Raw genomic sequence first — 51617 nt, 5'->3', positions numbered from 1 at the left:
TTTGTTCTTCAGGTTCCAAGTTGCTCCCATCCTGAACACTGCACGGGCTTTAGAAGGACTCATTTTGTGAGCCTGACTTGAAATCTACAACTTGCCTGGAAGAGGGGGAAAGGCAAAGAATCAACCAAAAGTCTATATTCAGGATCTAAGCTTCCTTTCTTTAGTCTCAATTCAGACCCACTTTTCATAGTCACTTTCATTTTCCTTTATTAGAGCCCCTATTCGTGAGTCAAACTTATCTTTCCTTCTTTAGTGGTAAGGAATGCTTCATCTAATGGCAACATCATATCATGGATGGAAGTGTATTTTTCATCAAAGGTATTATAATCTGGTTCAGTGAAATTATTAAAATTAAGAGAATTTATCAGGGAAGTGATAGATAAATTCAGAAGAATTGTGTTCAAAGAGGTTACAGGCGTGGCAGACCTCTCCTGCCGCCTGCTGCTCCCCTCAGCAGTGTACCTTGGTCTATCTGCCTGCTCTGCTCCCTGCTATCTCTGGTAAATCCTCTCACCCTCCCGCGCCTCTGGCCTATACCCTAGCTCTTGTATAAAAATAAATAACTCTTTAAAAAAAAATAAAAAAGGTTACAACTGTATGTCTGAATTTTGGATGGTCTTGGCCTTTTTTGGGGGGTAACTTTTTAACATTAGAAGGTTTAGTGGATATTGGCAACTGATCAAACGTGAAATATGAAAGAACTTGAACACATGTCTTACGTGAAAGGAAAACAAATGTTGACGTCACCTTATCACGCCAAAAATATACATATTTTTAAAGCCAAATTGGAATCTAGCTTTAATTCACGAGAAACAACTTACTAGAATTATATCAAGTGAATAAAAGAAAAGCCTATCGCAAGAGCGCCCGGATAGCTCAGTCGGTAGAGCATCAGACTTTTAATCTGAGGGTCCAGGGTTCAAGTCCCTGTTCGGGCGTCTGTAGCTTTTGCACATTTACAGCTTACTAAATATTTTCTATTAGCAAAATTATAACACTGAAGCAAACTTCTTTTTAAATCGAACACAATTATCTCAGTATTGATTTCAGAAATTGCTAGAAGTTTGTTCTCACGGAAAGAAAGTGTAAAATCCCGAAACTTTTCGGAGAGTATACGCAGGTTTACGCAGGGTGGTTTCCCAGCAAGAAGTTTAGTTTTTTCAGATTGCTAATAATAAAGGAAACCAAAAACAAAACGTGAAAAACAGAGGTAAAGATAAGCGCCCGAACAGGGACTTGAACCCTGGACCCTCAGATTAAAAGTCTGATGCTCTACCGACTGAGCTATCCGGGCCCTCACGCCGAAGCTCCCCTACTGTAATGCCTTACATAAGAATGAGACGCCTGGTGTAACCGCTTCCGCGCGCCGCTGCTCGAGAGTTCGCCGTAAACCAGACAACGCTCGCGGCTCCTGAGTCCGGGAAGAGGAGGCGACGCCGCGCGCCTCCCAGCCGCGTCACGAGCAGCGCCGGAGAGTCATGTGCCCAGTAACCTCTCATGGCGGCCTCTGATCCAGGGTTGAGAGAAAGGCGAAGTCTACCACGTTGGGAACTGCAGTGACACGAGGACTGTCTGATTATTGGGAGCAGCGCGCACATCAGCTCCAGCCTCCTCGGCGGCGGGGGAATGAACAGCTGGAGGGAGAGCACGAGTGCGCAGTTTTGCAGCTAACGGGGTTGAACTGTGCGGTTAGCCGCGGAAGACGGATTCTGTCTGGGGCCAGGAGCTTCCCCTGTAGGTCTCCTGCAGGCATCTGCGTCATTTTAAATGACGCAAACCCTGAAGGGGTCTCCAGCCTTGGGGCGCAGCCTGCAAAGCCGGAGACGGGACCGGTGCCGGTGCCCGCACACGGGGCTTTACTGACCTCGCCGCCCACAGTTCTTTCCCTCCGCGGCCTCCGGGGCCTGAGCGCGGGCCTGCGCCCCCCCTCCCGCCCCCCGGCCTTGACAGTTACCCTCGGTGGGGTTTAGAGTGGGGAGTTAAGGGGGTTTTGTTAGATGATGTTCCTTTTCTTCCTGCCGTTTTTAACTGACTTAAACTGATTACTCTGGTCCAGCAATTCCACTTTTAGGAATTTGTCCTAAAGAAATAATTTGGGATGTTTGAACAGACCTGACCCCGCGAGAGCTCGTCATGGTATTTTAATTGGAAAAAAATGGAAGAGACATAACTAACTATATAAATTATGGTACAGCCTTATTATGGAATGTTATGCATCCATTACTAATGTCTGGAACCATACAACTTGAGAAAAATTGCAAAATATTGTTAAAATTAGGAAATATTTCAAAACAATTTTTTTTTAATTGGCTGAATGTATGTACAATATAAGGATAAATGCTTCTGCAATGTTTGGGTTCTGAAGTTAGGTACCTTGTTTGAGTCCTCACACCACATGGGATTTGGAGTAAGCTACTTGGGTGAAATAGTACATGGGTCTATGGAAGTTGTTTAGAACAGTGTGACATATAATAAGAATGTATGAAGTCACAAAGACAATGCAATGATGTAACAAGAAAAGCTTCTATGGATTCTGCTCTATCATTCTTTCACCCTTTCCACCTTTCAACAAGGCTTAACATATTTGACTGGTGTAGAGGGAGATACAGAGAAATGACAGAGAACAATATTAGATTAATTCTGGACAAAAAATGAATAGCTTTTTCTCTTAAATAGCAGGGAACTATCAACAGTTTGGCTCACTAATGTTCTACCTAACTACCCAGGTGCTTCACCAACCTTCTCCCTTTGCAAAGCAGCAGAGGCAGCTCTCCTTGTCGCTCTGCTGCCCACCTATGACTATGCAGGCATCTCTCCTAACTAACCTGTCCCTTTCAGGGGCTGCTCCTTCTGCCCATGTGTGTTTGTGCAAGCATCCTTTACTTCCCTTCCCTTTTTATAACAAACCTGACCTTTTGAATATTAAAAAAAAAAACCCTCTGATTCTATACTATTTATTTATAGCAGCATTCAAAATCCTTCACATCCTTCTTTGCTAGGATTCCATGTCAGCACCTTTTAATAGAAATATGATGCAAGCCATGTATCTACTTAAAATTTTTCCATTAGCAATATTAAAAAAACAAATAAGGGCCTCCCTGGTGGCACAAGGGATTAAGATGCAACCTATGAAGCTATCCACTACCTCTGCAGCACCAGTTCAATCCCCCACCAGGGAGATACCCACATGGCGCTGCAGACCTCTCCTGTCTGGACTGCTTCTCCCTTCAGCAGTGTATTTCAGTCAATCTGCCTGTTCTGTTCCCCACTCTGTCTCTGGTGAATCCTCTCATACTCACCCCCGCCACACCTCTGGCCTGTACCCCAGTTCTTGTATGCATAAATAAATCAATCTTTTAAAAAATAAAATAAAAAACAAAATTATTTTATTAATATTTTATTGTACCCAATATATCCAAAATATTACTATTTTTATGTGCAACCAACATAAAACACTGAGATATTTTACATGATTTCTTTCATACCAAATTTTTGAAATCTCATATGTACTTTACATTTATAGTACATCTTTTGGACAGGAGAGTTTCAAGTCACATGTGGCTGGTAACTCTCATTTTGGACAGTGTGATTTAATACATAATCAAATCTTCCACTTCAATCAAAGTGGACTCTTCTCAGTTGTCAGATTATGTCTTCTAATTCCTCATCTTTTTCTTCTCTTCACTATTTATGCCTTGCTTCTTCTTCAAATGTTCCCCATCTCTGCCTTTTGAAATCATATTAGTTTTTTAAGGTCCCACTCAAATGATACCTTGTCTATAAAACTCGCAATAAGAAGGAAAGATTAATTCCAGAAACTAGACTGACATTCAGTTTATGGTCACATTACTCAAATAGAAAAAATAAAACTGGATCTTTATGCTGTGCACAAAAATCAATTCCAAGTGAGTTAAAGGCCTAATGTGAAAAGAAAATCTTTAGAACTCTTAGGAGAAAATATATGAAAGTATCTTTATGACTCAAAGACATAAAGATATGTCTTCTAAATAATATACAAGAAGAATCTTCTAAATAATATACAAAAAAAGAAATAAGATACACAGAAAATAATCAATTTGACTTAATTAAAAACTTCTGTTCATTGAAAGAAAACATGAAAAAGCGAAAACAAGCTCTCTCTCTCTATATATATATATATATATTGTGAAACTTATTTGCAATGCATGTAATCAAGGATTAAAAGATTGATATTCAGATTATAAAGAGAACTTTTACAAATCAAAACCAAAATACAAACAAGGGCCTTCCCAGTAGGCGCAGCAGGTTGAGCACAGCGCTGTGAAGCTGTCCGCAGCCTCTGCAGTGCGGGTTTGACTCCTGGCTGGCCAGGGAGATGCCACATGGCGCAACAGACCTCTCCTGTCTCTCCGCTGCTCCCCTCAGCAGTGTATTTCAGTCTGTCTGCCTGTTCTGCTCCCTGCTCTGTCTCTGGTGAATCCTCTCACCCCCCCACCTCTAACCTGTACCTCAGTTTTTGTATAAAAATAAAACAAATCTTAAAAACCAACCAACCAACCAACCAACAAAAAACCAAAAGACAAACAATGCAACAGGAAAATGGGTAAAAGAACTCATAGATGAGAAACAATAAATCAATAAATATGGAAAAAATCAACCTTGTTAATAATCATGAACATATACATTAAGCCATCATGAGAAATCATTTCACATCTCTCAGATTGTTTTTTAAATAATCTGATAATACCAAGGATTGGCAAAGGTGTGGAGCAACAGAACACACTCCTGTTACTCTGGAGAGTGCTTTGTCATGATCCAATAGAGTGGATAATGTATATGTGACTTTACTCTCTACAACACACAAAAATGGATCTTCCATATGATCCAGCAATTCCACTCCTACGTATCTACCCAAAGAACACAAAAACATTAATTCAAAAGAACACCTGCACCCCCATGTTTATTGCAGCACTATTTACAATAGGTAAGCTGTGGAAACAACCCAAATGCCCCCAAAATAGATGTCTGGATCAAGAAGATGTGGTATAAATACACAATGGAATATTATTCAGCAATCAAAAGATAAGCTCATGCAATTCACAGCAACATGGATGGAGCTGGAAGGGATCATGCTCAGTGAAATAAGCCAGAAAGAAAAATACTGGATGGTATCACTGATAGGAGGAATGTAGAGGAACCAAATATGTGATTAGGAAAAAAAATTAATTATAATAAATTAAAAATCAAAATTAACAAGCAACTATAAACCAGAGACATTCTGCAGGTGGGGAGAAGGGAGTAGGATCAAAACAGGGGTAGGAAGAGCACAAGGGACTATGATGATGGTACATGGGTGAATGGGTGGTGGGAATTTCACAGGAACTATAACTGAGATGAGAAAGCAAGCATACATTGTACAAAAATGAAGAGTGATATAAAAAATATATAAAATAAGGGCCTCCCTGGTGGTGCAAGGGGTTAAGCACAGCACTATGAATCTATCCGCAACATCTGCTGCACAAGTTTGATCCCTGGCCAAGGAGCTACCCACATGGTACAGCAGACCTCTCCTGTCTCCCCGCTGCTCCCCTCAGCAGTGTATTACAAATTGAAGATCTGTGTAACTTTCTGGTTTCTACAAATAGACTAAACTCAGATTTACTGTCTTTTTATTCAGTAGTTTGTGAGTCTAGTTCTAAGAGAAGGAAGTGGTGACCATTAAGTCACTTATGAGTATGTTAAGCCAATTTCATTTTCTTTTTTGGTAAGGTTATTTGACTGGTAAAAGATATTATAGGCATGGCTTATTTTCTTTCTTTTTTTTTTTTAAGATTTATTCATTTATGCATACAAGAGCTGGGGCACAGACCAGAGGTGTGTGTGTGGGGGGGGGGGTTGAGAGACAGAATGGGGAACAGAACAGGCAGATTGACCAAAGCACACTGCTGAGGGGAGACAGGAGAGGTCTGCTGCGCCATGTGGGTTGCTACCTGGCCGGCCCAGGATGGAACTCATGCTGCAGAGGCTGTGGACTGCTTCATAGTGTGGTGCTTAACCCCTTGCGCCACCAGCGAGGCCCAGACATGGTTTATTTTCATTATAGCATGTAGTTTGATGAAGTTTTATGAATTCCTTTAGAAAGGATAGAGAAATGTTGCCAAATGTTGACCACTAATATGTGGGATCATTGGAGGTTTAAGAAAAACACTGGAAGGGGCCTCCCTGGTGGTGCAGCGGTTGAGCGCTGGGTTGCGAAGCTGCCCGCGGCCTCTGCAGCGCCGGTTCGATCCCCGGCTGCTCCCCGGCCACCGGAGGAGGGTCCCACATGGCGCGCAGACCTCTCCTGCCGCCCGCTGCTCCCCTCAGCAGTGTACTTCGGTCCTTCTGCCTGCTCTGTTCCCCGCTCTGGCTCTGGTGAATTCTCTCACCCTCCTGCGCTTCTGACTGTACCCAGTGCATGTATAAACAAAACAAACAAACAAACAAATAAATAAATAAAACATGCCTCTATAAATAAAAAAAAATAAAAAAAAATTAAAAAAAAAAAAAAGAAAAACACTGGAAGATGAATGATTTTCATGAATCAGGTGTCAACTCTAACGAGAAAAAGTTCTATTCTTAACCATGTCTCATTCAACTTATTTATGAAGGCTTTAAATGATGATAAATATGTTGATAAAAATTTTGCAGAATGCAAAAGTGAATTAATCTCTCTCAGCCTTTCAGGAGAGGCTAACTGCAGTCCATGCATCACTACACTTACCACATTCTTTGATCTGGACAGTCTGACTCCTCCACTAGACAGATTCCAAGTCTTCTAGGTTTGGAATCCTCTACCTTGGTGCTTGGCACATAGTAGGTATTCAACAAATATATGTCCATCTTAAACAAGCTTAATTGCAAGGAGGGATCATAATTCAAAAGTTCAGGATACAGTAGGAAGGGATCCAAGCTAACCTGAAACTATTTAAAAGAAACAAATTCCTGTTTGGGAATTTTTAAAAAATTAAAATTAACTGCACAGGTGAAAGAGTTGACAGTGGTTCGCCTAAAAGAGCACCTCCGTCCCCCTCCCCCCTTTATTTTTTTGAGAGGAGTGGTTGCTGACTTAAAGCTCTCTGGAAACAACTGTGAAAAAAGAAGTTTCTTCAGCTTATTTACAGAACTCTGAAACTCTCAGCGACAGAAATAGAGGAAGGTGCGATATGCAAATTAAAGGAGTTCACTGCCCCATTTTTATTTGCCTGAGACCGTGTGTACCTCAAAACCCCACATTTTAAAAGGGACAAATGGGTACTTGTTCAGAAGATGGTGACTAGGTGGCAGGGGGCTTGAAGCCGTGCCAAATAGAAATAGCTGGAGACTCTGACGGGATTTTTTAGTTTGTAGAAAATCAAACCGGGTTAGGGATGGTTTATGCTAGCTGTCTTCAAATAACCGAACAGACACTACTCAGTTCTCCAAAGAGGAGAACTATAATCACTAGAAATTGCAAAGTAACATTATCTCTGCTCAGGACTCCCTCTAACTTGTAGAATCTCCCTGAAGTTAAACGGAATGAGGTATTTAGGGGCGGTAATGCCGCTTGGTCCCAGCAAGAGTTCGAAGAGAGTCAGCCCGACAGGTTTGAAGGTACTGTTAGGGGGAAAAGGATGTCCCAAAGCTAATTCCATATAGGCTTTGTGGACTCCACCCCCACCTAGGAACTCCAAATCCCATCATCACCAAAGGAAGGTGGCTGGGACCTGAGGGTGGGGTTAAGCAGCCAGGTGGGTATAATAGGCAGACAGTGGGCTTTGGGGACCCCCCATTTTGGCTCTCCGCCAGCTCGCAGCGCCCGGCCAGCTCTGAGAGTGACTTTGGGTTTCCAGGTCGTCGGATCGGGTAGGACATTTTCCCTATTTTCATTTTTCCTTTTCCTTTTCTCTTGTAAATAAACCTTTTATTAACCCTTTTGTGTGCGCCTGTAGTGGAGTATTCATAAGTCCCTTTATTTTATTTATTTATTTATTTTTATAGAGGCATGTTTTCTTTCTTTGTTTGTTTTTTTGTTTATACATGCACTGGGTACAGTCAGAAGTGCGGGAGGGTGAGAGAATTCACCAGAGCCAGAGCAGGGAGCAGAGCAGGCAGAAGGACCGAAGTACACTGCTGAGGGGAGCAGCGGGCGGCGGGAGAGGTCTGCGCGCCATGCGGGACCCTCCTCCGGTGGCCGGGGAGCAGCCGGGGATCGAACCGGCAGCGCAGAGGCCGCAGGCAGCTTCGCAACCCAGCGCTCAACCGCTGCGCCACCGGGGAGGCCCCATAAGTCCCTTTAAAGCGCGCGGGTGAGGACCCACAGCCAGGAACCCGGTTAATATCGGGGTTGCTCTATAACAGTACTTTTATATTGCGAAAGCGTAGACTAGAGGACCCCATTTCATCGTGCTTTGCTCGTTTGGCATTTCCCATGACATCTTGCAGTCGCCCGGTGTCTACTAGTCTGATCTCCCCCAAAAGCGCCCACGCTGCGTTTCCGCTCTTCAGCCTCCTGTGGGGAGTAAGAGTAAGTTAACACCGAGGAACTGAGGAGAGGCGCTTTTCTGAAGGACGCCTCTGATTACCCTCTCGGGTTTTTCCTCTCCCAGTTTTGCGATCTCCTAGGGCACGTCTACAAAGGCCTCAAGGCCCCGCGAGTACTCAAGATGCTCGCGCCTGAAACCTTACAACTCCTCGTCACCCACGCTCTGCGACTCTCTCTCCGGACCAGCCTCTACTCTATGGTAGGAGAGCGCGGCCGGTCTAACTCTCTAGCCCTCCAGTTGCCCTATCGATGCTTTCCGGAGGCCTCACCGGAAGCGCTTGTGAGGAGCGTTGGAGAAGCCGGAAGTTGCGCCTTCTTTCCTCGCCGTTTCAAAATGCGGTTGAGGCCTTGAGGCCTCGGGGCCTGTGACTGACGCCCCCTGTCCCGCGCTTGGCGGGGGAGCGACTCATGGAGCGGCCTTAAGGTGTGGCTCTGGACTTAAGCCGGCGGGGGGCCGGGGGGCGGGGAGTGGGAGCGGGCGGCGGCGCGGCCGTCTCCGCGGGCGGAAGGAGCTTGCGGGTGTGTGGCGGCGTGGGGACGGGTGCGCCGGGCGGAAGAAGGGCTGGGGGCTGGATTAGAGGAGCAGCCCCCCAGGAAGATGAAATGGAGGTGAAGTGACGTGTCACCTATTCAGCTACCGGGCTCCAAACCTAAAATCGAAATATTGGTATTGACGATGTTTAATTGGACGCAGAATTGGAGGAATGTTGAGGCACTTGGGAGGAAAAAAGGTTGCGAGAGAGGGAAGCGGGGAGAATGACATTGGGGTGTCTCTCGAGAATCTCGGAGCTGCGGGTCATCTGTCTCAGAGACCCTGAGGGCTCGTTTGAAGAAAGCTCCTTTGTGGCCACGCCCAGGCTTCCCAGGCAGAGTATCAGGAGATGGAGCTCAGGAATGTGTGTTTCTGTCATCAGCTTCCCGTTTGGTTTTTTTTATCCCACGAAGCTTGAAAACCGCTGTTTTGAGGGGGAGGTCTGTGTTGCGAAGTCCGTGGAACAAAAATCTGTCAGAGACTTTACTTCTCAGTTTAGGTTTATTCCTCTTCTTCCCTCGTACATTCTGATGCGAAAAAGTAATTTGAAACATAAATTTTTATTTCATGATAAGCACTGGTTATGATCATAACTTTTTTTTATTAATAGAGGCATGTTTTATTTTTTTATTTTATTTTGTTTTGTTTTGTTTATACATGCACTGGGTACAGTCAGAAGCGCGGGAGGGTGAGCGAATTCACCAGAGCCAGAGCGGGGAGCAGAGCAGGCAGAAGGACCGAAGTACACTGCTGAGGGGAGCAGCGGGCGGCAGGAGAGGTCTGCGCGCCATGTGGGACCCTCCTCTGGTGGCCGGGGAGCAGCCGGGGATCGAACCGGCGCTGTAGAGGCCGCAGGCAGCTTCGCAACCCAGTGCTCAACCGCTGCGCCACCGGGGAGGCCCTGATCATAACTTTTTTAATAGTTAAAAAAAGTGCATACCTGTTTGAGAAAATGCACACAGTATAGAAGTATGTAAAGTTAACTGTCCATCTTTACTAACCTTTTATCTCTTGCAGTTAGCTACTTTATATTTATTTATTTATTTAATTTTATATTCCCCATACAATTGCACCCCCCTTATTTTGGCTCCAATCCCTCCTTTCCCTGCCCCCCCCCCATAGTGTGTCTCTGGTTTATAGTTGTTTGTTGACTTTGATTTTTTCTGTCTTATAATATTTTTTCTATTTTTATGCATAACGTTTTAAAACAACATTGGGATCATTTTGTATGTATTCTTCTGCATCTTAAATTTTTCAAATATCAATGTCATGGACAGCTTTCCATAAAGCATACATACTAAACTTAGTGTTTTTTTGTTTTTTTTTTTTACAAATCATACTTTAAAGACTTGCATAATATTGCATTACAGGATTATACAATAGTTTCTTTAATCAGTTCCCCCTTGGTGGATTTTTAGGTTGACTCCTGACTTGGTTGTTTTGCAAACTGTGCTGGAGTTTACTCTTGCTACACACTTATTCTTTGTAGGTGTGTAGTAGGCTTGGTAAGAACTAAAAGATCTGAAAAGTAGTTTCTTTATTAAAAGAAAAAATCTAATCATTTCTGTGTAGTTGAGGGAGAATCAGACAGTAGTTTTTAATAGAGATCCCTAGGGCTCTAAAGAATTGGTAAAAATGATTAGTTCTGCTAACTTCTGATAAGTTATTGTTTTGTGGGTCCAGCACGCTTCTTTTGCATGCCCATGTCAGCTAGTCCTTTGCTCCTTAAGTGCTCTGAAAAAACAAGGTATTTTGCTCTACCTTGGGATATTCCTAGTTCTATATTATGGGAGAAGTAGTGAAATTGGTTTTTCTTTCAGTAAATACACCTCTTCTGAGGAAGGGCCCTTTTGAATACAGCAACAGAAAATAGCAAAAAGGGCTTTCTGCTTTCATTTAAAAGCAGACAAATTCTTCTCAGTTTTCTTTACGTATCCCTAGGGTTTATTAATTGGAAAGAAACTTATTCAGAGAGTTAAAGCAATGACACTTAATCTTTTAATAGGACTGAAGTATTTTCTAAGAGGGCTAGATTTTTCAAGATACTATAGATAAACACAATATTTGTGATTTTCTCATTTGGTATATACATTCAATAAAGTAACTAAAAGCTGTTTTTTCAATTCATATTTTTTTTCTGTTTATCCTGCTTTTAAAATGAGATAATTTAAATCATATCACGGATATATCATTTTACCTTTAAATATGCCAGAATGTATATCTTATCAGGTCAGGATTAAAAAAAAAAAATGATTGCCATGCATTCAGTTAATCGTTTCTAATAGTATCTGCTGTATATTACATCATTCAAAATTTCCTGACTGTTTAGAAAAATATGACATTTTGCACATGGCTTGCTTGAATCCAGACTTGAACAGGAATACACACTGTATTAGGTTTATTATATTTTATGTTTTATTTATTTTTTAAAGATTTATTTATTTATGCAAGCACTGGGTACAGTCAGAAGCGAGGGAAGGTGAGAGAATTCACCAGAGCCAAAGCAGGGAACAGAACAGGCAGACTGACTAAATACACTGCTGAAGGGAGCAGCAGGCTCAGCAGGGGAGGTCTGTACGCCATCTGGGCCCCTTGCTGGCGGCCGGGAATCGAACCGGCGCTCCAGAGGCTGCGGGCAGCTTTGCAGCCCAGTGCTCAACCACTGCACCACCAGGGGAGGCCCTATTTTATATTTTAAAAAGATTTATTTTATTTATGCATATAAGAACTGGGGTGTAGGCCAGGGGTACGGGTAGTGGTGGTGGTGAGAGAATTCATCAGAAAGAGTGGGGAGCAGAACAGGCAGATCCACTGAAATACGCTGCTGAGGGGAACAGTGGGCAAGACAGGAGAGGTCTGCTGTGCCATTTGGGTCAGCTCGTTGGCTGGCGATTGAACTTGTGCTGAAGTGGCTGCAGATAGCTTCATAGTGCTGAGTCTGAGCTGCTTGCACCACCAAGGAGGCCCTTAGGTGTGTGTTTTTAAGTCTCTGTAACAATCTCCTTAGTTCAACTCTCCTACCCAACCGAAGTCCTGTATGAGTATTAGGTACTTTCCTCTACCCTTCGTTTTCCCTGCAAACATGTAGTTAGTTAGATCTGAGGTTTGATTAGATTTTAATATATATTTTTTGGATCAAGAATATTGCATAGGGCTTCCCTGATGGCGCAAGGTTTAAGTTGCAGCACTATGAAGCTGTAGAAAGCCACTGCAGCACGAGTTCGGTCCCCAGCCAGGGAGGTGACCCGCATAGCGCAGCAGACCTCTTCTGTCTCTCCGGTTGCTCCCCTCAGCAGTGTATTTCAGTCAGTCCGCCTGTTCTGTTCCCCACTCTGTCTCTGGTGAATCCAGCTCTGGCCTGTAATCCAGCTCTGGTGTACATAAATGAATAAATCTTTAAAAGAAAAGTTTTTTAAAAAAAAAGGAAAAAAAAGAATATTTCATAGGGGAGGTACTGGGTGCTTCTTATACTTCACATCAGAAAGTGTATGATGTGTGATTGACATTTTTAGAGGTAAGTTTAGTCAGTGGGTCAAGTGCTTAATCCTACTGCATATGTGTTAAAATCTCCCCTTCCCCCTCTATCAGATGGTTTTAACATCTAATAATGATTGTTGAGGAGATGACATTTAACCTGAGACTGGAATGTTTAGGATGAGTCAGTCTTGTACTGAACTCACTCTCAGTGCTCCTAGTGAGGGGACACTGTGCAAAAGCCCTGAAGCAGGAAGCAGAGGCCCTGGTAGAGAAACCAAAATGTCAGGGTGACTCAGGAGCAGGGGGAAGACAGTGCGGCTGGAGGGCTGGACTGTTTCTCTTGAGGACAGCAGTAAGCTATTGTGCAGGGCGGGCGCGGTGGACTTGCTTTTTTGTTTTGGTTTGTTTTTTGAATCCTGCCTATAGTGTGGAGCTTGGATTGAGAGACCAGTTAAGAGTCTATTGCTACTTCTTGAAGTAGTCAAGAAGTAACACATTTTGGTTTGGGGAAATGGTCACAGAGAGAAAGAGAAGGGATGGTTTTAAAATCTCCAGGGTCTGGTGATGTGATAAGGGGGAGGAGGGAGTCAAGATGAATCCTAACTTCTGGTCTGCGTGACTGAATGTAACTACCCACTGGCAGCAGGGTGTAGTGGAAAAATGATAAACTTTAGGCTTGGGCAAGTTATTTACTTCTTTAAGCCTTTAGTTTTTTCTTTTAAGGAGCAGATAACAGTACCTAATCCTTCCTATACTCAGAGGGATTGCAAGTAGAAGAGGGACAAGATTTCTCTATTTCTCACACATGTCCTTGAACAAAGACTCTGTTCATGATGTTTTCCCTCTCCTTTTTCTCAGCATTCTCCCATTTACAAGTCCTTCCACTACTACTTCACTCTGTCTTACTCTTCCTCTGCCTTGCAAGTAACTTGTGAGGTTTAAATTTTCAGAGTTGCCAGTCCCTATTATAATGCTCCTCTTTCTACTCGAATGCTGAATTTGTGTGACTATTGCCTCCTTTCCCCAGAAATCATTCTTGAACTATTAAAAAAAATGCTATGGGAAACAAATGGGTGTGTTTTGAACTGGGGTGTGTGTGTGTGTGTGTTTCCTTTGGAGGTGTGGGTATTGACCTCTAGGACAGGAGTTTGCCTGGCGCCGCTGTAGAAGAAGAAAACCATGGGGAAGGGAACTGTTGGACTACTGTTTTAGTTTCTCATCTCCCTCATTATCTTGAAATTACCTTTTTCTACTCTTGCTGTCACCAGAGCCCTAGTCCTGCTCTCCTCAGGAGTAAATCAGGGTGTTGTAGGAGTCTCATCTTGTCGAGAAAAACAAGCAATGACACTCTTGTACTGAACTTCCTCAGTCACTTTGTCCCTTATCCTCTTATACCTTAGGTCGCTCCAAGTCCCTATTATGATGCCTCTTCTCCCTGAGGAACAAAGGTGAATGTTTGATTTCAGTGGCGATTGTATGGGGTATAGAGTGACTGATGTTCTGGAGCTTGCGCTTGCCACTTTTTCATTTCCTACCTTGCTTCATCTTACTGCAACTGATGTGAGTTGGAATCTAGTCTTCTTCCACATGGTTTGCCTGTCAGAGTAGCTGCTGTTCTCCAGGAAAAATAACACAAAGACAGTTGAAGAGCACAGAAATAATTTAACAGACCAACATTTTAATGTTAGACTGGTAGTTATCATAAAAGAAACAGGGCGGGCCTTCCTGGTGGTGCAAGGGGTTAAGCACCACGCTATGAAGCAATCCGCAGTCCGCAGCCTCTGCAACGGCCGGCCAGGGAGCAACCCACATAGCAGCAGACCTTTCCTGTCTCGCCCGCTTCTCCCCTCAGCAGTGTATTTCAGTCACTCTGCCTGTTCTGTTCCCCATTCTGTCTCTGGTGAATCCTCTCTCCCCCCCCCCCCACAACATCTCTGGCCTGTACCCCTGTTCTCGTATGCATAAATAAATATTTAAAAAAAAAAGAAACAGGGAAATATTAGCAAATATCCTTATTGAAATAAGCAGGGATGAAGAATATCAAGCATAGGGCCTCCCTGGTGGCACAAGGGGTTAAACACAGCATTATGAAGCTATCTGCAGCAGACCTCTCCTGATTTGCCTGCTGTTCCCTTCAGCAGGGTATTTCAGTCAGTCTGCCTGTTCTGTTCCCTGCTCTGTCTCTGGTGAATCCTCTCACCCTCTCACACATCTGGCCTGTACCCTGGTTCTTGTATAAATAAATAAATAAATCTTTAAAAAAAAAAAAAAGAACCCTATCAAGTGTATGCTAGCAATTTTGAAAACAAAATGGAAGCAGAAACAAAAATTTTGAATATATTTGAATTAGCATTACAATTTGTTTTTTTATTTTATTTCTTTTTTTTTTTTTTAAGATTTATTTATGCATACAAGAACTGGGTACAGGCCAGAGGTGTGGGGGGGGGGTGAGAGGATTAACTGGAGACAGAGTAGGGAACAGAACAGGCAGTTTGACTGAAATACACTGCTGAGGGGAGCAGCAGGCAAGTCTGGAGAGGTCTGATGCACCATGTTGGCTTCCTGCTGACTGTTCAGGATTGAAATCTTGCTACAGAGGCTGCGGACAGCCTCATAGGCAGCGTATTAACCTCCTGCGCCACCAGGGAGGCCCAGCATTCAATTTTGAATAATATTTATTAAAGAAGTTAAAATTGTGAGGGCCTCCCTGGTGGCACAAGGGGTTGAGACGTAACCTGTGAAGCTATCCACAGCTACTGCAGCACAAGTTCGATCCCTGGACAGGGAGCAGCCCACATGATGCAAAAGACCACTCCTGACTTGCCCGCTGCTCCCCTCAGCATTGTTATTTCAGTCAACCTGCCTGTTCTGTTCCCCATTCTGTCTCTGGTGAATCCTCTCACCCCCCACACCTCTGGCCTGTACCCCAATTCTTGTAATGCATAAATAAATAAATCTTTTTAAAAAGTTAAAATTGTGATTAAAAATCTTCCCACAAAGAAAACACTGGCTTTTATCAGTTTTGCAGGTGGATTCTACCAATCTTTCAAAAACCATAACATCTCCATTTTGTAGTTTTCAGACAGTAAAATAATAGGTACTACTCAAAAATTCATTCTATTAGGCCTGATAGCCCTAACATCAAGATGAGACAAAAACAGTAGACAATTGCAGACCCATTTCATTTACATAGATTTAGGACCTAAGCAAAATAATTAGCAAATCAAAATTAACAGGTTATTAAAAAAGGGTAATACCCAGAAACCAAGTTGGGTTTATCCTAGGTATATAAGGATTTAATGTTTTTTTTTTTAAGGATTTATTCATGCACACAAGAAGTGGGGTACAGGCCAGAGATGTGGGGGGTGAGAAGATCCACCAGAGACATGGGGAACAGAACAGGCAGACTGACTGAAACACACTGTTGAGGGGAGCAGCAGGCTAGACAGGAGAGGTTTGCTTTGCCATGTGCGTTGCTCCCTGGCTGGCTGGGGATTGAACTTGTGCTGCAGAGGTTTTGGATTGCTTCACAGTGTGGTGTTTAACCCCTTGCGCCACCAGGGAGGCCCTGTAAGGATTTAATATTTAGAAAATCCATAAATCCAAAATTCACATTGATTAAAAGACAAAAATGATCATCTCAGTAAATAAAGAAAAAGCTCTTTATAAATCACTCTTACAGTCTTATTTAATGAGGAAAAAGAGGGAGACTTCTAAGCTAATAAAAGAGTAGCTGTTTAAAAAAAAGCAAATATGTTGTAGGGAAACAATGAGAGCACTTCTTTTAAAGTCAGAGACAAAGAAACCTGATATATATTCAACATTGCATTGATAGTCCTAAGTACTAAGACAAATAGAAGAAATTAGAGGCACAAGAATTAGGAAGAGGGAATAAAATTCTGTTACCTGCAGATGATAGGATCATTTACATAGAGAACAATGATTTGAAAAAATAGGTTAATAGAAATAATTATGTGAGTTTTTGCAAGAGAACTAGATATAAGATTAATGAGTCATTTGTATTTCTTTACGTAGGCACAAACCACTAAAAATCAATGAAAGAGAAGGCATGATCGTGTCATAACTATTTTAGAAATTACTGTAATGCAGTGGTACTAGCCCTCTAAGGAGAATGTTCAGGAACTGCAAGGAACACTGCTAAGATATTAAATAAGTCTTTAATAAGTAGAAGAATATATCATGTTAATGAATTAGAGAACAATTTGATTTGCATTATAAATGTAATATTCAAAATCCCAACAGGGATTTTCATAGAACTTGATGATACTAAAATTTATATGGAAGAGTTAAGGGACCAAGCATAGCTAGTCACTTCTTAAAAGGAACAGGGAGGGGAAGATTGCCATACTGGATAGCAAGACTCACAGGAATTAAGACAGCGTGGTGCTGTGTAAACACAGAAAGGTTGATCAGTGGAATAGAGTAGAGAACTCTGAGGTGCATATAAGGGAAATTTGATAAATGACAGAGGTCATGGTCCAGAAAGGTATTGTTAAATTGAGCTGGGAAAAATGACCATTGAAATGGAAAGAAAAAAGTGACACTTGTGTAAAATCTCTAAAAAGAAAAATAAGTCAGGTCCAGATGGATTAGGATTTAAATGTCATAAAAGTTTAAAAATTTTAGCAGGCCTTCCTGCCAGTCTTAGTAAAAAGTATAGGTAAACATAAGACCTTGGGTGGGGCCTCCCTGGTGGCGCAAGGGGTTAAGCACCACACTATGAAGCAATCCACAGCCTCTGCAGCACGAGTTCGATCCCTGACCGGCCAGAGAACAACCCACATGGCACAGCAGGCCTCTCCTGACTCGCCCTGCTGTTCCCCTCAGCAGTGCTTTCAGTCCTTCTGCCCGTTCTGCTCCCCACTCTGTCTCTGGTGAATCCTCTCACCCTCCCACGTCTCTGGCCTGTACCCCAGCTCTTGTATAAATAAATAATTTTTTTTTTTAAAAGACCTTGGGAAATAAAAGATTACTTAGCTAGACCAGCTGGAGGTCATTGACTAAAAAAAAAAAAAGAGGTGATAAATATAAATTTGATATGTGTAGAATTAAGTTTTTTGGGCCTCCCTGGTGGCGCAAGGGCTTAAGACGCAGCCACAGCAGCATGAGTTGGATCCCCAGCCAGGGAGGTGACCCACATGGCACAGCAGGCCTCTCATGTCTCACCTGCTGTTCCCTTCAGCAGTTTATTTCTAGTGGATCTGCCTGTTCTGCTCCCCACTCTGTCTCTGGAATCTTCTTACCCCCTGCATCTCTGACCTGCACCGCAGCTCTTACATCCATAAAAAAATAAATCTTTAAAAAAAAGAATTAAGTTTTTGCTCATAAAAACGCCTTCTGGAAAATGCAGATTACAAATTGGGAGAATATGTTAGTAGAACACCCAGTTGACAAAGAGCTAATATTAAAACTCTGTAAAGAACTACTGTAAGTAAGTATAACAAAATCAATTAGAAAATGTGTAAAAGACACAAACATCTATCACAGATGAAATACATGTGGCTGACAAACATGTAAAGACAGCATCATTAGCGATCAGGGAAATATAAATCAAGGTCATACCTATTTGGCAAAAATTAAGTTTTATGATACCAAATTTTCAAGGAGAGGTAGATTGACAGAATATCTTATACATTCTGAGAGAATTATAAATTGGTACAAATATTTAAATTGAATTCCGTATTAGATTTATATATGGGGGCCTCCCTGGTGGTGCAAGGGGTTAAGACGCAGCACTATGAAGCAATCTGCAGCCACTGCAACACGAGTTTGATCCCGGACCAGGGAGGTGACCCACATGGAGCAGCAGACCTCTCCTGCCTCTCCTGCTGCTCCCCTCAGCAGTGTATTTCAGTCAATCTGCCTGTTCTGTTCCCCACTCTGTCTCGGGTGAATCCTCTCACCCCCCCCCCCCACTTTTGGCCTGTAACCCAGTTCTTGCATGCATGCATAAATAAAATGTTTTATTTTATTATTTTTTTTTTTATAGAGGCATGTTTTTATTTATTTATTATTTATTTGTTTGTTTGTTTTTGTTTATACATGCACTGGGCACAGTCAGAAGCACGGGAGGGTGAGAGAATTCACCAGAGCCAGAGCGGGGAGCACAGCAGGCAGAAGGACCGAAGTACACTGCTGAGGGGAGCAGCGGGCGGCAGGAGAGGTCTGCTCGCCATGTGGGACCCTCCTCCGGTGGCCGGGGAGCAGCCGGGGATCGAACCGGCGCCGCAGAGGCCGCGGGCAGCTTCGCAACCCAGCGCTCAACCGCTGCGCCACCGGGGAGGCCCTAAATAAAATGTTTTAAAAAAAAAGACATATATGCTCTGACCCAGGAATTTCTCTCGTAGATATGCCCAAGAGATACTTTTTGCACATGTACATCAAATAACATGTATAAGAGTGTTAATAGTGAAATATTTATAAGAGTGAAAACATAGAAACAACTCAGATGTCCCATCATACACTAGGATGTTATATGGCAGCCAGGATAAGTGAAAAATGAAATAAAAGTATGCTATTATATGAGTGAACTCTAAAACATTCCACTAAGTGAAGTAATTCAGACACAAAGGACAAATGCTGTATAATTATTGGAGGTGCCTAGAATAGGCATATTCATTGCGTCAGACCATAGAATAGTTCCCAGGGTCTTGGGAGAGGGATACTGCAGGGTTATCGTATAATGAGTACAGAGTTTCAGTTGAGGGTGATAAAAATGGTTAGTGGTGATGGTGAACAACATTGTAATGTACTTACTGTCACTGAATTATATACTTAAAAGTAGTTAAAATGGTTGATTTTTAAAAAAACATGCGTACAAGAACTGGGGTATAAGCCAGAGGTATGGGCAGTGGGGGGCGGGGGGCGGTGAGAAGATTCACCAGAGAGTGGGAAGCAGCACAGGCAGATCTACTGAAACACACTGCTGAGGGGAGCTGCGGGCAAGGCAGGAGAGGTCTGCTGTGCCATGTGGGTATCTCCCTGGCCGGGGATCACTTGATAGCACTGTCTTTAACCCCTGTGCTACCAGCGAGGCCCAAAAATGGTTAATTTTTACTGCAGTTCAGTTTTACAGTGACATGGTGGTAGAAATTAATTATAGTGATATAAAAATCACTGAAATATCACTAACATACTTGTGGGATTTTTTTAAAGCTGAAAGCAACTAAACCAAAAATATGTACTTTTTAGGATTCCATTTTGAGGTAGTGAAATGCATAAAAAATGGGAAGAAAGAAAATGAAAACAGGATTCAGGATGATTGTTGGGAGAGGCAGAGGAATGTGGTGGGGGTATATATATGATTAAGTATAGATCATTGTCAAAATCTTAATTTTTTTTAAAGATTTAATTATGCATACAAGAGCTGGGGTACTGGTCAGAGGTGTGGGGGGTGAGAGGATTCACTAGAGACAGAGTGGGGAACAGAACAGGCAGATTGACTGAAATACACTGCTGAGAGGAGCAGCGGGTGAGGCAGGAGAGGTCTGCTGTGCCATGTGGATTGCTTCCAGGCTGGCCGGGGATCAAACTCGTGCTGCAGTGGCTGTGGATAGCTTCATAAGTTGTGTCTTAACCCTTGTGCCCCCCAAATCTTAGTTTGTGGGTGCTAATATTGCACTGTTAAAAAGAATCAAGTAGAAGCAGGTCATGTTTGGGCCTCCCTGGTGGTGCAAGAGGTTAAGACGCAACCTAAGAAGCTATCTGCAGCCACTGCAGCATGAGTTTGATCCCCGGCCAGGGAACAACCAACATGGTGCAGTAGACCTTTCCAGACTTGCCCACTGCTCCCCTAAGCAGTGTATTTTGGTCAGTCTGCCTGTTCTGTTCCCTACTCTGTCTCTGGTGAATCCTCATCCCTCACACCTCTGGCCTGTACCCCAGTTCTTGTATGGATAAATAAATCTTTTTTTTAAAAAAAGCAGGTCATGTTTGAATGAACAGTGATAATATGTCTTGAAGGAAAGGATTGTAATCTAATACCTAAATAGGGTCTTCAGAATTCTTCTGAGTTTGAAATCTTGACCCCCAACAATTTGCTATGTGATTTTAGGCAAATAACATTTCTTTTCTTCTCTTGCCTCGCCTGTAAAATAAACATAATGCCTATACCATAGGATTATTTAAGTATTAAATAGGTTAATATGTATGCAGGTACAGAGTAAGCTCTATATAAGTGTGCCTTTGTTTTGATTATCTAATGCTATGTAATAAACCACCCAACAATGTAATGAGTGAAAACAACACCACCACTAACCATTCTGTAGACTGAGATGAATCTTCTCAATTGTGGTCTGTCCTGCAGTAGTCAGGTGACAGGTTGGGCTAGAATAGCCAAGATGTGTGGCCCCTGATGGCCAGAAAGCTAAGCTAAACTGGACAATTGATCCTTTCCATATATTCTTTCTGCATGGTTTCCAGGTAGAGTAGACAGAAAGCAAGGGCTTTCACAAGCATAAAATTTGAAGCTGCCAGACCTGGGATTGGCACATTATCACTTCTGCTGCATTCTGTTGATTAACATATGTCACAGTACCAGTTGGGGGATATGGTTCATTGGGTGTCCTTTTTGTAACCATCCTGTTATTTCTGGCCATTATGCGCTCTATATGTATATAATTGTCAGTTTAGGCACTGGGGTGTATTATTGATTAGTTAATGCAAGCCCCTGTCTATATTTGCATCTGTATTTTACTTGATAATTAAAAATGTGTGGTGTGTTATTTGGTAACAAGGACCATGAAGAAAAACAAAGCAAGGAAAGAGATAGGAAAGATTGTGGTTTGGGAGTTGCAGTTTTAAAAATGGGTGGTCATGAAGGTTTCCTTTCTAAACTGATACTTGAGCAAAGACAAAAAAGAGGAAGTTAGGAGTTAGAGGGCCAGGGGTGGGAGCTAAAACCTTTAGGAGGCTAATACAGTTAAGAGATGGTGTAGTGCCAGCAAGGCACAGAGCAGGATCTCCATGACCAGGGCACAAAGGTAAAGGAGAGTCCTGGAGCCCTCGGTGCCTTTTCAGGCTTTTATTGGGATTTCACCAGGTACACAGCAGGTGGGGTGGCAGGGGGTGCAGGGGTGGGGGTGGTGGGGGCAGGAAGCTGGCAGGCCTTCTAGCCCCTAGCGAATCATCACTCTTTCTGGGCTCTCTGGTGTTCTCTCGTGGTCTAGTTCTCTCTCTTCTGTTTCTCTTTATGCTCTCTCACTCGTTCCCCTTCTGGTGTTCTACTGGCCTCCTAGTGACACCGCCCTTAAAAGCCCAGTCTCAGCCCAGGTGTACCCACCTCCGTATGCCCACACATGCATTCAGGACCACATCGTTAACTCTACAGGAAGACTACGCAACTTGTAGGTTTGGGGAGATCAGGATTGGTTTTTTATTTATAAGGTTTGAAATGTCAGTTGAATGCTCCTTCCACCCTCTATGAGATGTGGCTTATTCATAAATTTCACTGATTGTTTATTGTCACCTTTGTTAGAAAAAGGTGTGAAGGTAACTTTGTTAGGGACCTGGAGGCTTTGCAGAGGTTCTGACTCATTGTAAAAGAATTTAACGAGGGCCTCCCTGGTGGTGCAGGGGTTAAGACGCACCCTATGAAGCTGTCCACAGCTACTGCAGCACGAGTTTGATCCCCAGCCAGGGAGCTACCCACATGGAGCAGCAGACCTCTCCTGTGTTGCCCGCTACTCCCCTCAGCAGTGTACTTCGGTCAGTCTGCCTGTTCTGTTCCCCACTCTATCTCTGGTGAATCCTCTCATCCCCTGTATCTCTGGCAGGTACCCCAGTTCTTATATGCATAAATAAATAAATTTTTAAAAAAGCAGTAAATATAAGTATGTTTAAAAAAAAGGAATTTAACGAGACCACACACTATAATCCAGACAAGGCTATGGTAGACTTAAGCTTGAACACAAGGAAGCGGTGCTGAAAAGGGACCCTTCCAGGCTGACTCTACAAAGGGAGCTAGGGGGTGGTGAGAGGATTCACCAGAGACAGAGTGGAGAGCAGAACAGGCGGATTGACTGAAATACACTGCTGAGGGGAGCAGCGGACGAGACAGGAGAGAGAGGTCTGCCATGCCATATGGGTCAGCTCCCTGGCTGGGGATTGAACTTGTGCTACAGTAGCTGCTGATAGCTTCATAGTGCTGATGCTTAACCCCTTGTGCCATCAGGGAGGCCCCTAGGGAAGGATTTTTGAAGGATTTTTGAAGGATCTAATCAGGGTGGACTGCACTAAAGCATGTGCAGAGGGTAAGTTTCAACTGAATGGGCAATTCCATGTGTAAGGAAGTGATACTCAGGCTTTTACGTCTCTAGCCCCTGTGGCTATCTCCTGCGGCCTTGAATGCAGGAAGTGCTTGGGAGCTGGCATCCCTGATGGTGGACACCTGGAGTATGGTGTGGGCCTGTGTAAGTGGGCACACCTGAGCTTGGAGGCTGAGGCTATAAGGGCAGTGTCAAACAGAAAATGGCTGTGCTGGAGAACGTTGAGAAGACGAGCGACGGCTGCTAAAGGAAGAGACCATGAGATGACACCAGAGAGAGCCCAGAGAGAGTCAAGATTTGCGGGGGGGCTGGGAGGCCTGCCAGCCTCACTCTGTGCATGGCTGCTGGCATTGCAGTGGGTTCCACACTTCATATATCACATGTCACTTTAGCATCTTAAATCTCCAACCAGGGCCGCGCTATGAGACCTCGGTCACTCTAGGTCAGGTTTTTCCATCATCTGTATGGCCAGGGCCCTCGGCCGTCCCCTCTTTCCAGGAACTTGTGAAACAGTCGTTTGTCAGGATATCGCACCATTTGTCTAAATGCGTCACCTGTCGTCAGTCTAATGGCAGAGGTTATGTAAACAAGATGTTAGGCCATGACCTGCCACCTCGAGATTTAGTCCACTTGTTTAAACTGAATGTTGGGCGATTCCATGTCGGCTTGAAGTGTTTGTTTTTATACATTTCAGAAAGGACAGGTTTATCAGGAAAAGGCGAAAGAGGCACCAGCATAGTTACAGGCGGACAGGAAAGCTGCTGTCAGCTCGAAATGTCACACTTTCATATTGTCTCAACTCTGTAGCTCTTTTTCTGGAGAAAAGTTAGAAGTGAAAATTTTAATTAAATCTTACCCTTTCAATTCATGTTCTCTCTTCCCTTGATCATATATGTCTGCTGTGGTTTTTGTAGAGTGCAGGGTCCTTGGGTTCACTCTGGGAGAGGTATCCCCAGAGCTCCCGTTTCAGCGGCACGCGGCGAGTTCCCCAGGCGAGTTTCTCCACGAGATAGAGACAGTAGTTATATTTGAAGAATAGGTTTATTAGGGAAAGGGAAAGGGACAGGTTTGCTCTAAGAGGCCTGCATGGTTGCAGGCGAGCGGCCTTGAGGAGAGTGGCCTCCGCTGAGGTCAGTGAAGAGATGTCCCGGCATGGAACAGGTCACTGTTAGCCAGAAAGCTGCTGCCCTGCGGAGGGTGAGAGTTGGTGAAAAGAAGCACCTGCATCGTCACAGGTGGGCAGTGGGAGTGTAACAGGGTGGTCCCCAGGAAAGGGGGAGTTTCCCTGCCCCACCCAAGGGAGGGTGGAGCTGAGCAGGAAGAGGAGAAGCTGCAGAGGAGACTGAGGAAGGAAGCAGGATGGAGCCAGAAGGAGACCTGGAGGAGGCGCATGGAGCCTAGAGACACGTGAAGAAACTGCGCTTGTCTTTTGGTTGTGGACTGGGTGACACAGATGTGGGTGAGACCCGTGGGGAGGGGACAATGGCAGCTTTTATCTTGATGTTGGTTTTGCTCTTTTCCTTCCGGGCTTGTCTGGTTGTTTGTGACCCTTTTCTGTGGGTCACCACTGGAAGATGCTTTAGACTTGTAGCAGGCTTTGGGGCCTTGTTCTGGGCCGATCCCATATGGATGGACTTTTACCCACGAGGGGACGGGTAACTTTGGGTGCTTCATTTAGAAACTGAAAGGTCCATGCAGGGGCCGGAATGCAAAAGCCTACCCGGAAGCCCACCTGGGGGGCAGGAATGCGGATGCCTGCCTGGAGGACTCAGGCAATGAGCCTCCCCCCTCCCCCTACGAGTCTCATCTCAGACAAAGAACCTCTACCTGCCCTACAAACTTTTCCCGCCGTAGGAGCCCAACTACCCACCTGACCTCTCCCCACCCTATAAAACCCTGCTTCCCCCTAACAACGTGCACGACTCCACTGACCCCCGCCTTGGGTCTGTGAGGTCCACCCGGGGCGCAATAAACTTTCCCTCCCTTTGAGAAATGTAGCCTGGCTCTCCTTTTCTTTACTGCGCCAAACCTTTCAGAAACTAGACTCTTTGCTTTACCTGTATTGTTTCCTACTTTTATTAAAGATCCTTCCCATTAAAGTCTCATGTGTTTTGTGTTGATGCGGTGGATGGCAGAACCCATTTAGAATAGGCAGGTTTGTGGGGTTTGGGCTGCCCCTCTCCCTGCCCTATAACAGGAGTGCTGCCCCGAGCCTGTGCAGAGACTGCACTGATATAGTCCTCTTCTCTTTGGGAGGGGTCACTGCTCCGTGGAGTAGCCTGCTTGTTGCTGATGTTGGGTAACAGGCAAAACTAGAAGGGGACCAGAGATTCCAGGGTGGGCCCACTCTCCATATCTTTATCCTCAGGCCTGTGCTCTACTCCCTGTAGCATCTGATTGTTATAGGACAGGGAGAGGGGCAGCCCAAACCCTGCAAACCTGTCTATTCTAAATGGGTTCTGCCATCCGCCGCATCAACACAAAACATATGACACTTTAATGGGAAGGAACTTTAATAAAACTAGGAAACAATACAGGTAAGGCAAAGAGTCTAGTTTCTAAATGAAGCACCCAAAGTTACCCGTCCCCTCGTGGGTAAAAGTCCATCCATATGGGATCGGCCCAGAACAAGGCCCCAAAGCCTGCTACAAGTCTAAAGCATCTTCCAGTGGGGACCCACAGCAAAGGGTCACAAACAACCGGACAAGCCCGGAAGGAAAAGAGCAAAATCAACATCAAGATAAAAACTGCCATTGTCACCTCCCCACGGGTCTCACCCACATCTGTGTCACCCAGTCCACGACCAAAAGACAAGCAGTTTCTTTACGTGTCTCTAGGCTCCATGCGCCTCCTCCAGGTCTCCTTCTGGCTCCATCCTGCTTCCTTCCTCCCTCAGTCTCTTCTCCAGCTTCTCCTCTTCCTGCTCAGCTCCACCCTCCCTTGGGTGGGGCAGGGAACCTCCCCCTTTCCTGGGACCACCCTGTTACATGATCCGGCTTGGGTCTCCTGCCTTGTGATTAGACACTGGTGCCTAAGAGTCCAACTGCAACAGGGTGGTCCCCAGGAAAGGGGGAGGTTCCCTGCCCCACCCAAGGGAGGGTGGAGCTGAGCAGGAAGAGGAGAAGCTGCAGAAGAGACTGAGGAAGGAAGCAGGATGGAGCCAGGAGACACGTGAAGAAACTGCACTTGTCTTTTGGTCGTGGACTGGGTAACCCAGATGTGGGTGAGACCCATGGGGAGCGGACAATGGCAGCTTTTATCTTGATGTTGATTTTGCTCTTTTCCTTCCGGGCTTGTCTGGTTATTTCTGGCCCTTTTCTGTGGGTCCCCACTGGAAGATGCTTTAGACTTGTGGCAGGCTTTGGGGCCTTGCTCTGGGCCAGTCCCATTTGGATGGAGTTTTACCCACGAGGGGATGGGTAACTTTGAGTTCTTGATTTAGAAACTAGACTCTTTGCCTTACCTGTATTGTTTCCTAGTTTTATTAAAGTTCCTTCTCATTAAAGTCTCCTATGTTTTGTGTTGATGCGGCGGATGGCAGAACCCATGTAGAATAGGCAGGTTTGCGGGGTTTGGGCTGCCCCTCTCCCTGTCCTATAACAGACAACCTCTATAGCTGGGTTAATGATCATGTTATTCCTCTCGACCCCCACCTCCATGTGTGAGTCAGGTTTTAGTCTCCTTAGGCCTCCCTCCATTCTTTCTATTCTTGTCCTCCATCATGTCCACCTTGGTTTAACCCGTTCTGTATTTAGTTCCTATACTCTTTGGGGTTGGCGTATTTTGAAAACTGCTTTGTCTCATGCTATTTTGACTCTCCCTTGCCTGTGGTCCCTTGCTGGAACGTGCTCCAACTTGTTGCAGAGGTTTTCCTTGCCAGCCTGTTGGAATCTTAAATCTATTAATCCTGTTAATTCCCCCAGTTCTGCATATCTCTTCCAGGGGGTGCTCTTGAGTATTATCTAAGAGGGGAGGAATAATGAAAACCCATCTGATCTCCACTGGGGTGATAATGATTGTAAATTTGACTTTCAGGGCAAACAGTTTACTCATTATCACTGGTGTGGGGGCTGGAGCATTCCCGAACCTGTTTCTGTTTCAGGCTTCACCTGAAGGCAGCATAGGTGGTTCTTACTCTTAATTGTGTGCTTGTGGTTCTTGCAGAATCAGGCAGTGTCAAGAACTTCATCATGGGTGTATTACATTGTGTGGGTGCCCTGATACATTTTTTACTATAACTGCACAGTGGAATGCCAAAGAGAGAATTTTTATTTTAGAAAACATTATTCTTTTCTTTTTAGACTTATTAGCAAACTGCAAATTCTTCACTGCCAAAATGACATCATTTCCCACCTCTGCCCAGTGTTCAACGTCTGACAGTGCTTGCAGGATCTCTCCAGAACAAGTTAATCAGGTAAATCATTTTTAGGCATTTCTATTTTCCTTTAAGTTTTTAAAAATTGAAATGGGGCATGTAACTAAAAATCCTGACTGACTCTAGGATTTTTATGCAGAGCCAAAATGATTATTTTTTAAAATGTCATGCTAGGAAAAGAGTAAACAGTATCAACATCCATAAATTTGAATTGGTCACTGATGAAATATTTGGAGGTTATGGATTGCTCAGTAGTACCTTTTGAAAATTAGCATATTTTAGGGTATGGGTGACTAGTGGAGAATCTGAGGCTGTTAGTTTCCTGTTTTCGTTACTTCACTGTTTTTTAATCAGTTTTAATTATAAGTATGTTAGGGGGAAAGTCCCTTTTAAGTGCACAGGTGAGGACCCACAGCCAGGCAACCCGTTTTATATCAGGGCTGCTCCGTAACAAGTATAGCAAATGTATTCTAAAAAATTACTCTATTTTATCGTGTATTTGTCTGTACATAAAGATTCCTTTGACCACCTCCTCCCTAACTCCAGAGTCCCTTCTCCTTTATCTAACATTGATATTAATTTGGTGTGTCTTGTTCCACACCTTTTTCTCCAACATACAGAAATACATAATTTTGTTACATGTTTTCATGAAGGTTGCACAATGGGTAGTATTGTGTCTTTTAATCTATGGTAAAGGTAGAATTTGGATTTGATGAGGGTAATATGTGCCTTATATAAAAAATGGTTTTGACATAAGTCTGTTGTGAATAATGCTGCTGTGAACATTGGTATACAGTTGTTTACATACCTGCTTTCAGTTCTTTTGGATGTAAAACTGGGAGGACCTGCTGGGTCATATGGAAATTGTATGTTTAGCTTCTTGAGGAATTGCCACAATTTTCCAGAGCCATTTTACATTCCCACCAACTTAGAGCATAAGTTCTCTCAATCCTCACATCTTTACCCTCATAGCCATCCTAGTGATTTTTCAGTAAGGTAACAAGTAGTAATTCTGATCATTGGCAGTTAGCTTATGCACTGGAAGATTGGGCATTAATAGATAAGTATCTACTAGGGTTTGTTGAAAAAGGTTTTAAAAGATTTCTTGCTCTGTAGGGCTTCAGAATTCAATCTAATTGAAATGTAAATGGGTTTATTTTTTATTTATATCAGGTACGACCAAAATTGCCACTTTTGAAGATTTTGCAGGCAGCAGGTGCACAAGGTGAAATGTTCACTGTTAAAGAGGTAAGCCATCATGGAAAGGTTTCAGTTTTAAAAGAGCTGAGCAGTAGAAGCTAGTGAGTGTGTGGTTCTGAGATCAAGCCTCAGAAAGGAAATTCTACTCCAGTAGTTCTATGGAAGCATTTTTTTCTTCTTTTAAAGCCCATTGAGCAAAGTTGAACTTCATATTTCCTTTAAATTTCCTTTTGAAGTATACTGTCAGCTAAGCAAGATTAACCATGAAGTTCATTGATCTCAAGAGTTAAAATGCAGAACATGTACAAGATTTAAAAAATGACACTGTGATTTAGAGGATGTGCTGCCAGGCAGGGATTAAATGCAGTGGTTTTTCATTATAAATGTGTCAAATACTCTTCTGAGCACTGTGAATTATTTTAAACATTTTTGCATTTAAATAACTTATTTAGCTCCTAAGGTTTTTTTTTTTTTTTAACAAAAAATAAATTGAATCCTTTAAGTGGAAAAGACTGCATATTAAAATGTTAAACTTTATCAATTGCTTGCATTTATTTAATAGAGTAAATATCTAACCCTTCCCAAATATACCAGGGTTTTTTTGGACTTTCCCTAAAAGTCTTAACAGCTTTTAGTAATGCTGCATTCCTGAGCCATTATGCCTCTTAAAGAAACAAAACTGGAGGCATTTCAGATTTTATAGAATACTCATATTGCCTTCATCATTTTGAAGTAAGTGTGCCATTTTGGACTGTATATCTCAAATTCTCATGAGTAAGGCTTTTTCCAAACTTGTTAAACTTATAAAGTTGTTAAAATCAATTATGCTATTTTCCTTCATAACATGACATAATGTTTTACTGGAGAAAAACCTGGACACAGTCTGTTTCTATCACGAGTGCTGACTGCATAAAGGGAATTTCCCAATTTAAAAACTTTACTGGTTTTTAGTATGTGTATTCAGGCAGGTATGATATAAGAATAGTGTATTATATACATATTAGAATAGTGTTTTAGAAGATCTTTGTATCCTTAAAGGGTATTTATTTTTTTCTGAACGCTAGACAGACATAAAGTTTCCTCCCTTTTCTTCCAGTAGATGCTCTTCCCCATCCTGTTTTTTCTAGGTAGTTGATGTTGTATTTTCACTGACATATGTTGTCTGAGATGGAGGGGACCCTAGAAATACTGTTCCAATATAATGGGACCAGTGTTAGAAAAACTTCTGTTCAAATATCTAAAATTCCTGAGAAGTTGGGACCTAAAGATAATTGCTGCCTTGGTCTTCAATTAAAGATAATTGCTGCTTTAGGGGCCTCCCTGGTGGCGCAAGGGGTTAAACACCACACTATGAAGCAGTCTGCAGCTTCTGCAGCACAAGTTCGATCCCCAGCCGGCCAGGGAGCAACCCACATGGCGCAGCAGACCTCCCCTATCTCGCTGCTCCCCTCAGCACTCTGCCTGTTCTGTTTGGTCAGTCTGCCTGTTCTGTTCCCCACTCTGTCTCTGGTGAATCCTCTCACCCCCTGGCATCTCTGGCCTATACCCCAGCTATTCTATGCATAAATAAATTTAAAAAAAAAAAAAAGCTAATTGCTGCTTTATACTGCTGATGGCATATTGAACATTGTACTTTATTTCCCCCACTCCCCCATTGAAATGAACACATATCAAATGCCTATGGTTTTATGCCCTTGGACTTGGAAAATATTTTTCTGATCAAGCAAATTTAAAGTTACTACTTCTATTTAGACTTGGGAGAAAATTTTTGAGGGAATGCTGGGTGAAATTCACCACTTTTTTTCTTGTCAGACCAGTACACTTCTGTTCTAGAAAGTAATGGTTTGTTAATGTCCAGAATGATAATAAGTGAATGAGTCTAGTTGGGGGCAACTCTCTTGCTGTAGGACACTTTACACAGCACCGCCATGCATGTGTGTTTTAGGCAGCAGCTGGACAGGTTTCTTCATGGTATTTTATTCCCATGCAGGTCATGCACTATCTTGGCCAGTATATAATGGTGAAGCAGCTCTATGATCAGCAGGAACAGCACATGGTATACTGTGGTGGGGATCTTTTGGGAGAACTACTTGGACGTCAGAGTTTCTCCGTGAAAGATCCAAGGTAAGAAGATTGAGGGTTTATCTTTTTGGGCACTTATACCTCACCACTTAATCTCTTTAGGTTATAATGGTAATGACTATTTATTTCTCTGGTCAACAAATATTTAAGAGCCTACATCTGTCAGGTGGCCTCTAAGACACTGAGAATATAACAGTGAGCAACAGTTTCTCATTTTAAGGGTCTTAAAAGAGTTGTATGAGACTGGAGATGCTCTCCTCCTTATCATTCCATTGCTTTCCAAGCTATACTATGAACAATGTTGCAGAAAGAAGGTACATTTTGTGGGGTGGAATATAGGGTTTTTTAGGGGGTAGAAGTGCTAGTTGAGGAAGTGCTGTTTGTGCTGATAGCTGAAGGGTAGTTAAAGTGTCAGTTACGGGGAATGGTTGAAGGAGAACTTCAGGTAGATTGAGCATCACATGTATGTGTCTGGGTAGGAGGGAATTTGATGTGACTAGATTATAATTTTGTGAAATAGTTGTAGAGAAGGGAAGAGTGAATTGTTGAAAGAAATGTAGACTTGCTGGGCACTTTGAGGTTGATGAAGAGCTTCCTGAGAATCACAGTAGAACTACTCTGACCTGCTGTGTGACTTTCTCCAGGTGCATAGGGTATGTGGTTATTAACACAGTGACAAGGTAATTAATAATTGAGAATCCAGTCTTCTCTTTCACTCTGTAGCTTTGTGATGACTGTTTCTTCTCAGCTCCTTTTGTCTTATTTTGGTAGACTCCCTTCCACTCCCAGTCCCAATTATAATGTAAAACTTAAGTCCTAGAAGGAAGGGATTGTCTTGTAAGGAAATCTCCCTACTTGTGTTACTGTTGTTATTAATAAAATTAAATGTAAATTAGTTTTTTAATGGTCACAAAATAATACAAGGGCTTGGGCATTACATCTTGATATTTAAATAATTCTTAGATTCTGAGAAATCTATTCTGCGGAAAACACAGAATACATACATTATAGGGAAAGTTGGGAAATAGCATATCAGAAATATACTTAACATTTTAATGGAGAGCCATATTCACTTTTTTTTTTTAAATTTCTCACAGCCCACTCTATGCTATGCTAAGAAAGAATCTTGTCACTTTAGCCACCAGTACTACAGGTATGTCGCATCATATTTCTTTATTCTGTGTCACAGCTTTGAGTTCAAGGGGGCAAATGATGGGAAAGCAGAGCAGGATCAAGATGGGCATGGAAGGCCATCAGGGCGCGACTGGGAGGGATGGCTTGTGCAGTTGGTTACTGCTGTGTTATTTAACTTTCCAGTTAATCCTGAAAATAGATTAGTATCATTAGTACCCTCCTGTTAGACTTAGTGATTGTTAACATTTTGCCATATTTGCTTCACCTATACATACTTGTAAAATCCGACCATTACTGTAACATTATTACATGCAACAAAATTAATAATGATAAATAACTCCATAATACTGTCCAATAGCCATTTTATGTATAGTTTCTCTCAGTTTCCTCAGAAACATCTTTTACATTTGAGTTGTTTAAATCCAGATTTAAACAAATTTCATATGTTGCATTTGGCTGACATGTCTTTTAAGTATCTTTTATCTCTAAAACTTAACCCTCCTTTTGTTTTTGTATCATTTATTGAAGAAATGGATTATTTTTTCTTTAGAATTTCCAGCATTTTAGAGTTTGTAGATTGTACCCTTGTGGTGATGTTTTATGTGTTTAGCACTTCTCTTTTGAATGCCAACTTGTCTAACCTTTTGCTTGATTCCATACTTTTAAGTACTGCCTTTTGAGTTTAACTTACTAGGTATTGCAGGAAACTGCTTTTGGGTCTGAAGTGCAGTGTATTAGAGATCAGTGAATAAAGTGGACATGACTAAATTGTAACTATCTCACACTTATTTCCAAGTAATGAAACTTTTTGTTTCCCTGTTCCTACATGAAACCCTTGTATGGATTTCAAATTAGATTCTCGGGAACATTGTCCTTTGGAGAAAGCCCAAGCTTGTGATCCCTATTGATTGGCTATCTTTCAGTAGTTTCCTGAAACAAATAGGTTGAAAAGAATTTGTTCCTAATGAAAATTTATGCTTTAAAGTGAGAGTAAAGAAACTACTTTGATATTGAAATATGATTTTGAACTTACAATGAATTTTGGAACTGCTTAGTTTCATTGACAATCTACCTGTGTTACCCAGTTATAAATTTCTGTTTGAGGGGGAAGGCAATCACTTGTGAAATAGTGTGGTTTACAGGGATTGTCACTAAAAACTTGAAATAAACAGAGGATTTTATATTTGCGCATCTACTCTTTTTCTCAGATTTGCTCTGATCTGTTGTCTGAATATCCAGAGGAGATATAACTCTTACCCTCTCATTTTCTTTCTTTTACTTCATTTGCAGAATTTAACATGCTGTATATTAAAACGAACATTTCTATAACAAGTATTTCAGTTGATCCTCTTAACAACCTTGTGAGAAAGGTCTGGAAATGGAGACACTGAGGATTTTTTTAAATTAGATAAATGGTTTGCCTAAGATCAGATGCCACTGATGAGTGGTGGTGCATCTGTTTCTGAATGGGCAGTCCTTGCTCTTTTCATCATTCTTTTTTTTTTTTTTATTTATACAAGCACTGGGTACAGTCAGAAGTGCGGGAGGGTGAGAGAATTCACCAGAGCCAGAGCTGGGAACAGAACAGACAGACTGACGAAATACACTGCTGAGGGGAACAGTGGGCGGGACAGGAGAGGTCTGTCGCGCCATGTGGGACCCTCGCCAGCGGCCAGGGATCTAACCGTCACTGCAGAGGCTGCGGGCAGCTTTGTAGCCCAGCGCTCAACTGCTGCGCCACCAGGGGAGGCCCTCTTTTCATCATTCTTTAGTGTCCCTTTAACCCTTTTTTTTTTTTTTTTAAAGATTTGTTTATTTAGGCACAGAACTGGGGTATAGGCCAGAGGGGTGGGAGGCGGTGAGAGGATTCATCAGAGATGGAGTGGGGAGCAGAACAGGTGGATCTACTGAAATACATTGCTTAGGGGAGCAGTGGGCAAGACAGGAGAGGTCTGCTGCGCCATGTGGGTAGCTCCCTGGCTGGGGATTGAACTCAGGCCCCAGCAGAGATAGTGCTGAGACTAACCCCTTCGTCACCAGGGAGGCCCCCTAGCTCTTGCTTGTAATGGAAAGAACTTCCCTTAGTTTTCAACATATTTTTTTCATAATGTTAATTCTTCAAAACATTTTGTTATTTAATTTGTCACTTTGAGATAATTTTATTTAAAAAAAAGTTGCTAAAAAGTATTATAAAGAGTTGCATATACTCTTTACCCAGATTCCCCAAGTGGTGACATCTTTATATAACCATAGTACAATGATTAAAATTAGGGAATTGCCCCAAAGTAATTTTGATTGTTTGCTCTTACTTAGACGTGCATTGGTTGACATTGCTTCCCATGTCACCTGTTTTACACCATTAAAAAATAAGTTAAAGCTTTTATTTTATGGCTGAAGAAAATGCCATTATTTAAAGTTAAGGTAGTTCTTTATAAAATTATTTCTCTAAATTTTTTTATAATTCTTTATTTTCCACATGTATGCTAAAGCAATGAAAAATAAATGGTGAACCTTATATTAATTAATTAATTATTTTTTAATAGAGGCATGTTTTATTTGTTTGTTTGTTTGTTTTGTTTATACATGCACTGGGTACAGTCAGAAGCGCAGGAGGGTGAGAGAATTCACCAGAGCCAGAGCGGGGAGCAGAGCAGGCAGAAGGACTGAAGTACACTGCTGAGTGTACTGCTGAGGGGAGCAGCGGGCGGTAGGAGAGGTCTGCGCGCCATGTGGGACCCTCCTCCGGTGGCCGGGGAGCAGCCGGGGATTGAACTGGTGCTGCAGAGGCTGCGGGCAGCTTCGCAACCCAGCGCTCAACCGCTGCGCCACCGGGGAGGCCCAAACCTTATTTTAAAATCCCTTTGTACATTATCTGTTTCACCAGATTTATTTTTGTTTCTAATTGTTTTAACCTAGGAAAGATTGTAAGGCTGTTGAGCTATAAAGGATAAAGCTCCTTGTGGTCAGAAAATCTTGTCTCTCAAACTTCTCAGTATCTATAGCTATAAAAAATGCTTTTAGAAATAATGTTGTCAGTAATTTTGAAAATGTTAACTTTGTGCAAAACAACTGAATTGTCAGACCACTTGTAGGATCTGTGCGCTTTCTCTGCCTGTCTTTATCCTCCATGAGTGTCTTTCTTCCGAGACTGCAGTTGCTGATGCACCAGCACAGGATAGACTCACTTGGGTGCATCTTGGTTGCACAGAGCTTCATGTAGTGAGTGATCTTTTCCTATAGCTAAGTTTTCATCTTTTGTTCTGCTTGAAAATTTTTCAAGTCCTTGAAATATGTTTCTTTTACACTAAGAATATCTATCAGGTTATTGTTACCTCTGCTTCTTTTAATTGACCTTGAGAAAAACTAACTGCCTCCTCTAACTGGGAAAAGTAAAACTTTTTTATTAAAAAAAAATAATCTGCATTCAGGGCCTCCCTGGTGGTGCAATGGATTAAGCACAGTACTAAGAAGCTATCTGCAGCCTCTGCAGCACAAGTTCAATCCCCGGCCAGGGAGCAACCCACATGGTGCAGCAGACCTCTCCTGTCTCACCCGCTACTCCCCTCAGCAGTGTATTTCAGTCAATCCGCCTGTTCTGCTCACCACTCTGTCTCTGGTGAATCCTCTCACTGCCCCCTCACCTCTGGCCTGTACCCCAGTTCTTGTATGCATAAATAAATGTTTAAAAAAAATAATCTGCATTCAGGTGATGGGAATTTAAATTGTGAAATCAACACTTAGAATGTAGGTTTACATGAAGGATGCTATTGTTAAGAAGCATGTGGGGAAAATTCCAGATTTTCAAATCTCACAACCCTGTATAATTTTAACACTTGAAAATAAAAATTAAAGGGCCTCCCTGGTGGCGCAGCAGTTGAGCGCCGGGTTGCGAAGCTGCCCGCAGCCTCGCAGCGCTGGTTCGATCCCCGGCTGCATCACCTGAGGAGGGGTCCCACATGGCGCGCAGACCTCTGGCTGCTCCCCTCAGCAGTGTACCTTGGTCCTTCTGCCTGCTCTGCTCCCCGCTCTGGCTCTGGTGAATTCTCTCACCCTCCCGCGCTTCTGACTGTACTCAGTGCTTGTATAAATAAATAAGTCCCTAACAAACAAATAAATAAATAAATCTTTAAAAAAAAAAAAAGAAAGAAAATAAAAATTAAAAAGTCAAACCTTTTTTGTTGTTGTTGTTGTTGTTTATATCTTAGGCACACTTGGTAATAAACAACTTTAGGAAGAGATGATAAAAATACTCTCCATTATTTGCTCCTTGACCTCAGTTCTCATATTAAAATTTGAAAGCTTGTTATGGAAAAAACGTTTTTTAGCCATTTTTCATTTTCCCCAGATTAGATTTTGGCAGTAAATTTTGAAAGTAGTCTGTTTTAGTCTTTGCCATTTTTATTAGTTTTTTTCCCTTCTTTTTGGATGAGAGCCTTGTCCAGGCAACGTGGAAAAGTACATTTCTAGGGACCACACCTGGCTCCAGGGTTGTTTGCTGAGGTCCTTTCTCTGTGGAAAGAATGGTTATTACCAGGGAAGGTTTTCCTTTTGTTTCACTTGCTATCCAGATGCTGCTCAGACTCTCGCTCTCGCACAGGATCACAGTATGGATATTCCAGGTCAAGACCAACTGCAGGTAAAATCACCACACGGTGACCTCTTTTGTTGTACAGAGTGGCCCCTTCTCTGTACCTGTGGCTCTTGGACTCCCAAGTCCTTTCCTGAATGTGGTAAGAATTTAACAAGAAAGGTTCTTGGGAGTTCACAGACCAGGGACAGAGTGAACCTTCTCTGTTCTGCCCATAACAGAGTTCCAGTCTCTGAATCTTTCTTTGGGATGTAGCACTTCTGATCTTCAGTTCTTCCAGTTACATTTTCTTTGGGGTTTATGTGTGCCTGTATGTGTGATGGTGTATGTACAAGGTGTTTGAGAAAACTGCTTCATTAGATTTTAACAAACTTGTTGTAGTTAAGTTCTTGTCAGGCCATTTCTTAGAGCTCCCCAAACCTGGGAAAACTTTATGATTATCTTGGTATATGGTGAAGGCGTCACATGTTTTCTGAATTATGCCTACTTTTGTAATAAGGTATTATATTTATAGCCTGTTTCTAACAGATTTTGGCCTTTTGTGCAGAGATTTTTTTCCCCCCAGGTTTGGGATTCTCCTACCTCTGCTGCAGAGGGTTGAGAGGTGTGGCCTTTATTTGATGACTGTTGTGAATTTCAGAATTCTCTTGTGCGTAACCCATTGTGTTGCACACTAACTGGTGAGCCAGAGTAGAACTGCTACATCCCCTGGTCTCAGTCATTTCTTTCGCACTGATTGGTACCTTTCCCTTTTTTTCAGCAAAGTGCAGAAGAAAGTTCCAATTCCAGGAAGAGAACTGAAGAAGGCAATTTCCCCACACTGCCTACCTCACAGCATAAGTGCAGAAATTCTAGAGGAGGTAATTTTGGATTAAGTCTATGTCGATTTCCCTTCCTCCCTATTTCTTTTATCCTTCCTTCTCTCCCTCCCCTTCTTCCAGTTTTTAGAAATGGCTATCCATGTTAAGCACTTACTATAATTAAAACCAGATATTAAGAGAATTCTAATAATAATAATGCTGTCTCTTTACGTATGGAGTACAAGGGTGTAGGTCATACTTATTTCTCATTCTTTTCAGAAAACCTTTTTCACATGCTAATAGAAATTAGCTACACATGTCTCAAGTTTGCAACTTGGTAACTCAAGCTGCCTTGAGCTTTAATTGTCCCTGAATGTATTCCACCAGGTTAGAAATTTTATTTGATTTGTCTGCCAGAGGCTAATTTTCTTAGATTTTTGAAGTTTGCAGTAGTGGTAAATATACTTAATGACTTAGAGCCAAGAATGAACATAAGAAACCTAGTCGCTCTTTGTCCTTGTATGGTTGTTATCAGATCTTTGCCGCATCCTTAGGTGTGGCTGGACTGTATGAGTTAATTGATATTTTGAAAGTTTCCCCCAAACCCTACTTTATAAAAGAGCTCTAAAACTTTCTACAAAGATGTTTAAAATCATAAGTACCTCAGGGGTATTTTGTGGCATGATGGTTTCTTGTTTAGGTACCTGCCTCAAACTTAAAGCAATGGCAGGCTAAGCCTCTGGCAACATCCAAGTTGCTCATTATGCTGTTTAAACAGATTTAAATGTTCATTGAACTTCGATCAGTTTGGATAATTTTCTTCAAATTGCATTTGAAGAGTTAGAGGCTGCCTAGTTACCTTGGAGCTAGTCCTCTCTGTGTGGCGTTAAATGTGTACTTTTATTTCTTCAGGTCCTTGCCCATTTTCAACTCAAAAAGCTATTTATAAGAAAAAGCCAATTCAGGAGACTGTATGTAGTTTGCTGAGAATAAATAGCTTAGCCTTCAAGGAAGGTATACAAGTAGAAAGGACAGAATTTTTATATGAGGAAAGAATGACCCATTTCCAGTCCATTTACAATAAAGTTATAGAGCTTGACTAGATAAAGATAACATTTAATAAGTCTCAACTCAGAAATTCGGTTTCTGATAATTTTAGTAGTGAGTAAGGAACAGAGGTGGTTTTAGTTTCCCTGGATACAGATAAGCCTTTTAGCAGGTGGGATTGACATACTTTTTAAGTAGATAGGGTAATCCTTTGTTTTGGCAGGGACCCATTTATTACAGAAATTTTTTCAATCATCTGGGAAGAGGTAGAGGAGAGTAAGAAAGTAGGACAGTCGGAAAGCGCCACAAAACATTGGGATAGTGGGAATGAAAGAAAAAACTTTGTTAGCGACAAACTGGTTAACAACTGCCCTGAATATCATTTTGATGTTCAACTGGAGATTTTTTTCCCTTGAAATATTTCTAGTTGTTAGGTATCTTAACTCCAGTAGAGCCCATTGAGCTAGAAAGTTCTTAACATACATACTTAGGAAACCTGGGGTTCAGTGTTTTGTACTTTAAAACATGAATTTTTGAAAAATGTTCCAAAGTATCGGATGTGCCAATGAGACTGCTTTGACAACCTTGTGATGGCCCATTCTTATTCATGCCACCTTGCTTCTGTCTTTGTGCCATCGCCAGTTTTCAGTCCAGTGGGTCATGCCATCATCAGGCATTCTGTGCTTGACCAAATCATTTTCTAGTTATTGTAGTGCTCTGAATGTTGAGAATGCCACTAAATGACTTTTTAGACATTCTTTTAGAGCGGTATCATTGTTTAGTACTTTTCATAGTTTATATTTCTTCATATATGATCCTCTACTTCTAATGACATTACTTGCTAATGAAGCCTAAATGGGAGGAGATTTGGGGTGTGCTACCGAGACAGCTATTTGATTTCTGATTATTTCTCACTGGGAGTAAAAATTTCTTTTTACTTATAAAGTATTGTGAGTATTATAAAGAGTCTAAATTTTCAAGTGCTGTGTACATAGTTATCATTCTTTTAACATCTATAGATGAAGACTTGATAGAAAATTTAACTCAAGATGAGACCTCTAGACTGGACCTTGGGTTTGAGGAGTGGGATGTAGCCGGCCTTCCTTGGTGGTTTTTAGGAAACTTGAGAAACAACTATACACCTAGAAGTAATGGCTCAACTGATTTACAGACAAATCAGGTAAATTTCACATTTGAGGGGGAAGTTCTTTTGAAAGAATAGCAAACTTGGTTACTCTTGACTGCACAATGCATTGTCTAAGAGTTCTCGTGCAGTGCTATTGGTCTAGTACCATCTGTGTGTTGTGATGCTTCAGTCTCTATCTTCAGCCCTGACCTCTCCACTTCATGCCCAGGTTCCTGCTCATTCAACACCTCCACTTAGATGATCTGACATTTGACAAATTCAGAACAGAACTCTTGAGTCTTGATTTTTTTTTTAACCAAATACTTCTTTCTAACCATTCATTTGTCTTGTCTACTTTCCACTCAGTGTTTCCAGCCAGATGTCATAAGACAGCATTGATTTCTTTGTCAAGATTAGCAGTTTTTGATCCAAAATGTATCTGAAATCTAACCACTTTTTACTAACCACTTTCACTGTCATACCCTAATTCAAGCCATCCTCATCACACTCCTTTAACTTATTTTATATTCTTCATTGCACTTTTCACTTTGTACAACTTACTAGACTTTTTGTGTCTATATCTCCCCCCGAAATCAAGTCCATGGCTTTTATATTCACTGCTCTTCTATTGCCTAATACCTAGAACAATATCTGACACATTGTAGGCATTCAGTGTTCAGTTGATGAATAGGTATATAATGGTGGCAGAATAAGTTGTCTTTTATGAATATTGTAAAAAGCATGTCATAAATGTAGATAAATGTAGAAATAAAATTAAATTGTTTAAGAATTCAGAAAGGACAAAAAGTCTGCGTTACCCTCTGTGTTTCTCATATTTTTTCAATAAACATCACTAACTATTAAGGAAAGCATGTCACAATGTAATGTTTTCTAACTTCTTAGAGCGTCACCTGTGGGAAAGGAATGTAAGAAATGGATTCTTTTTGGTTGAGCAACAATGAATCCTGCCTTTTAAGCTCTTTGGTACTTCTCAAGAGTTTTACCTGATTTACTATTAAATCTGACATACCATTAAAATTGAAAATTCCTTGCTAGATACCTTTATATCCATCTATTAGCTTGTAGGTGTCTAGTAGATATCTGCTGAATGAATAGATGTTAAAGGCTGGGCGTTCTTTGAGGCATATGTGAAGACATTGAGTTTGGGTTCATGTATGTTTATTCAGCATCTTTGATAAGCCTCTGACTACAAAACTCTTGTTTGTTTTTTGTTCTACTAGGATATAGGTACGGCCATTGTTTCAGATACCACAGATGACTTGTGGTTTTTGAATGAGTCCGTGTCAGAGCAGTTTGGTGTTGGAATAAAAGTTGAAGCTACAGATACTGAACAGTCTGAAGAAGTAGGGAAAGTGAGAGATAAAAAGGTTTGTTGTGGGAAAATCGTGAACCTGTTCAGATCTGGTGACCCATACCTTTTTGTACAAGTGACTCACACGGTCCCCCTATTTTCCTTTTTGGTATTCTCTTATGTCCAACATTAAGTTAACCAAGACTGCCTTAGAAATAAGATACAATCATGCATAAAGCTTCTACCTCATTAGAAGAAATAAACTACCTACCTTTTCCTGAATGCTTATTTTCTCATTTTGGTGTTTTTTCTTCCAGAAATCTTGCTTTGCTAAGAAGGCAAAGTTCTAAATAGCCAAAAGAGCCTGTAGGGAAAATTTTTTATTTCTTAGACATTGTAGTAGCTTCCATATAACTTTATATCTGGGGGAAAAAACAGTTGAGTTCTAATGTAGTTTAGTTACAATAGGGGGAGATTTTGGGATGAAGAGTCCTACAAGCATGTGTTCAATTCTCAAATCAGGCAACTCCTGACACAGACAAGATTCTTGGTAAACATTAAGTATATATAGCAAGAAATAAACCCAAATTGTATCATCCTTTTAATTTAAAAGATTCTCAGAGTAATTTGGAGTTCTAAAGGATATTCTGATATTTTTGTGATTAGCAAAGAGGTGCTTGGATTTCTTGTTAGACTTGTTGTATGCAAATCAAGTGGCTAGAATGAAGCCAAAGGTGACACTTGGAAACTTCTACAGAGAGATGGGACTTCAAAGTACTTAACTTTTGTGAGAAAGTTTCTATACAGGGGGCCTCCCCGGTGGCGCAGCGGTTGAGCACTGGGTTGCGAAGCTCCCCTTGGCCTCTGCAGCGCCGGTTCGATCCCCAGCTGCTCCCCGGCCACCGGCGGAGGGTCACACATGGCATGCAGACCTCCCCTGCCGCCCGCTGCTCCCCTCAGCAGTGTACTTCGGTCCTTCTGCCTGCTCTGCTCCCCGCTCTGGCTCTGGTGAATTCTCTCACCCTCCCATGCTTCTGACTGTACCCAGTGCATGTATAAACAAACAAACAAATAAATAAACAAACAAATAAATAAAATACGTGCCTCTTTAAAAAAAAAAGTTTCTATACAGAAGTTTACAATTTTGTCATACTTGGTTTTATTGTGTTTTGCATTGCAGAACTAGGCTTTTAATTTTTAGTATTTTAAGTTCTCTCCTCCTTTTTATTTTATTTATTGACCTTTTTGGTAATGCTTACATTTCTGGAATATGGAGTTTAATTCTAAACTTTTTAATTTAGAAGACACTTCCTGCAGTTTTTGACTTTGTTTCCTGGTCCATGGGCATGCTTTTCTAGGACAGCCAGAGAATTGCATAACTGGTTTTACTTTTGAATATGAAAAGTAAAAACTTAAAATACTCCATTTTCAGTCTTTGCATCTAAGTCCCTTATTTTATACAGTGCTTTTCACTATCATTTTGTCACAGGGTCCTTGTGAATGCCTACCTACCTAGATTCCTAAGAAAAAATTTCCATATTTACGTAGCATCTCTACTCTGACACTGTTTATTTTCTTTAAATTCACAAATTTGTGTCAGCCTCTCCCTTCTGGAGGCAGAAGGTGATTTGGTAGCCCTCCCCCTTCAAGCCTCCCCATGCTCAGTCATTGATGCTCCTGAAAGTCCTGCTAGGTGTGTGCAGAGTCACGTTTTTGCCCTCAGACTTAAGCTGTCTACTTTTTAAGTGCTAGTGATAGAGACAGAATGTGAGTTTTAAATTGAAGCTTTTCTGTCTTTTTTGCTTTCAGGTGGTAGCCTCATCTAAAATAGGTAAACCTTACTAATGAGATATCTTTGCCTTCACAGCTGTTTGAAGTGGGGAAAAATGATGACCTTGAAGACTCTAAGTCCCTAAGTGATGATACTGATGTAGAAGTTACCTCTGAGGTATGAGTCTATACTAAAAGGGCTGTTAGGACCACCCACATCTTCAGCTTTTAACAATTGTAGCAGTTCACTTGTGCTTAGGAATACCTTTTATCCTCAGCCCGGTTTCCACCTACCTTTTCTAGCTCTGTAGAGATGTCGGTTTCCACATCTTATTATAAATTTTTATTGGAATTTGGGAAGAAATGGGGGAGACTTGATCTGCGCTTCCCTACCTTGGAAAGAGATGATACTGCCTCTTTTTGCCTCTCTACCTACTATCAAAACTCTTCGAATGTGTTGCATTGGATACACAAGTTATTTAAAATAGTTCTGTACTACTTTCCCATTAAATACCTCTTTGTAACCCCAAAGGCAGATCTATAAGCTACCTAAAATTCTTTATCAAGTGTAAAAATTGTATCTTCAATACTTTCTTAAAAGGAAACATGGGAAATGTTTAATGCTTTCTTAAAAGGAAACATGAATCCACACATTTACATTTGAGGCAGACTAATATTCAGCTTTAAGCTGTTAGGTAGTAGGTTTGGATTTATCACCAATTGACACTCATGTCTAAACTCAAATATATACCTTACTTTTCGATTTTCATGCTTGTTCTCTAATGTCCTTTAAATGCTTCTCTTAGGTAATATACTTTGGGAAGAAAGGTGATGGGGAAGAGAACAGATTTTATATGTTGCTGCTGATGAATAGAAAATATTTAGGTTGTCACTAGTGATGATTTCAACCCCCCTACCTCCTTCCTTGTTCACCATTATGATGATACATTGCAAATTATCTGTGTATAGCTAAGTAATAAAATGGAATATATCAGTCCATTAAGTGTTCTTGACCATAATACAAATAGCAGAGATAAGTGTATCCATCTTAATCAAACTTCTGTGACTGCTTAGGCCTAGAAAACCTATTAAGCAAATAGATTATACTTCATCAAATCAAAGATTCCATTGAATTTAATAAGTCCTGTTATTTTATGTACTACTGAAAAGGAGAAAGTAGATTATGAGACATCATCAATTATCATTTCCAAATCTTTATGAAGTTCCTTTGAATATTTATATAGCATTTTAAGTAAAATCTGAGTATCTGGCAAGAATGTTTTGAGGCTCTCTAGAGAACATCACAGTTTAACAAATGGTCATATTCCTGCCTTCAGTCTAGGCAATTGAGTTATGACTTCTAAACTTGAAATGCTTGGCCCAGACTCTGAAAGTAATCAAGTCAGCCTGTATCAAATCATCGATCCTAGAAAAGGCAGCCAGTTACCCACATTAAATACTTTTGACTTGTTCTGGGTAGTTACCTTTGAATTAAGCAAGCCATTTAAAATTCACTGGGCTCTGGTTTTACCTCATTTGAATATGGAGAAGTAGGAAAAAAATTACTTGGCATTCAAGGACAAGAATATTAATTTTTGGTGGGGTGGGAGTGGGGGGCCTTCCTGGTGGCACAGGGGTTAAGTTTTGGAGCTATCAAGCTTTCACAGCCACTGTGCCATTAGTTTGATCCCCAGCCATGGAGCTGACCCACATGGCCCAGCAGACCTCTTCTGTCTTGCCAGCTGCTCCCCTCAGCAGTATATCTCAATCTGCCTATTCTGCTCCCCACTCTGTCTCTGGTGAATCCTCTCACGCCCTGCACCTCTGGCCTGTACTCAAGTTCTTATATGCATAAATAAATAAATCTTTAAAAAAAAATCTTGTCTTAAAAAAAAATTGACTTTTTAGAGAGTGTGATTTAGGTATACAACTACCTGTTCCTGAGAGCAGTGAGAGAACTTGAGTAAATTTAGTAGCTTTCAAATTTCATTTTAACTTTAGCTTGCTTTTTGCCAAATTTTAGACATTTGTTAATTAGGCAAGAATGAGTTGTTTTCTCTTTTTCATTCTTTAGCATCTTTGTTTAATAAATGTGTAAATTGCACAGAGAAATGAACCTAGAAAAGAAAGCAGTGGGGAAAAAAAACAAGCAGTTCCACCCAAGTCAGAAAGCCAAAACAGTTAACTTTCTTGGGGATAGAGATATCAAATTCTGGCTTGAAATGTAATTGTATTACTATCAGTATACAACTTTTCAAGAGTTTCTTATATGTAGCTGTAGAATTTGTTCAGATTCCAGGCTAGACCACTGGTGTGGAGTGTCTGAACTCTCACAGCTTAGAGACATAATGAGGAGTTGACCTCCCCACCTGCTTAATCAATGTCTTGTTCACCACCAAGTGAGTATTCACTGGCTGTGCTTGTCTTTGTAGGATGAGTGGCAGTGTACTGAGTGCAAGAAATTTAACTCTCCAAGCAAGAGGTACTGTTTTCGTTGCTGGGCCTTGAGGAAGGATTGGTATTCAGATTGTTCTAAGTTAACCCATTCTCTCTCCACGTCTGATATCACTGCCATACCAGAAAAGGAAAATGAAGGAATTGATGTCCCTGATTGCCGAAGAACCGTATCAGCTCCAGTTGTTAGACCTAAAGATGGATACAAAAAGGAAGAAAACCCCAGACGTTTTGATTCCTGCAACTCGGTGGAATTCTTGGATTTGGCCCACAGTTCTGAAAGCCAAGAAACTATATCAAGCATGGGCAAACAATCAGATAACCTTTTTGAACAGAGAGCCGATGCAGAAAACATGGAGGATTGCCAGAATCTCTTGAAGCCATGTAGTCTGTGTGAGAAAAGACCACGAGATGGAAACATTATTCATGGGAGGACAGGCCATCTTGTCACTTGTTTTCACTGTGCTAGAAGATTAAAGAAGGCCGGGGCTTCATGCCCTATTTGCAAGAAAGAGATTCAGTTGGTTATTAAGGTTTTTATAGCATAGTTGAATCAATGAATTGCAAAGAAATATTAATAGCGTCTGGCCATGTACCAAAACATCAGTGTTGAGCCTCTCCACTCAGTGTGACCCATTGCATCCATTCATTAATTCGTGCAAACATCTGTGTTCCAGGACAGTTTTGCTTATAAATTTACATGTAATTTGAGAGTGAGTGCTTTAAAACTAGATTATCAATTTGGGGACTCCATTGACATGAAGAAATATGTGAATGACTTCTTCCTTTGAAGATGAGGATCTGGGAGCACCTACCAGTATAAGCAACACATTCATTCACTCACTCACCAAATTACTTGAAGTCTAATTTTTTTAGTTAATCCCTACTCTTCTGTTAGAGAATGTTCTTAGGCATCAAAATCCAAAGTGTCTATTAGAAAAATATTAAAGCTAACAGTGAAAAAGCATAAATGATTTGATTAGTCCAGTGATATTATAGTGCTACAGATCACTTTGTGTTGCAGTCAGGCTGCATGAGTCAGAGAGCAAAAGGAAAGTCTTAGAAAACAAGAACTCTCTTCCACATGTGCCTAGAATAATTGTATCAAACATTTTTGCTAAATACTCCCTAAGTTTTGAAAAAGTTTATATAACATTTTGCAGATTTAAAAAAATTGAGGTATAATCACTAATTCATTGTTCCCTTTTGCTGGATTGTTGACATCTTAGTAACTATACCAGACAAGCTAGAGAATGTTTCTGTCACCTCAGAACATTCCCTTATGTTTCTTTCCTCCACCATTTTGTGAATCTCATCCTAGATTTCTTTTTGCACATGTTTAATTTGACTTCTAATTTCTTAAAATAAGTTTAGGTACTTAAAATGTGTATACTAGTTGTGTATGTGCTTTAAAGATATTTTTGTCCAAACTGTGGAGCTATAGATTTAAGTGATTAAATTTATAGAAAAAGTCCTATCATATAAACTGGCAAAGTCTGACCTTGTTATAAAATTAATCAGCCAAATCAGACTTCGCTTTCAGTCAGAAAATAATTGATTTTCTTTTTGACTCAAATAAATGCATTAACACACATTTCTGATACAACCATCTCAATTATAGTTCTAAGATAGATAATTTTCCACCAAAATTCTCTTTACTTTAGTCTGTCCTCAGTGTGCCTTGAGAGTCCTATGGGGGTTTTTCCCTCATCTTTTGTGTTGTCATGTTTGATGCCTCTAGAGAAAAATGGCAAATCTGAAGAGGTCTTATTTGTGATAACTCTTGGGACAATATAGAAATTGAAGATCTTTAAATTGATTTCCTTACAGATAGCCCTATCTGCTTTTCCCATAGGGAAAAAAAATCTTGATGTGTATCAAAGGGTATGAACGTGCCGTTTGGAAAACTGAGGCCCTGGATTGATCAAATTAAGGATCATAAGAGTCACCTGGGTTGCATGTTCAGCAAAGCCCAGCTAACTCCCTGACACATTCACACCCACACACACCCACACCCCATACCTCCCTCCAGGGACTTCCATTTGAACAAGTGTCCCTGGAAACTGGTGCTGGTCTAGGACCACCTTTTTGGAAGCACTGTCCTAGAAGGACAGTTAACTTACTCCTCCCACTAGGAGGACAGGAAAAGGTAGCAGAGGAACTTGAACTATTTCTCCATTGTTTTTCCTATACCTGAGGAATTAAACTGTTCCAGGTCTGGGTCTCCAGGCACTGGGGACAAGTAGAACCAGTCCTGCGAGGCCAGTGCTCCCTGGACTGTGGTAAATGCTCTAAAACTTCAGATAAGTCCCTTTGCATTTCCCCCTTCAATCCACTATTTTGCTAATAGTTTAAGTGCCTTCCATTTTGTTTTCTATTTACTGGTCAAGTGTTTGTAGGGAGAGATGGACATGAGCACTTGTGCCGCGTGTGTGTGTGTGTGTGTGTGTGTGTGTTTGTATGATTCCCCTTATATAACCTGCTTTTTTTTTTTTTTTTTTTTTTTTTAAAGAAAATTTAAGAAATGTTAAAAATTTTGTGTTTGTAGCTATCTCATGGTAGTGTTAGGGGGAAAAGGATGTCCTAAAGCTAATTCCATACAGGCTTTGTGGTGTCTGTAGTGGAGTATTAATAAGTCCCTTTTAAGCGCACGGGTGAGGACCCAGAGCCAGGAACCCGTTCTATATCGGGGCTGTCCTATAACAGTAGTTCTGGTACATCCTAGCCCCGCACGGAATCCTGTGCCTCAGCTTTCATCCTCCTGCCTTTGTTCACCGCTTCCATTAGCACTATTTAGAAGAAACTGTGAGTTTAAACTGAATCTCACCTGTATCTGAGGAAATTGCTCATCTTGATCTTTTTTCTCGTTTCCTTTGTTTGATGCCACTGGAAGTATTTTTACACTCAGGCAGTGCTCTGTAGAGGCGTTGTGCTGCGGTACAGAAGTTTTACTCACGGGCCTCCCCGGTGGCGCAGCGGTTGAGCGCTGGGTTGCGAAGCTGCCCGCGGCCTCTGCGGCGCCGGTTCGATCCCCGGCTGTTCCCCGGCCACCGGAGGAGGATCCCACATGGTGCGCAGACCTCTCCTGCCACCCGCTGCTCCCCTCAGCAGTGTACTTCAGTCCTTCTGCCTGCTCTGCTCCCCACTGTGGCTCTGGTGAATTCTCTCACCCTCCCGCGCTTCTGACTGTACCCAGTGCATGTATAAACAAAACAAACAAACAAATATAATTAATAAATAAATAAACATGCCTCTATTTAAAAAAAAAAAAAGTTTTACTGCCACTAAGACTGCCTAGTTTGTGTAGGGAATCTTCATGGTTAGTATTAACAGGCGAAGAAACTCTGGATTTTCAAACACTACCATTTACCTTTAGCCGTAGGTATGTGCCCGTAGACTGGTTTTCTGATACAGCACCAATATACTACTGTTTTCAGCATCCTGTCTGGTCTGTCTCCTCTCCACCTTCACCCTCACATGTCTCCATTTGAACATTAAACTATATCATGTGCTCATCCTACTTATAGGCAAACTGCTTGAGTTGAAATTTTGATTGTGAGGAGGACAATGTTAAAGTAGATGTCAGTGGGATTCAGTGTCATGTACCACACCACAGACCTGTGATTAATGAATCATCTCCCATCAGCATCAAACTTCTTGTTTTACTTATTTCATATTTATGGTCTTGTTATCCTGAATGAAATTCAGAGCAGAAATGACATTAGAAAAAACATTGAATTTCTAGATTGTAGCTACAATTGTCCTCCATATCTTAATATTAACTGCCTCTACTTGCACTGTGTCTGGTAAGCTTTGTATTTAATACTTAAATCAGACTTTATTAAAAAAATCTTAGATGAACCCTTTACATTAATATTACCATTTATCCATAGTCCTTCTGTACAATATAATAGGTTCTTAATCCTGGGCTTGAACAGTGGATTAGAGTCCAGCCATGCCAGCCTCAAAACTGCCATGAACTTGTCTAATGTAATATTGAATCACTGCCAAGCATTTGAAATATGCAGCTGTGTTTTAATTATAACTTATGTTTATTTAGATGTGTGTAATGCTTTGTATGATATTTTGTTTATAAGAATTTAATTTTGACGTTGCATCATTTGTGATGTTTTAAAATGTCAATTCAATGCAATGTTGACTTCTTTGAAAAGGTGATGACAAATTGTTCCAGCTCATGTTGTGTACCTCTTAATTCTCTTTAGGAAAGAGGAAACTTGTTAACCAGGTTTTTGGGTTTTTCTCCCATAGAGAGTTATGTGAATTTCTGAAATACGTGGCTTTAGATACTGTGAATCTTTTGTTTTCCATTTAGCAGAGTGTCTGCATAGATCATTCAGACCCATGTTGTAAAGAACTCATTCGTTGGCTCTGCCATTGCTGTGCACACACGCATGGGCAAGCTGCCTGTGCCCGTGCTAGAATGGCTGTAGCTAGGAGCTAGCTGCACTTCACAGATAGAGGCCCCTGCAAACTCTCCTCTGTGGCAAAAGTAAATGTACAGTGTTTATGGTATCTAGCGTTTTGCACTGCCATAGTGAAAGCTGAGGTTCCTTTGCTGGAACTTCTCAGGCTTGTGATTAGCAGAGTTGTAGTTGAACATACGAGAAAAAATTTTGAGGTCTCTAAAGCACACTTGGAAATGAGTACATGAAAGTAGCTCCCCAGACCTAATATGGGGACAGCTTTTCCACATTGCTTTGAGACATCCTTTCTGTCGATAGAGCTGTCCTTGTTTGTCATCGCTGTTTTTTTTTTTTTTTTCCTTTTAGGAGCCTTCAAGTCTCCTCTCTCCTGGGAGAATGTCCCATAAGCATTTTGAGACCTTTTGATGCAACAAATATGCAATCCCAAGTAATGCTAGTATTGGTGACTGTGATGATTGTTTAGAGAAAAGATTACCGTGAACCTCTACTGGGGTTTATTGTACCGCTAACAAAAACCTTTTCAATAACTGAAAACCTTATATTTGCAGGAAAAGGTAATTCATATTTCTGGGTAGCTTATCTCAACTCCAAAATGCTGCTTCTCCTGCAGATTGCTTTTCTTCATCCAGGATCCTTCCGTCTTCTGGGTACATAACACTGCTGGTGGAACTCCTTATTTCTTGGCATAGCAAGGGTCCAGAATCCTAAAAAGGGCCAAATAGGGCTATCAGAGCAATTCCTTTCTCAGACAGTTGCTATAATTTAGCAAATGCTTTATTGAGAGTCAATGTTATCATAATACTGAGTTATAAGCGCACCTAATTTCTTATCCCAAGACATTTTTTTTTTAAACAGTAAGTACTTTGGTGTCAGATAGGTTCCCTTCCTGCCTCCTATTTTGTTTTCCCCCCCAGACTTCAAAATTATTACCTGCTTATGGAGATGGCTCTTATACCAAAGGTCTTCTGTCTCACCCCTAGATGGTTGTATCTGCAGTAGCTGTTCATGTCTTTTACACTTGCTCTTAGGGAGTGTCTCTTGCGGGGTTCAGTAGTGGATTCTAGCAATAAGGATGAGAAGCTCTGGCCTGAGAGCTGCTGTCTAATAAAACTCATCTTGTAGTCAAGGCTGCCTTTGTGTGCATGAGGGAGTGCGGGAAATTAGCTCCCGGTTGTCTCAGTGCTAAGAAATGGAGGTCAGCCATCCCTCTTGCCACAGGAGGCTTCTTGTTTTTCCCTACAGCTTGCCTCATTTTTTCATTTTCTTTTAGATGAGTATCATCAAAATGACTCTTTTGATTCTTACCCCCCCCCACTTTCCTCTTTTTAAAAGTAATAGAAAATATTTTCCAGGGAGAATGAAATGTTTCTGACCTCTAGCACTTGGCAAAGTAGAAGTCTTCAGCTGCTTCTAAATAGAACTCTCCTTAGTCTATAGCTAGGAACCATAAGTGCCTCCTTGGATAGAGATAAGCAATAATATTCTATCTCTAGTCCCAGTCTTAACCTTCTTAGACCTCCATTTTTCTCATCTGTGAAGTGAGTAAACATGCTCTCTTTCTACCTCATCGTTTGTTGTGGGGATTCATTGTGGGGGAGCAACTAAAAGACCTAGAATTGCCTTCAGTGAGATGTTAGAAGTTGTCGTATTTTTGATAAGACCAAGCTCGGGAGTAATACTCAGAATACCTCATGTCCTGGTAGCTGAGCACAAGCACCCCTTCATGCCTGCCTCGCAGAGCCTCTGTCGCTCCTTTTGCCCAGGCCTCTGTCCCACATCCTCTCTGGCGTGAACCTCTCTCCTAGGGGTGTTCGCTCAGAGTTTGAGAGGAGTGTGTCTCTGTAGCAGATGTAACTACCTTGCTGTGTCTTGATACACAAAATTCTCTTTCTACATGCACTTGACTAGGCGGCATAAAATGCACTGTCAGTAAACAGAAAACATGCAGTTTTCCAGGTAACATAGTCTGATCCAGTAGCCATGGTCACAGGACTAGCATGTGTGGATTCACAAGATGAGAAGAAAAGAAAGATTTAAATTATGGTGACTGGCGGCCAGCTCACTGAATGAAGCAAGCACCTGTTTCTGGCATTCTTGCCTAATCTTCAGAAGCACCACTAAGTCATAGCTCTGTATCTCCTTGATGTTTGCACTATGTTACGCTTTTAATACCTATTGGTTCTGTTGTGCTTTTTTTTGTACATTAAATATTTTTCATTTTGCCATTTTGTGGCGTCATTATTGGGGAAATCGTAATTTTGTTTGTAAGATAGCAGAATCCCATTTTGTGCTTTTATATACAATCTTTGGTCTAATTTGGGGATGAAAACAAACTTTTGCAGTAGAAGTTACTGGATTTAAAATTAACAGCAACTTTTGATATCCCTCGCCCCCTCAGTTACCTATTAGAGTAATTGTATTTCAGTTTTGGTTTCCCTTTCCTGCCT

At 41.5% G+C, this 51617-nt stretch overlaps 1 protein-coding gene and 2 non-coding genes across 9 annotated transcripts; 2 read left to right on the top strand and 1 right to left on the bottom strand.

The window, feature by feature from the left end:
* Positions 1-865: 865 nt before the first annotated feature.
* TRNAK-UUU (transfer RNA lysine (anticodon UUU)) lies at positions 866-938 on the top strand. Its single transcript has one exon. It is a non-coding gene; the product is annotated as a tRNA-Lys (tRNA).
* Positions 939-1221: 283 nt separating this feature from the next.
* TRNAK-UUU (transfer RNA lysine (anticodon UUU)) lies at positions 1222-1294 on the bottom strand. The gene has a single exon. It is a non-coding gene; the product is annotated as a tRNA-Lys (tRNA).
* Positions 1295-8658: 7364 nt separating this feature from the next.
* MDM4 (MDM4 regulator of p53) lies at positions 8659-51410 on the top strand. Of its 7 annotated transcripts, none has more exons than XM_037495804.2 (12): positions 8824-8966; positions 27139-27251; positions 28386-28460; positions 30403-30536; positions 31592-31647; positions 36197-36264; positions 36977-37076; positions 39083-39243; positions 40431-40577; positions 42369-42449; positions 44704-44753; positions 44852-44909. In XM_037495804.2, exons 2-12 carry the CDS (start codon positions 27174-27176, stop codon positions 44862-44864), a joined length of 963 nt encoding a protein of 320 aa, XP_037351701.1. In that variant the 5' UTR covers positions 8824-8966; positions 27139-27173; the 3' UTR covers positions 44865-44909. The 7 variants fall into 7 exon arrangements, with proteins under 7 accessions (XP_037351699.1, XP_037351705.1, XP_054545906.1 ...); XM_037495801.2 differs by adding an exon at positions 13952-13999 and having other exon boundaries at positions 8825-8966; positions 44704-51410; XM_037495802.2 differs by lacking the exon at positions 8824-8966 and adding an exon at positions 8659-8741 and having other exon boundaries at positions 44704-51410.
* Positions 51411-51617: the final 207 nt, after the last annotated feature.

Source organism: Talpa occidentalis, unplaced genomic scaffold (genome assembly GCF_014898055.3).
Source record: "Talpa occidentalis isolate TD23 unplaced genomic scaffold, MPIMG_talOcc4v2.1 talOcc4.8, whole genome shotgun sequence".
Lineage (NCBI taxonomy): Eukaryota > Metazoa > Chordata > Mammalia > Eulipotyphla > Talpidae > Talpa > Talpa occidentalis.
The sequence above is the reverse complement of the archived record's forward strand: the minus strand, read 5'-3'. Positions and strand labels throughout refer to the sequence as shown.

Bases quoted from the DNA above. Each gene is read 5' to 3' on its own strand.
- MDM4 (XM_037495802.2), top strand. From the start codon at position 27,174: ATGACATCATTTCCCACCTCTGCCCAGTGTTCAACGTCTGACAGTGCT. The intron at 31,648-36,196 runs GTATGTCGCATC...CTTGCTATCCAG, and splicing joins TTTAGCCACCAGTACTACAG to ATGCTGCTCAGACTCTCGCT. The intron at 36,265-36,976 runs GTAAAATCACCA...CCTTTTTTTCAG, and splicing joins CAGGTCAAGACCAACTGCAG to CAAAGTGCAGAAGAAAGTTC.